This window comes from Heteronotia binoei, chromosome 1 (assembly GCF_032191835.1).
Source record: "Heteronotia binoei isolate CCM8104 ecotype False Entrance Well chromosome 1, APGP_CSIRO_Hbin_v1, whole genome shotgun sequence".
NCBI lineage: Eukaryota > Metazoa > Chordata > Lepidosauria > Squamata > Gekkonidae > Heteronotia > Heteronotia binoei.
This window is the reverse complement of record NC_083223.1, coordinates 49,788,291-49,859,721: the sequence shown is the minus strand read 5'-3', so window position 1 is coordinate 49,859,721 and position 71,431 is coordinate 49,788,291. Positions and strand designations below refer to the sequence as shown.

The window sequence follows — 71,431 nt, the reverse complement described above, 5'->3', positions numbered from 1 at the left end:
TATGATGTCACTTCTAGGGGAAACCATACCATAGAGTTGCCTGTGATTGCTAGAGCCGTGTAACATTATTTGCGGTTTTCCTCTGAAGTGATGTTGTGCCAATGTCATCTCCCCATCTCTCCACCCTGTAGTCTCCCACCAGGTGCCAGCCATCAACTGAAAACCCCTAGTGACAGCCCCATTATGCAAATTTACATGCACTGGTATCACCAGTATAAATACAGCACCATTAATTTTATGAGCGCTACCAGCTCATCATTGAAGCCAGTGTTCAATTAGGAGTAGCTTTGCGGACAGACAGGAGTGGTTTACAGATCTTCGGATGTTTTATCTGGGTTCTCTGTAACTCCCAGAATGCGGCAAAAGCCTTATTCCTGCAGTCCATTTGAGCAGCCTAAGGAGATGCTGACAATGAAAGCTTATTTTTGACAGTTGTGTGGAGGCCTCCTGAGGGGAGATAAATGGATTGATGAGGCTTGGCTTCTCCCCCTTTCCACATACATACACAATGCACATACCACCCAGCTCACTGGAGCCAAAAATATGTGCAGCTGCAGAAGCTCTCTGTGTGTGTGTGTGTGTGTGTGTGTGTATGTCTCTCTCACACCCCTTCAGTTTCTTTTTGTTAAATTAATGTCCTGCAGAACTGGATTACTACTGGCTAATCCTTATAACCACAGGCACTCAAAATGGAAATCTTGCTTTGGGAGCCTGTCTTTGGCATTTGCATCAGACTGCTGAGGACAAAGATGTTCATCTATTGGGATATAAAAAATGGAGTGGGGCAGGAGAAGGAGGCTTCTAATGCAGCGAGGCATTAGATCTGCAGGATTTTAGTTTTGTTCTGTAGGCAGGAAGGGGGGGGACTAGGGAGGCAAAATTGCAGGGGCCCTGGTCACCCTGAGGGGCTATAGATCTGACTAAGCACTGCAATTATCTTTCATATGAGGCAAGGACATTCTTTGTCTGGGGGCCCCTGTGAGCAGCCTTCTCTGTAAATAGGATTGCCTCTGCTGTTGGACGACACCTCCCCCCACCTGGCTGTTGGCAACCCTACTGAGTCTCCTGTTTTGACAGCTAGCCAGGAGAATGAAATTGTGGCCAACTGGCAACCCTATTTCCAGGGTTTTTGTAGCGTACTGTTCCTTTTGCTTCCCAGGTTACAATAGGAGGGACCCTTTAATTTTGCATTGTGTATTCTTGTATTCATTTTACAACAGCAGCCATTTGCTTCCTGTTTTACTGTCTTTCAATCCGCCACAGGGGTCCTTTATTTCCCATTTATATTCAGCATTCTGCATTAGAATGGGAGCCTGTGCAAGGCCACCCTTTAAATGCCAGATGAAAAGCTGATGTAGCAGTGCAGGGTTTTGATGCAAGAGAAGCACAGTATTTTAATGTACATTGCACAGCACTCTATGTGGTCGGGCCTGAAAAGCACTCATTGCATTATCCATTGGGTAAAGAAAATATAATAAAGTAGTAATCCTAAATGCATTTACTCGGGAGTAAACTCAATGGAGCACGTGGAGTAAACTTGAACAAGATTAGATTGCAGGGCAACTACAATGCAACTGTTTTGAGAGATTTTGTGTTTCTCCTGGTAAATATTAATGCTACTTCAAATTAGAATCTATGTCTATATCCTTCCCTTAAACTGGGATTGAACATTGGTTTAGAGGACCAAATGTAAGATTCTTCTACAGTCACATATCACAGAACCCTGAATCAGAAAGGGGTGTTTTAGTATCACTAAACATTGATCTGTATTTATTAGGATTTGGAATGACATTTTTAGTTAGAACAATAATATATGACAATAACAATATGTGTGTAGCATTTTCCTAAGGGCTTGTAATACTTTTCATCTGTTAGCAATCTTTACAGTAAAGTAGGCAGTACACAAACACAAGAGAAGCCTTTATTGGCATATATATATATGTGGCCAACCCTCTATTATATATATATATATATATATATATATATATATATATATATATATATATATATATATATATATATATATAATAGAGGGTTGGCCAGGTTACAGATTAGGAGAGGACAAAATCCATACAGAATAAAATTAGGATTACAAAATAAAAACAAAGTAGCAACATAGTAATACCTGATACATAGCACTACTTATCAGGATGAGTAACCATAGCTCTATAAAGACACTTTGCTACTATTTTAGTTATTTCCAAATCAGAATAATCAAGCAAAAAAAGCACCTTAAAATCATCAGAGGTTTCTAAAATTTGGGTCAATATGGGATATAAAGACCCCAGTGGGACACCAAATAGAGAGGACACTGGAGTAGAACATGGGCGACAGGCTCAACACAATCCATTTTACAGGGACAGCATCTACTTGAATAGGGAGTCCCTTGGAATCTGCCAAATAAAATGGCTGACGGAAGGGCATTGAATTTGGCCAAGGAAAAGGCTCTGCGCAGAGTTGGAGCTAGAAGTTGATAGAGGTACGCAGCTGGAATATTTGCATTCAAAACAATCCCTATGCTTAGGGGAGAACTAAGCAGGTCAGAGTTGAAGTGGAGTCATAACCAGAATTTAATAGTGTGAACCCATGCCTTAGTAGGCAGTATCATTACTCCCATATTAAAGATGAACCAGGTTAAGATTGAGAGACAGTGGCTTGCATTTGGAAGAATGCTGCCACTGTCCTATCCATACACAGCACAGATTAGCTATCTGTTGTGTCATTTCTGAGGTTGTTTCTCCTGGTCCTATGTTAGCCTATGGTTTAGCTGAAGACGGAATGCAAGTATGTGTAAAAGCAATTCAGTTTCTGGTCTCAGTAAGGTCAGTGACAATTCGGAGCCCAAATAATAGCCTCGGGTATGTGGCATTGCTAGAAGCATTAGGACAAAGAACAAGAACTTCTTTTCTAGGGATGAGCATGAACTGGATTGATGGCAACTGAGGAGGCTTATTTTCCAGTTCCTGTCACAATCCAGTTCCCTGTTATAGATCGCAGGCTTTCTCCTCTCAACCAGCATGATGTGATAGTTAAGAGTGGCAGTCTCCGATCTGGAGACCCGGGTTTGATTCCTCCCTCCATATGCAGCCAGCTGAGTGACTTTGGGCCAGTCACAGTTCTCTCAGAACTCTTTCAGTCGCACCTACCTCGTAATGTGATTGTTGCAGGAAGAGGAAGAGAGTGTGATTGTGAGCTACTCCAAGACTTCTTTGAGTAGTGAAGGGCAGGGTATAAAACCAATTCTTCTTCTTCCCTACCTCCACCCCATATCTCAAGTTAGCTCTTTGGCAGTTCCAGGAAAGCCTGATCTTCCATCAGCCTGATTTTCCGTGAGCTGGTAGATGCTTTGCTGCCTGCCCAGATTTTCCCCTGTATGATTCTAAAAATGCCACCTATGCCCCTTTAGGGATCTGATTACCCATTCCGGCAAACAAGCTTGCATTGTTTTAGCATCAGAGCGACCCTTCTTCATCACAAAGGCATCCAAAGAAAGCTCCAGTGCTAACTGACAAATTAAAATTAAAAACTCTTTAGGGCATAACTGTGTAGAACCAAAAGGCCTTAAAGGATTGCTTAACAAATGTATGTAATTTGTCATTGACAAAGCCTTTGTGCCAGAAGACTGGAAAATTCCGTTACTGCTTTTAGACAATGTATGCACCCAGATCTTAGAACAATGTAAGGATGAGTGACACAGTGGCATAGCTCCATAGCAAGTTTGGACAAATCGGAATAAATATATACCGTTTTCGCACACAGCTTACCTCGCAGTCACAATCCTGTTCCCTCCGCAGCGTCTGTCGGATTTCCCACCATCTGCGCCGGAGTTACAGGAAGTGCCGCGGCTTTTGCTTAGCAAACGTGAACTGGGTTTTAGCGGTTTACGTTTGCTACTCAAAAGCTGCGGCACTTCCTGTAACTTCGGCGCAGATGGTGGGAAATCCGACCAGACGCTGCGGAGGGAACAGGATTGTGACTGTGAGGTAAGCTGTGTGCGAAAAGGGTCATAGTTTATCTGAGGAGAAGGTGGGGGAGAGGCAGACAACCCAAGTAACATTCAAATGTGTTACAGCAGCCAGACACTACAAAACCTTAAAAACAAACAAACAAACATATAGCTATTTATTATGCCCACAAAATGTAACTGGATTGTGCAGTTGTAACTGGATTGTCTTTAAAGTTTTTTGACAGATGGAAGTAGGATTGCCATCCTCAGCGTTGAACCTGGAATTTTCCTAGAATCCCAACATCTCTCCTACGAAGACCCCCAGAATCCTTTCACAAGGTGGCTGACCTGGACTACCAACAAACAGGGCCTAGAGACCAAGACTATCCCCTAATAACAGCTCCTTTCCCTGTTGATGCTCTGGTTTTTAGTGGTCGACTGCCTCTGAATGTGGAGGTTTCCTTTAGTCACCATGGCTAGGAAGGACCTATTTCCCACAAATCTGTCTAATCCCCTTTTGAAGCCATCTGCGCTTGCCATCATCACTACATCCAGAGGGAGCTGATTCCACAATTTAATTTGAGTAAAGACATCCTTCCTTTGGTAAATACTTCCTTTTCCAGATTAGGAGTACGCCTAGTCTGACTGCTAAACAAAAGTACCTACCACTTGGCCACTAGGTGGCAGCCAACATGAATATGCATTACAAGCACCGATTGCAGGGATGAAAAGCGGCTATCGCAGGGGCCAGTTCACATTATGGAGAAATGTGTTTTGTGGGCTGGAAGAAAACTGGGGACAAGCAGTCCTGGTGAAGCCAGAAGCAAATCATCTGGCTGGGACCCATATGTAAACATTTGAAGGAAGAGAGACAAAAATATGATGGACAGATTGATGGAAAGAGTGGGTATACTTTTTTCTCCCTTAAGACATAGCAACCTATATTGTCATGCATTTTACAGACAGGTTGTAGGCACACACTGCAGAATGCTGGAGGTCTGCTTCTGCTGACCCACCACCATCTGTCCAGAGCTCCTGTTTCCACACTCCAAAATTGAAGCAGGGAGATCATTGCTGTTTAACAACCTGTCTCCATCCACGAATCATCTCCTTTTCACAGACACGTATGCCAGTTAAAAATGGAGAGGTAAACTGGTTGTTTGTCTATGTCTGTGAGGGAGGAGTATAATAAAGATCAGGGCTTTCTGTAGCTGGAACAACTTTGCATATTAGGCCACACACCCCTGATGTAGCCAGCCCTCCTGGAGCTTACAGTAGGCCCTGTACTATGAGCCCTGTAAGCTCTTGGAGGACTGGCTAAATCAGGGGTGTGTAGCCTAATATGCAAATGAGTTCCTGCTACAAAAAAAGTCCTGGTTAAGGTGTGCCTGTCACCAGCTTCTGAAGGAAATGAGGTTTGAGTTTTTCCAGTCTGAAGACAGGCAAATTTATTTATTAGTTCACTTACTTCATTTGCACACCACCTTTCTCACCAATGGAGATCCAGAGCAGCTGACATTGTTCTCTTCTCCTCCATTTTATCCTAACTACACCCTGTGAGGTAGGTTACACGGAGAGTGGGTGATTGGCCTAAGGTTGCCCAGCAGTCTGACATGCTAATCATTACACCACACTGGCTCTCCAAATATCCTCCCCACCAATGGTACTGCTAGTCCCATTTTGCATAGGGCACCTAAGAAGGCTAATTGCACCTGGCAAGAATGCTCCATTCATGTGCCTCCCTTCATGAAGGTTGATAGGGACACCAGGGGCCTCAAAATCCTGAAGTCAGCACTGACTGTAGGGAAGGTTATCCCAACACACATGCACCAAGCTGATCTAGCTCAAGAAGTAGCTTTTAAAAATATTCTTCTTTGCCCATGCAGAGCAAAGGAGCTCACAGTTCAAGGCTAAACAGAGTTATACTCTTCTGCGTTGATTACGCAGAATGTCAAAAATTAGGCTGTGAAAATGGTTCAGATTTTGGAGCACTCTGTAAATTATACCAGGTGCAAGCATCTCCATTGCCCAAATTCTGCCAGAGAAACAGCTGGTAAAGTGAACCCCGAAGATACTGGTACAGGAATTTGTTTCCTTCCAATGTAAATTGTGCCAGTTGAGATGCTCAGAACGTATTGTTGTGATGCTTGCATACAATGTCGTTAAGTCCTTTCTGATCAGGGAATTATTCAATACGCTGTAATCAGGGCTATGTGTATGTCATGAATCCATAGGAATAGCAGAAGTGCAGGATGTGGAATTCAATTTAAGAAGTTCACTTTTGAAAATCCAGGTTTCTAGCTCTTACAGTGGTGAAGATATTCCTGCAACAACGCCTGCTGAAACCTCAGAAGCCAGAAGTTGGTGCTGTAAGAGTCTCAGCGCTTGCTTTTTTTTTTAATTTTCAGTTTTGTGGAAAACCTGAAGAGACGGTTCAGTGCCCTGCACAACCCACATTGCTCTTCCTGGTGGCTCAGGAGACCAGGACCGATTTCAGCACCTTACGCTCCTGTCACGTTTGTCTTCTCAGCGTGGCGCCCTTCGGATTTCCCACTGTCTGTGCCGGGGCTGCAGCAAACATCGCGGGTTTTGTGCGGCAAACGGAAACCGCTAAAAACCAGTCTCTGTTTGCCATGCAAAAATCGTGATATTTGCTGCAGCCCCGGCACAGATAGTGGGAAATCCAAAGGATGTCGCACTGAGAAGATGAACATGACAGTGGCGTAAGGTGAGTGTGAAATTGGTCCAGAAGGCATTGTACACAACAATCAAAATACAAAGTAAATGAGGCAAAATAGGAGCAATTATATAACATTGCTAATTTTTCATTATGGAAAAAATATAGGGCAGAATTGTCAGTTGTGGCCCTGAGCACACAGAAAAGTTTCTGCTGGATCCTCCAGTGCAATGTCACCCACAGCACTGGCACCCCCTTCCAGGGCTAAGGTTCTTGGAACCCAAGAAGAAGGTGGCTGCAGCAGATGAGGTCTACCTGATGCCTCCGGAAAAGTCAGTCCCCATTGATTAAGACTCTATAAACATTTTTATAGGAGGGAATTTCTTAGGAACATGCAGTGGCAAGTGGAAGAACATTTATAAGTCAGTTCCTTTGGTCATGAATGTACCCACTGAATACATTCACTGTAGAACAGCCTCTAGATTTGGGGGTTTTTTTTAAGAACTATTGTGGGAGTCTGTGTGTTTCTATGCAGAGTACCTCATTCTAACCCCATTGACTTGAATGAATTTAGAAGGCTGTTCATGCTGCTGGTAACAAAAAGATAACGCTTTGCTCTATCATATTCAACTAGAATTAGCCCAAATGCAAATTGCAAAATCAATCCCATGTTCAAAAGAGTGGTTTACAAACATGTTCTACATCCTTTCACTGTTGCCCATTCTGCTGAGAAACCCTGATATGTCTGCTAGGTAACTTACAGTTCATTGCAAAATATTTAGAAGCCTCATGGCATTGATTTATTTACAAAATATAGATGCTGCCTCTCCAGGGACCTGACCAGACAGCTCATAAAGCTGACACAAGTACAATGCAATCCTAACGACAAAACCATGAAATGACCATTCCTGAAACGCCATTAAAAATGAGCCAGAATTGCTGTCCATTCACAAAAGACACAGGCCAGGCCCGATGGACATCACTAGAGACACTGGCATATGTTCTTTTGCACATTTTTTTTTGGGGGGGGGGGTTAATATATATATTTTGCCAGGGCTTTTTTTGTAGCAGGAACTCCTTTGCATATTAGGCCACACACTCGTGATGTAGCCAGTCCTTCAAGAGATTACAGTAGGCCCTGTAAGAACAGCCCTGTAAACTCTTGGAGGATTGGCTATATTAGGGGTCAAGGCCTAATATGCAAAGGAGTTCCTGCTACAAAAAAGCCCTGATTTTTGCATTTTGTCATTGCAATCGTCTCTCTTTTTTGCCTATTTTTGTGCTAGTGTTCCTGATTCATTTCTTTTAGGGCCTTTCAATACTCCTTTTATACTATTTATGTTATATGTTCTAATTTTATCAAATCTTGTTACCAAGGAAATAGATACCGGATGCTTTGTTCTGAGTGGGTAGAATTCATGTCAGAAACTGGGATTTTCAAATGTAAAAAAACAAAATATGAGCTTGGTTATATCCTTATGCTTGACTGTTTGTATGGGACACATATGCTATATGCGATCCCCCAATACATAAAACTGGCAATTCATCTGACAGGTTCAACTAGGGTTTCCATATTTTGAAAAGCAAAAAATTAACTACTCACTATGATAAATATGGCCTAGGACCTGCCTACCTGAAGGACCGTCTCTCCCCACATGTTCCCCAGAGAGTACTGAGATCAGGAACACAAAATCTCTTAGTTATCCCCGGGCCAAAGGAAGCCCGCTTAAAATCGATGAGGGACCGGGCCTTTTCTATTATGGCCCCCTCCTGGTGGAACCAGCTGCCGGAAGAGGTGAGTGCCCTGCGGGACTTAGCCCAGTTCCGCAGGGCCTGTAAGACAACCCTCTTCCGGCTGGCCTATGACTAGCTGGTACAAGAAACTGAGTGTAGCTATACTGGATGTCCGCTGCCCTGATGTTTTAAATGCCAAATGTTTTAAATGTTTTAATGTTTTTAATGGTTTAATACTTAAATCTAAATGTTTTATCTTTAACTTCTATTTATGTTATATTCTTGTGTTGTAAGCCGCCCTGAGCCACTTGTTGGGAAGGGCGAGATAGAAGTCATAAAATAAATAAATAAATGAATGAATGAATGAATGAATGAATGAATGAATAAATAAATAAATCTCATTTTAAATACTCCTATTATTTAAGCAGTGATAATTGCTACTAATTATGAATATTCCTGGGCTTCTGACCCCAAAAGAGGACATTTTCATCAAGAAGATGGCCACCAAAAGAGGATGGCCACCAAAAAAAAGAGAACATGTCCTCTAAAAAGAGGACATCAGGTAACCCTAGTTCAACATATGGAATTTCAGCCTTGGTACTTACTGTGCTGAGGCTGAAAATCCACATGTTGAAACTTTTAAACAAAATCCCAACTGTGCATATTGGGAGAATCATGTTTAATATGTAAATCCCACATGTGCAATCAAACATAATGATGGAAGAGGACTAACATATTCTTGAAACGTGGTAACACGGGGGCTTTTTTTTCTGGAAAAAGAGGTATCAGAACTCTCAAGAGGGAAATGAAGGAGAAACACTTGGGTGCCCCTCATGAACTTTGAAATATTTTTTTGAGAATTTTGTTCCCACAAGGAGGGCTTGAACTCTGTTCCACCAAGTTCCCCCAGGGGAAAAAGCCCTGGGTAACGATTCCCTACTAAACTTACCCTGCTTTCACTCTCCTTTTCTCTGTAGGGCTTCCATTGGATTTCATACAAGCTGCCCCAGGGCTGCAACTCTCTTCACTTCTTTTGCACAGCAAACAGAAACCAGTTTTTAGAGGATCTTGTTTACTGCATGAAAGAGTTGGTGTGAGTTGTAACCTCGGGCGGCTTGTGCAAAATATGACGGAAGCCCCATGAAGAAGAGGAGAGTGAGAGAGGGGTAAGGCTACTGGGGAATCGGTCTCAGTGTTGTCTCCTGTGATGAAGAGTGTGTTAGAGTGTGTGCCCAACACTCCCCTCTGGCTCTACATGGCAGGGAGGCTGTCAGCTCTGCACCAGTAGTAGCAGAAAAGCTGTCCTTCTAAAAACCCTCGTCACCATGACCGGTCTGCTCATTAAAGAGCACTTACGAGTTTCTAAGGAACTGCATAGTTCCCCAGTATAACATATCCAACTATCTTTTAAAGAAGACTGGGATACCCTCTCAGATGGAACAAAAAAAGTCTTCATTTGGTGGCTGAAGATTGAGGGTGATGACTTTTTTGTTCCATCTGCTATTTCCTCAGCAAAGCCTCCTTCTTGACTTCTGCTTTAATTTGCAGTTTTTGGTTTTATATATGCATTTTGGCTCTGATTTTAACCTATATGATGTATTTTTATTATTTTCTTCTGTTAAGACACTCTGGTAGCTTTGATTGAGTAGAAAAAGTGGGATACAAATAAATATTTCATGACTCCTGTTGAGCGTCTTTCTGTATCTTTTTCTAGTTACCCTGTCCTAGGTAGGGTTGCCAACTCTGGATTCAGAAATACCTGGAGATTTGGATCCAGAAATACTTGGATTCAGAAATATCTGGAGGGCGGTGAGCTGGGAAGAGGGGAGTTTAGGAAGGGCAGGACCTTAGTATGGTATGCCACTCAGTCCACTTTCCAAAGCAGCCATCTTTCTCCAAAAGTAGCAGAATAAATGTTTTAAATAAATAAATAAGCAAATCATGTCATCTGGAAATAAGCTATACTTCCAGGAGATCTTCAGCTGCCATCTGGAGGTTGGCAACTCTCGGTCATGTTTTACCTAGAATAAGAGTTCTTGTTCTGCCAAGGCCTTGGTACACTTACTCTATTTCTAACTCTTGAGGGCAAACATTTAGCAGGTATTCTCCCAAAATCGTCATGTACCCAGAACAAAAATCACTGTGATGGAGAGGCTCCATGTGCATATATGCATAGCATTTGCTCCCCTACATATTTATGCCCAAGTGAGCATATGTTCTAGACTATAACCACGGTGGAGTCATCTATTTAAATTTGCCTTTCAGTGCCTATTGACAGAAAATATCCTCCAGAGCTAAAAGCTTGTTCTTGTTCTCCATGTGTGCTCTCTCTCTCTCTCTATCTCTCTCAACCTATAAAGCAATTACTGTAACTGGAAGATATAATTTTATTTAATCCTTTATGACATTTTTAATTAAAAAGGCTTTAGTGGGTTTTTTTCCTAGCATGGTATTAGATTGCACTCCAGATACAGCGCCCATGTGGTCTCTGACAAGAGGTCAGTAAGCCGACTCTATGAAATATTCTCCCCAAAAGGGCTTTTGACAGATTTGCCTAGAATAAGAGACACTATTTTAGAGCAAATTTCCTCTTCAGAATCAAAATACAGCCTCTGCTATACATAAAGTAGCTGTAGAATAACACACCACGCTGTGCGCATAACTATGTTTTCACACTTTTAAAAACGTTCACTCTTGCACTCCCGCCGCAGCATTGAACAGCTGAACTCTCTGTGAACCACTTAAAAGCACTGATTGAAATTAAATGTGCTGTAAATTATGTACTTCCTGTCTGAATAACATGGTAATGAATTTGTTCCCTTATTAAAAGTAAGTTTTTGCTCTGATTTAATTTGTCACTTCATTAATACAGTTCCTAATTTGCACCAATAGCATTCTCCCCCCAATTTTTGGAAAACAAAATGGGAGTTCACTCTTCTGTTTTCTTATTCCAACACAGCTGGTGCCTGAACAATAAGATATTTAACTGTTCAGTTGTGAGCCACTGTGGCATGGTGGTTAAACTGTAGGACTTGGATCTAGGAGACCCAGGTTTGAATCCTGCCATGCCATGGAAACTAACTTAGTGATCTTAAGCCAATCACATTGCCTCAGCCTAACATTACCGCACAGGGTTGTTGTAGGGATAAAACGGAGGAGGGTAAAATATTATAAGCTGCTTTGGATCCCCATTGCCTGGTAGCAAGGCAGAGTGGTTTAAATCTACCTCTGGGGGAGATAATAGAGCACCTGATTGTTAGGCCTGCCTCTGATAATGAACAGACCTCATTCCACTGAGTCTGACTATTGGGAATGGGCAGGCTGATGTGGGTGGAATTCTTTGTGGGTGAAAGTGGCTAGTCAATAAAAACCTAGAGGCTTGTTGTGTATGTGACCCGATGCTTTTATGGAGGTTGTTTGTCCTGCCTGGCTCATTGGAGCCTTTAGGACTGAGCTTGGGGGCACTGAACCAATGGGAAGCAGGATCCAAATCTCTGCTTCCCCAGACCAATCACCAGCCCCCTGCTGGTTCAAATGATCCAATGAAGTTCTTGTGCAGGAACTTTGAGTTTATATAGTTGTTCCCATTATCCAGTCTTAGTTTAGCCATTGCCATGCTGTAATCACCAATCAAGAGCTGTGATCAACTGCAACTGAGTCTCCTCATGCATTGAACCCACTACATTTCAAGGCTAGTCAGTGAAAGCCTGCTTGCACCTGTAAGCATTAAAGAGAAGTCAAGTCATACCCTGAAGCCACAACTAGCTTAAATTTGTGCCTCCACCAGGTTTCTCCTTCAGCTACCTGGAGATCTGCGCTGCTGATCTGTTCCTTGAAAGCAACCAGTAAAGAAAGAAAGAAATCTTTTTTATTTATCTACGACTGCTGGCTCAGTGAGCTCCGTGTTCTACTTACCACACCGCAGTGAACCCCAAGTTAGCTACCGTTAAGAACATGGTAAATGAGGGGAAGGTTAACAGTTTAAAACAAACCTAATCCCCCAAAATCATAGGAGGCTTGGCAGAAAAGGCCTGTCACAACATATAACACATTCTTTATTACATTACATAGTTCTTATAATATATAATACATTCTTCTTATCATACATTCTTCTTCACATCAGCTTGTAATAACGTTGTGATATTTTTGCATCATTGGTCTACAAATGCCACATAATGTACACATAGGCTTCCCAATCCTCCCGCCCTGGCGGGGGACCCCAGGATTTCCAGCCTCTTCCCCCGCTCCCCAAAAAAACGGAAGCGGGGGGAGGGGGGAAACGGCACCAAGGAACGCTGCGAGCCACCCCATCTCGGAGCGGGCGACGCCGCTGCGCGGCTGCCGCCTCTTCTCCGCTCACCGTAGCTGCTCCTCCGAGATGGGCTCAGCCTGACCCCATCTCGGAGGAGCAGCTACGGTGAGCGGAGAAGAGGCGGCGGCAGCGCAGCGGCTGCCCGCTCCGAGATGGGGTGGCTCGCCACACTCCTTGGCACCGTTTCCCCCCCTCTCACCTAGCTCCACCCCAGTGTCTCCTGGCTCCACCCCCAAAGTCTCCTGGCTCGACCCCCAAAGTCCCCAGATATTTCTGAAATTGGACTTGGCAACCCTATGTACACATAGCTTAAGGTAGTATAAAAGAAAGTACATCGAAAACACCAACCAAAGCAGGCAAAACTAAACATTCCCAAGAACAATAAAATTAAAATGAAAAGAAATGCAAAAGAGAACAGATTTGTACACCCCAATGAGGAATCTTTTGGTACAATTGGTTCCAGTGTTTCCACAGGACAGCTGTAACTATAGTCAGGTGAAGACAGTTTACAGGCTTCAGCCCTGCATCCCTATTCATTGGCCTCATACAGCCTGGGCAGTCTGGAAGGGAGATAAGGACTTGGGAAAAGGCCCAGACCTGCCCCACAAGGAAGGATGAGGGTATAGTGTTGCCAGGCTATTGGCAGGAGATGGGAGGAGGTGGGTACTTGTGGAGAAGGGGACTTGCGATGACATCACTTCCAGCACAGCCCAGAAGTGCTGGCATCACACCAGGGTGACAGTTTAGCATTTGCCCCAAAATTCTATGGGATATCTGGATGAGAGCATTGCCCTGGTGGGATGCCAGTGCATCTGGGTCATGCTGGAAGTGATGTCATTGCATTCTGATGAACAACAGCCACCCCCATTTTTTTTTCTGGCCTGCTTCTGCATGCTGAGCAGATGAGCATCAGTGGGCACTGGCAACCATCACCAGGCATTTGCCCACCAAGAGCAGGCACCTGGTAAGCCTAAAAACAAGGCAGCCTCTCCACCCAGTGGATTGCATGCAGCCTCCCTGTCATCAAGAATGACAAGTGCTACTCTTCTGCCACTGGGCTGGCCTAGCCCAAATGGAGGAGGCCATCAGACTGTGATGAAAAATCCCAGTCCAGGGCTTTTTTTGTACAAAAATTTCAGCAGGAACTCATTTGCATATTAGGCCACACACCCCTGACACCAAGCCAGCCAAAACTGCTTTCCTGTGCGTTCCTGCTCAAAAAAAGCCCTGCCAGTGACCATAGTAGCCAGTCCATCCCTAAGCAGAGCTATTTGGTAGACCAGTGAAGCAGAGAGGTTGGCTGTGCTGACCTAATAGGTGGTGAAAGGCTATCTCCCCATTACCACAGAGTCAAGTTTTAAGTAGCTAATATACAATTCTTAGTCATCTTCAGGGCTTCTTTTTAGCAGGAACACACAGGAATGCAGTTCCGACTGGCTTGACATCAGTGCGTGTGGCCTAATATGCAAATGAGTTCCTGCTGGGCTTTTCCCACAAAAAGCCCTGCGTGAAACAATGGTGACATCAGGGGGTGCGGCCTAATATGCAAATGAGTTCCTGCTGGGCTTTTTCTTCAAAAAGCCCTGTGTGAAACAATGGTGACATCAGGGGTATGGCCTAATATGCAAACGAGTTCCTGCTGGGCTTTTTCTTAAAAAAAAAAGCCTTGATCATCTTATAAAATTGAACCTCCAGCAAACTTCTGAAACCCATTGCTAGAGGGCAGCATTAGAAGTCCTTGGCCTCTGTGCCCCATTTACTTGCCCTCCACAGCAACTTGCTGGTTGCTGTGTGAAACAGTATCCTGGACTAAATGGACCACTGATCTGATCCAGCACTTTCTTCTTATTTTCTTCATCTTTTCATGGGGAATTAGAAAGCAGGGTTTTCCTCATGAAAAGTGGCAGGAAGAAGAAAGGAGGTGGTTAAATTGCCCTGAGCCATTTAGACCCCTGCTTTCAGCTCTTTACAAACAGCAACTAACCACCATGAACTGCCTTCAAATTTGTGGACGCTTGTGGATGCTCTTCAGTTTGTGAACATTGCTTCATGAACCACAAACTACCCAAAATTCATCGCAAAACTGCTCATGAGCTGGTTCAGGTCCATCTATTGGGCTACTGCAAACCATGGTGGTGGGGGATGGGTGGGGGTACCTGCTTTTCCCTGTGTTTCATTGGGAGAAGCAGCATGGGGGAGAGCTAAAATAAATTTTCCTCCAATACCAAACCTCCACGTTAATTAATTATTTGCAGATACAGCAATCTCCAATTTAGACATATTTATTTCCTTCACTATGTCCACCCCTACCCCTGGAATTGAATCCAAACAAATGGTGACCATACAAACTAAACTTGTTCTTCCTGAATCTGTTAAACTACTTCATTATGCTGTATGTTAATTTACTGCCTACCCCCTGCCTTGTTTGCATGGACTGATAACTTCCATTTCATTGTGCCTGAAGAAATGTGCATGCACATGCAAGCTCATACCTTGAACAAAACTTTGCTAGTCTTAAAGATGCCACCGGACTCAAAATTTGTTCTGCTGCTTCAGACCAACACAGCTGCCTACCTGAACCCCTTGAACTGAATTGTCTCCCTTCTAGGCTGCTTTTTAAGGCAAAACTCTACAAAGCAGGATTTGATCACAGATCCCTCAGCATTACATGCATAACTTGGGTACAACTGAATTTAATGTATGGCTGTGACATTTTTGGTTTTAAGTTGCTACACATGATTGAAGTCATATTGCAAGACCGAAGTCATACTACAAGTCTACATACCATGTACCAAAAACATTGAGCTTGGATGCCTTAAATGCAAGCAATCTGCCTTGATTACCTTATTCATGTCATGAACTGGCCTGATCAATTGAGATATAAATTATACAAGGAACGTTACCTCCTCCTTAAAGGCACTGCTGTTAACTGCCTGCTGCGACATAAGCTTTTGGTCCTTCATCCTGGCCTTATTTGACATAAATTTTCACATTCCTTTTAAAGAGTGAATTCACAAGATTCTTGCATTTCTTGATAACAGAAGAAAAAAAGGGGGGGAAGAAAAATTCCTAACTCAGTTGCAAAAAAGACTTCTAAGGCTAAGGTATTATTGAGTACATTCCCCCTTCTTTCCCTTAATGAGCCAATTTGGCTAAAAGAATGCTTTAAGGCATTCAGAAATGCTTTAAAAGCAGCAGGTTCCCTCTGGTATATATCCCAAGATGCAGCCAAGAGTGAAATTTTATAGCCCATTGGAAAAAAAAATAAGATCCTATTCTGGAAAGTCTGACACACCCTTAATTATAACAGCATGAGCGAATCCATTAAAATAAAATACATCAAAGACACAGAAGGGCTTTCTATAATGCAGTGTCAGATCAATGCAACTGGTACAAGGCTTCAGAGTTCCAGGAATCTTCATTTTTCCACACTGAATGAAGAAACTATAATGAAACGAACACTGGCTGAGGCTGGAGACAAAGCAGGTCAACTTGCAAAGACTTTAAGCATTAAAGGGTAGACATGCCACTCACAGTAAAGGCCTTCCACATGCAAAATGGCATCTCAGGAAATGCTGTGATGGCGATCATGACATCATTTGAGCTGGATGTGAGGTTTAAACCGTATTGCACAGAAATATATGTAAATTCAATGAATTGAGGAGCAAGGAGACAATGCCTGTAAGTACCGCTCTGCACCAATGTTCCCTCTAAGCTGCAGAACCTTGTGAGCAAAAATTCCACTTTGTGAGCTACTGGCATTAAAGTTGTGAGCTACTGCATAGATTAGTGTGCTCTGGGGTCATCCCTCCTAAGTTAAGACAAAAATGTGTGAGTTGGAAGCTAAAAATCTGTGAGCTAGCTCACACTAACTCAGCTTAGAGAGAACACTGCTCTGCACTATGTGGCACTGTAGGCTGTGTGAATTGACCATGGACAGGGAAAATGTACAAGGGTCTAACTAGAGACAGTGGCAGAATCCATGTATGTCCTCCAGTTCAGATGTAAAACAGGGATGGTGGATCTTTAAGAAGGAAAGGGATTGCACAGGTGAGGGAAGGTAAATAAGGATGTGTGATCTGACCCAGGCCCTGACCTGCTTGGCCAAGGCTAGCCCAATCTCATCAGATCTTGGAAGCTAAGCAGGGTCGGCCTTGGCTAGCATTTGGAAGGGCTACGTCCAAGGAATATCAGAGTTGGGACACAGAGGCAGCCTTGGCCATGGTTTGGAATATGTTAATAAATTCACTATGTACAAACTTCTGTGGAAGGGAAATAGTATATTCAGAGGAAAAAATAATACAAAATTGAAACAATATGAATTGTCTAGAAAGTGTTTGTGTCAGTCTGTTACTGTGTCTGTACAGTCTCAAGGTTGCATTCCGCACTCATTTGAGATACCTGCAACCCCCACGTAGGAGGCCTTCATAAGCTGGTACAGTCTCAAGGTTGCATTCCACACTCATTGGAGATACCTGCAACCCCCACATAGGAGGCCTTCATAAGCTGGGACCAGGGTGACTACCCATTTTCCCTGTTCAACCAGACTCAATTCTGTAAAGGTGGTGGTAGCTTGCTAATCAGGCTTTATTAAGAAGAGGAGATTGGGTTTATACCCTGCCCTTCACTAGCCAAAGGAGTCTCAGAGTGGCTTACAATTTCCTGTATCTTCTCCCCCCACAACAGACATCCTGTGAGGTAGGCAGGGGTGAAAGAGCTCTCACAGAAGCTGTCCTTTCAAGGACAGCTGTGCTAGAGCTATGGCTGACCCAAGGCCTTTCCAGCAGCTGCAAGTGGAGGAGTGGGCAATCAAACCTGGTTCTCCTAGATAAGAGTCCGTGCACTTAACCACTACACCAAACTGGCTCTCTTAAGGTACTTCCAGCCAGGGGTGTCAGGTACCTGCTCCTAGCAACCAGCCTCTTCCCAGCCTGTGCCTTTCTGGCCAGACCCAGCTGTTGGACAAGCCAGCCCTCCACTACCTCTTTCAGGGTCTCTGTCACTTATCCACCTCCCAGTCCCATACTGTTATGGTGGAACTTTTTTGTTATTTCCTAATACAATAAAATGCCAAACAGCTTTAGCTCTAGAGGCAGTCATACCCACACATTACACACGTAATTTATATGCACATAAAGTGGATGAAGTGTATGGGCTTGTTACTGTTATTGATGTGAAAGTATACTCTGGCTTGAATACTTAGATAACAAATGGCCAGTAATGCCCTTGAGCAATCATAAAACATTTTTTAAAAAATTCAGCACTGGCAATTGTTTGAACTTGTACCACAAATGTGTTCTGTGTAGACACTGTTGCTTTCCTGTGGCTGTCCCACTCCCCTGACCTCCCAAGTCACCCAACAGGAAAATCTATTAAATTATTCCAGATATTTCCTTGGTTGTCCTGACCCTACTGGGTGGGGTAGGGTCAGGGCTTTGTTTCTGGGGGAATGCAGTGGAATGGAGTTCCGGAATCTCTTCATGGAAACAAAATTATCAAAAGTTTAAAAGTTCACAAGGGGCACCCATGTGTTTCTCCTTCATTTACCTCTTGAGTGTTGTGGCACCTCTTTTTCCCGGGGGTGGGGTGGGGGCACTGGGTAGGGTGATCTGTTTGGCTTGTCTCTCTGATACCCCAGCCTTCCTCATTTTGCCTACCTGAAGCTGAGTGTGCTCATCAAGTCTTCTGACCAGGATTACAACAAAGCGCATGTTCCTTTTGTTGCTGCCCAAGAACTGTATGCTTAAATTCTGAGCGTGTGCCACCATGATGAACACCATCAAATGACAACTGCTGCCAAGTGCACATGTGCAAAAGTAGCATGCACATTCAAATTGCAGCTAATTGTAAATAATGCATAATCCAGGGGCATTCTTAATTGCAGGACACTGTGAGCATGTGTCAGCAACAGCTACCCAGCCACCTGCAGCATTAGAAATGTTTCTTCTTCAGAAATGTGAACAAATCATCCATATGAACATATGGGGTGCTCAACTCATGACAACAGGCATTATAGGCAGAATAGGATGAGTCAGATGCTCATATTTGAAAACATGGAAGCATCCTTTCTCTGAGGCTCTGTACTGTTCACACATAAGCACTTCATATACATGGTTCTTTTACTCGCATCAAAGAGTCTGATTGTCCTAAATTCAAATACCCCAGTATAATTGAACTGCTTTGCGGACCTGAGAAATGTGTAGCCTTCGCTGAAGTTTTTATTTAGAGCTAAGCACAAATAGCAAACATAACACAAGATGGGGCCAAGGGCCTTATGAAACAAATCTCGGCTTTTTAAACCCGTGAACTATGCTTCTGGTTTCATCCATAATTTTTTATTTGCTACTCATAAATATGTCAATAGCTTCACTAGAGCTAGAGTTTACTGTTCTCAGTGCCATGTGACTTCATAAAGAAAATTAGGCTTTTGAGCATAGGCAAAACCAGAGGCATCTGGGATTAAAATAAAAAGTTTTCAAATCGGGGTACTTTCTTGTAAGCAAGCATGCATTTAAAAATTCAACACTGGGTATGCGCAACCTTTCAATGCGGTAAAGACATGCTTTCTTGCAACGTTATCAAATAAAGCCCCTGGATTATGCATTATTTACAATTAGCTACAATTTGAATGCACATGCAACTTTTGCACGTGCACTTGGCAGCAGTTGTCATTTGATGGCATTCATCACTACACTTTGCTCACTACATACTGCCTGATCCAACACCAGCTTCTTTATAAAGTTGTTGCATGGCTTACAGTACTGGGCAGAGCGCAACACATTCTGCTATTTCAGCACTGTTTGCTCTCTCATGCAAAGCGGAAAAAAATCCGGAGACTGTTATGTCTAGCTCTCTTCTGCCCTCTTGTGGCATTATCCACTCACTTTTTAAAACAACAAATGCCCCAAATGAACCATTGACAAGACGAAGAATGTACCTTAATGCTTTATGGGAGACTGATCGCTTCATTGTACACAAGAACCTACTCAATTAAATGCAAAGACTAAGTATCATTACCTTGGGAAAAGCTGATCCTATTGTATAGGGTAAGAGGTAGGGTGAAGGTTCCCATTCAAGAGATTTATACAATATATAGCCATGTACATATGGCAGCAGCAGCCATCATAAACTAGTGTTCTGCTGCTTTGTTTCTTATATCTTTTGAGTATTTTATCAAGGAACTTTAAACTATCAAAGTTTGACTGACACAGACATCTTGCAAACCTAAGCTATTTCACGTAAGATGCTGTCCGTTTTGTTAAAAGTTTTAATTAGATTTACCTTTTTTGAAGCTCAATTTAATTCTTTTTCATTTCTAATATTTATATCTCACTATTGTTCAAAGCAGCTTATAAACTGAATTAAAACCCAATGACCCAAACTAATTTGAATTTAAAAATAAAATAACTGAGACACTACTGTAGCAATTTGGAGCCTGTGATTTGAGGTCTGCCCAGGATTTGGGCATAACTCCAAGATGGGGCTTCAGAACTGCTGCCTCCCTGTAGCAGGCACGCCAATGTTGAGCAGGCCGAAGCAGCTGCTACTGCAAGCCAGCAGCCCGAGCCCAGATCTGAGCAGCCACTGTGGACAGGCAGGTGGGAACTGCCATAGCAGCTGGAGGGACAAACAACCACTGCAATGAGCAGGTGGGAGCAGCCACTGCAAACTGGACACCCCAGCCCCACAGGAGCCTCCTTTCCCCTTCCACTGGGAAAAGGGGGCTGTGAGCCTGCTGTCCAAGGTTGTTTTTGCCTCCTGATCTGCCCCAGTCACTGGGTGTGGAGGTGGGCAGCTTCAAGGCAGGAGTTGGAAGCAGCCAGCTGTAGGATGGAATATGCAACAACACTTCATGTGTCAGAGTAACGTTGCACAAGAAATAGCAAAGTCAGTTTTGATCATTTGGGTAAGATAATTTATTCATTCTTCAGAAAAGCAGGTTCAGTTTATCAGATCTGGCAGAGTTACTTGATGACATCATAAATCAGGTCCCTGTCCTTGTTCTAAATAGGTGGATATTTAGCCCCATTTTGCAGACCCCTGAGCCATCGGTGAAATGGAACATAGAGGACAAGTTTCCATTAAATGCATGCCTGGGTTTTGGCTCAGCAGTGATCTACTGGAATCTTTCAAAATTCCTAGGATTATTTGGGGAAACCAGATTTTAAGAGCTTCTCTTTTATACAAATGAAAATACTAATGTTCTTGTTCAACAGAAAATATTATTTTGCTAGCAAATTTCAGATTGTGCCATAGAGTATCAGCCTTAGTGCAGTTATAAGTAACTATAGTAAGGGGAAATGCCTTTTAATCTGATGTAGAACATCCTTGAAAACCTCTTCTCTGGAAGGACTGGCATCAACTAGTTGACATGAAGGGTTCTCCATTCTTCTGTAAGATTCTTCAACTCTATTTTAAAAAAAAGCAATGTTACAAATGAAATCTCAGAGTAGAAATCAGCAGTTAAATTTGAATGGATTTTAGTGAGGGTGGATTAGATTGTTCTCAGTACACTGATTCACTTTCGTTTTAGATTTATATACTGCTTGTTGATCTACATCCATAAAGTAGTGTACAACTTTCATAAAATACAAACATTTGGTTCTAAATCTTTTCAGTTTTCAAAACTGTTGTGTATGTGATACTGTGTCCTAATGAGGGTGGCTAGTTCCTGCCTGGCTCATTGGAGTCTTTAGGACTGAGGTTGGGGACACTGAAAACAGTGGGCAGCAGGATCCAAATCTCTGCTTCCCTGGACCAATAGCTAGCACCCTGCTGGTTCAAATGATCCAATGACGTTCAAGCGTGGGAGCTTTGAGTGCATATAGCTGGCCCATAGGCCCAGTTCCCCAGTCTTAGTTTTGCTAGTAACATGCTGTATCGCTAATAAAGAGTTCCAATCACTATGCAACGAGACTCTCATGCATTGAACCCACTATTTAACAAAAAATAAAACCGTAAAAGAAATGGATACACAAGGAAGGAGGGATGTGGGAAGGGTGAAGAGGGAAATATGTTGAAAAGATTGTAAAGATATAGTTGGAACATAAGAGCTGTTATGCTGGATCGGACCAATGGCCCATTTTGACCAGTATCATGATTCCAAGTAGTTACTGGGAAGCCCACAACCAGGGCCTACAACTCTCACCTGCTAACTGTTCCTCATCATCTGAAAATACTGGGAGACCCCCTTCAGCTATCATGGTCAACAGCCAGTGAACAACTTAACTTCCATAAATCTATCCAGCCCCCCTTTTAAATCTATGTAAACCTGTGGCCATCAGTGAAGTACATGGCACTGAATTCTCACACGTTAACTACCTGTTGTTTGACTTAGTATTTCATTTTGTCTGTCTCAAATGTACTGCCAATCAGTTTTGTAAAGTGATCCTTTTGTTGATTCTTTGAAGGTTGTAATAATGGGGGGGGGGGCGGGATGTGCACCCAGACACCTTACGGCCTTCAGTGTCCTGACTGAGAACATTCAGATCCAAATACACTACCCTTCAGAAAATAGATTACTTAGCATGGCCTAAGCTGCATTCACACACAGTTTGATATTACACTATCACTGTGTGGTAGCAATCATCTGTAACTGGCTGTTCCTGTATGAACAAGTCAGATCCCATTGCTAATGATTGGTAAAAAGGTAGTCCCCTGTGCCAAGCCATTAATGACCCATGGGGTGAAGCCACATCACAATGTTTTCTCTGCAGACTTTTTGTTATGGGGTGGTTTGCCACTGCCTCCCCCAGTCATCTACACTTTACCCCCAGCAAGCTGGGTACTCATTTTGCCAACTTTGAAAGGATGGAAGACTGAGTCAACCTCAAGCCAGCCACTTGAACCCAGCTTCCATTGGGATCAAACTCAGGGTGTAAGCACAGCTTGGACTGAAGTACTGCAGCTTACCACTCTGCACCACAGGGCTCCTTAATGACTCATACAGTGCAATATTCAGTAATGTCTGGATGCTGCCTTAGACTCAACTTAATAAGCATTTCCAGTCCCTTCTCCCTCTCTCTCACCATGGAGAGATGTTATTCAGGATGTTATAGTTTTTTGATCTCAGTATCCCGATGATGACACTGAGAAGAAGAGAAGAGGGGATTGGATTTATACCTCACCTGGAGTCTCAGAGTGGCTTACAATATCCTTCTCTTCATCTCCCCATAAAGACACCCTGTGAGGTAGGTGGGGCTGAGAGAGCTTTCAGGAAACTGCTCTTGAGAGAACAGCTCTGCACAATGAGATTGGTATGAGGATAGGATGAGAGAACATAAGAACGTACGAAGAGCCCTGCCGGATCAGACCAGTAGTCCATTTTTCCCAGCTACCTGTCTCATACAGCGGTCAACCAGTTCCTCTGGAAAACCAAAAACAGAGGGCACAGAGGCTGAGGCCTTTCCCTAATGTTGCCTCCTGGCTCTGGGATTCAGAGGGTTACTGCCTCTGAATGTGGAGATTCCCCTCAGTCCCCTTCTAAAGCTGTTTATTCCTGTGGTCATCACTATAACGGAGGCTCAGTGGTACAGCATCTGCTTGGGCAGCAAAAGGTCCCAGGTTCAATCCCTGACATCTCCAAAAAAAAAGGGCCCAGGCAAATAGGTGTGAAAAACCTCAGCTTGAGACCCTGGAGAGCCGCTGCCAGTCTGAGTAGACAATATTGACTTTGATGGGCCAAGGGTCTGATTCAGTATAAGGCAGCTTCATATGTCCATAACTTCTGGCAGCCAATTCCACATTTTAATCACTCCCTGTGTAAAGCAGTATTTTCTTTGGTGCGTCCTGAACCTACAACTTCATTGGATGCTCTTGAGTTCTAGTATTTTGGGAGAGGAAGAAAAAAGTTCTGTTTCGGCCAGAAAGTCTGTGTCATCCTAAACAGAGTTTTAAACCCATTGATTTCAATAGACTTAGAAGGGTGTGACTTTGCTTAGGGTGGCACTGTGAGATACTTTTCAAGCAAAGGTATCATTCCAGTAGGTAATGTTTAAATGGCCTAAAGTGTTGTCTTACTAGTTTTCACCAACTTCCCCCTATGTTAATAAAAACAGTAAAAATGCTTTAGTATAACCTATGGTAAGGCAGCTACAAAAATGAAAAAGCCTTTCTATATCTCATTTATTTCCTGCCTTTCTCCCGAATAAGGACCCAACATGGCTTCCATCATTCTCTTTTCTTCCATTTTATTTTCACAACCACCCTGTGAGGTAGGGTAAGCTGAGACAGAATGACTGGGCCCAAAGTAACCTGGCAAGTTTCCATGGCAGAGCAGGGATTGGAAACTAGGCCTTGCAGATTCTATCCCAGCTCTCTATCCTTTGCACCACACTGGCTTTCATCTGAATGAACCCCTCTTCATTTCCAGTTATCCAGGCTGCCAAAGGCTAGGGTCTTATATGTGGATCACTGCACATACACTCTGGGATTGTGCAAATACTTTCCCCTCCGCACCTAGATGTAGCTTATATTGTGAGCTTGACTGAACTTCTCTTCCCCAGAAACACAGTACCCCATTCCCCTGCAATGTTTAGCAATGAGAACTCTGTGCTGTTCTGGATGCTTGGATTGAGGCCACAAAACACGACATTTGATTATATCAAAAGGGTAAGAACGTACTTTTGACGGAAGAATCTGTTCACTTCCAGCTCTGCCTCCTCCTTTGTTTTCTCTGTCCCCCGTCCCTGCAGTCTCCGAATCCGTTCTTCAGGACTAACGGTTAGCAGTATGACCAAATCTGGTTTTAAAAGGTCTTCAGGCCAGCAATATACTGGGTGATGCAACGGAGGGAGATTTGACACTTCCCCACTTATTTCCGTGGCAATTGCATAAGCAGCTGTGCTATGCCAATACCTAGCAGATTAAACACACCAGTGTAAGATTCATATTCGGAACATGAAGAATTCTGTACTTTTCTCTAGTTTGGAGCTACAACTATAACTACATAATATAATTACTTTATATTTGAGTTGAGCTCTCTGACTACAGATGGGAGAAGGTGGCACTAGCTAAGCAAGCTACAAACCACTGTTCCTTGAAAAGGTACCCCTGTTTACAGGAGTAGAGTGCAAGCAGGGGGTCAAAGATAATTATGGCATCTTCCTATACTTCCCAGAAGTAACAGAAACAAGTGACCTCAAAATTATTTTCAACAGGGTGCAATGAGGAAGGTCTTTTTATCTCACAAACCTGTCTACTATCACTGGTGACTTAGTGGATTCTTTTGCAATTTCAGAAGCAACAATGTAGTTGGTCAGAGCATAAAATGCTCTTCGGACGAGTGTTGGTTCATCATCAAAAGTCTTTCTCCACTGGCTGACGCAAGGTGGAGGAGATCTCAAGAGAACAGCGTTCAGGGAGTCCTTCAGTGACTGAGTTACTGTGGTTTTGCCTCCATTTTATACAGGGAAGAAGACATATTGATTATTCATTTGAGAAATATTTATCAGGTTGACAAAAATAAGGTATTGCATTCATGAAACAATGAGAAATCCAGTGTTGCTGGTAAAGTGGTGGTGACCGGCAAGACTGAATCCATTTTAAGTTACCGTACTTGAGCAGCTCAGGCCAGATAGCCTCTTAGGCAAGCTAAATACAGTTAAAGTACAAAACAGGCTGTAGTGAATTGAATAAGGAGACAAGATGATATGTTCAATAACATAGCTGATTAAGCAGAAGCTAAGCAAAAATGGATATCTTTAGAAATAGATTAGTTGTTTTGCAAAGCTCAGGAGACGTGAGCATTTTAAATAAGGGCAAAAGAAATATATGCTTGGCATATATATTTATCCTATATATATAAATCCCCCTGCGTGCTGACGCTTTCCAGCTCTCCCTTTGGCTGTGGTGCCTACCCATCATCCATGGTTTCAGGAGACACCGCCAACAACTGCCACCAGACCATCACTGTCCTCTCCCTCCCTGTCAGCTATGTGCATTGAAGCTTGTCTTTATTACCTTAAGTGTTTATCTGAATGCTAACTAACACCCCGCACCCCGCCTCACTAACCCTGAAAATGTAACGAAATGTGAAGAATAGCTGGGAGAGACAGTCCAGGTGCCAAAGAGCTTTCTAGAAGGCTTTGAAGTGTTAAATATCTAGCTCGTTCTCAGGCCAGCCAAGCAAGGCCACAGCGGGGAGGAGAGACAGGCCATGCCGGAAAGATAACAGATAAGAGAAATGCTCACTGTCAACGAGACAGCCCAGGTTTTATTATAGGAAGCAACATAAGGCTCCTTGCTTTGATGTGTAGCCATAAATGCTTATGCTTGAACCCCTTTCGTCATTAGTAACAATGACTCTGCGCTGTGCAACATTGTTGTAATCAATAAATGGAAACTTATTTTTAACCTAAAATAAGCCTATTCATTCTTGGAACCTCAATGCCACTATGCTGACACTCCCTCTGAATGCCCATTCAGTTTCACCACCCGTTGCCACCCTTCCCCTCGGGACTAACCATCACACAGCCATCTCTCCTCAGAACACTTTATCTGTCAGTTGTACGGCCATCTAATTTCGCCACTCACTGCCACCCTTCGGGACTAATGGTCACATGGGCTATGATGATGATATTGGATTTATATCCTGCCCCCCACTCCGAAGAGTCTCAGAGCGGCTCACAATCTCCTTTACCTTCCTCCCCCACAACAGACACCCTGTGAGGTGGGTGGGGCTGGAGAGGGCTCTCACAGCAGCTACCCTTTCAAGGACAACCTCTGCCAGAGCTATGGCTGACCCAAAGCCATGCTAGCAGGTGCAAGTGGAGGAGTGGGGAATCAAAAGAGTCCGCACACTTAACCACTACATCAAACTGGCTCTCCTCAAGACGCTTTCTCTGGCAGTTCTATGCCAGTTGAGGAAGTGGCCTATTTCTGCTTCCTGATCACCAGACTAGATACTAAGGTGGGCAAGGGGCTGGGAAGGGTGCCTTTCTTGACTGAGGGAGGGCAGAAGAGGGGCGAAAAGCACCATAAGTGGGCTTTCTGAGGGAGGGGGAGCCCTGAAGTCCTTGACACCCAGCAACATCATCCCACTGACACTCCACCCCCCAACCAGCAGCCTGCCATCGCAACACACCAGAACAGAGTCTCCCTAAAAAACCTCTGGGTCCCTTCATGCTTACCAGTGAATTGCTTCTTCCTGACTGCAAAAGGGTGAGCACCAAAACTGCACTTTCTAAAAGTTGCTATGCAATACTGTTGCCTGAAGCCCTTGATATCCAGCAACTTCATCCCACTGACACCCTTCCCCTCCCCCGAAACCAGCAACGTGCCATCATAACAGACCAGAACAGAGTCTCCCTAAAAAATTTAAGGGTCCCTTCATGCTTAACAGCCAATCCCTTTGTGATAATTTGGCCTATTTAAGAACTGGATCTCTTTATTGGTGTTTCACATAAATGCCTATTTACACACACTCCAAACATACCTCATTTCCATTCTGCAAGGTGCAGGTATTCAACCTTTTCTATCTTCAGTCCTACCAAGCATTTTATCAAAGAACCTGGGTCTCACCAGATAGAGGCAGGTAAGTAATGGTGATGATCTGCAACGATATGACTAAGTCTCCACTGGCTCCTTTGAGGCCACTTATTAAAAGTATGAGCTTCAGTGTGCACACACACTTCTTTACATGCTTACAGTCCACTGGCACCTTTGTATCTGAAGAACTGTGCTTGCCCACAAAACCTTGTACCTGGAATAACACTTTCTTGGTCTCAAACATGTCACTGGACTCTAACTTTGTTACATAATAGAGCCAAACAGCCCATCTTTCCGGAGAGGAACATTCATTGACCCCAGCCTCTTTCTAGAACCCGTGGTATTTCTCCTACAATGGGCCTTATTCCGAGTATGGATATAAAGGTAGTTCAAGCTGTGCAATCTGTAGACATCTGCAAATGTCTACAATTGTTTGTCACGCTGGATAAAAGGATAATGCTGATGCCTTACTAACGGATGCCTTGGGTTTTGCCACCAGGTCTCCTTTACTGCAATAAAGCTCTGTTTCGTTTTGGAATGCCACTGGCTATGTTCATCACTGGGCATTGGCACACCAGGCAACAAGCCCCATGTGACTAACAGTGATCTACTTTTGCAGGTACATATGTAAGTGTCATCAAACTGCAAGCAACTTAAGGCCACCCAGCAAGAGGCTCTCAAGGCAAATGAGAAGTAGAGGTTTGCCATTGCCTTCTAGTGCGGAGTCTTCCAAGTACCAGTCCTGCTTAGCTTCTGAGGTCTAATGAGATTGGGCTATACCAAGCCACCTTCCACTGGTAATGGAGTAGAAATCATCATCTCAATGTTAATTTTTTTTAAATAAAAGGAACTGTGTATTAGAACAAAACACCAAATTGAAGTTAAGTATATACACACAGCTATATATGTTGTGTGAGCTTGCCCTGGGATGGAGCTGAGGGACTAATTATATAACACATTGCTTTTGGGTTCACCCCTGGTCTACCTAGACACAACCAGGAATTCCTCACTCAGAACTTAATTCCCAGGTGCATGGGGGGAGAGGGCCTAAGCCTCTTCCCTGATGCATTTTCTTGAACTGAAAAGGCCCACTATTGGGGTGCTATTCGCCCTATGGGGGAAACTGAAATGTACTGGTGGGCTACAAATGTGCATGCAATCGTGAAATGTATCTTCATGTAACAGGGACGCTGGTGCTTTAATAATGATTTATTTGTGGCATTTTGTTTGCCACAGATCCTTACCTGTTGCATCCAAGCCCTCAATAACTATCACTGGAAACTCTCCCCTTTTTGGAAGGTGAGGGCACTTCTCCACAAGATCAAGGACTGTTCTTGCTTCAGGAATTAGAGGCCTGCACTGTAATTAAAACAATGGTTAATTCAGAAGTTCCTGCTTACAAACAAGCACCTTAATTAATCTATCAATTTCAGCAAAAAAAAAAAACCCCTAGCCCACAATTATGCTATTAAAACAAATATTAATGTAACCAGTCATGCCACAATTTATTGAATGTAGAGAATCGGCACAAAAGACTGGTTTCCATGAGGAGAATGTTGAACATCATGACATAAAGAGAAAACATGAAGTGCAACCCACTTGCACCTCTTGCACCCCGAGGTTCTTGGGAATGCCTAGATGGGGGGTCTCACATCCACCCCAATACCCTTGCCTAAGAAACACATATTCCTTGGGTGGGTGGGAGGGAGGAGATATTCAAGGTCCAATTTGGCCATTACACAGAAGAGCAGAAGGCACAAGATCCCTTTATTGCTGAAGCATGAAGCTCTCCTTCAGTCCATTAGCTATCACCCTTGTTCATGTCAATGGACAGGCCTTAGAGATATAGGGGGAAGAGGGGATAAAAAGGTCTCAGAGCAAAGTGTGAGGTCTCTGCATCCTTCTTTGTATCCTGTATACAAGGAAAGAGACCATCAGTATCCCGAAAGATCTCTCCTTTGGCCATTTCCACATCCCCACTAGCCTGATGACTAAGAGTTGGGGGGGGGGGGCGGCTTGTGTAATTCCGGCGGGTTTTAGGATGTGGACCAAAGCGGCTGCCTGCTTTCTCTTCCCTTCTTTATCAGCATTTCACGTCTTCCAGGGCTAAGCACCAGAGAAACGCCAGATATTATTGGGGGGGGGGGGGGGGGGTCGTGTGACTCGGTGGCGGAGAGCGCGCTTACCTCTTCCAGGACCCTGCGGGCAGCCTCCCGGGAGGTGAAGACGGCACCGTCCTGGAGAAGAGAAGCGGCCGGGTGGCGGTCCGGCGGCGGGGCCAAGACGACGCGCGCTTTGCCCAGCAGCTCTTTGCTCTCTCCCGCTCCGTCTAGGCGCCACAGCTGGCCGTCGCCTGCCTCCTGGTAGACGCACAGGTGGGCTGGCGCGGGCAGGTGAAGGCGCAGCAGCTCCTCCAGGGAGCGCTCGGTCTCCTGCACGGCTTGCGCCATTTGGACCAGGAAGCCTTTCTCCGGCGCGGCGGCGTCCCTGGGGTCGTAGGAGAGAAGCGGCAGCACTTGGCAGCCCGCCCCGAAAGGCGCCTGCCTCAGCTTCTGCTGCAACTGCTTGTGCAGCCTGGCCGCCGGGACGCGCTCTCGGGGGCTTTGCGCGGCACCGATGCAGAAGGAATAGCATCGGGCCGGCGGAGGCCAGAAGCCTCGGGGGCGGGCGCCCTCGCCTGGGGGCCCGCTGCGGCTCCAGGTGAAATAGACCAGCTCGGAGCCGGCCAATTCGGCTACGAAGCAGCGCTCGGTCTGAACTGGCGCGGCGCGCATGGAGCTCAGCAGGCGGGATGGCGAGAGGGCGCCGCGGGGGAACATCAGCACGCCCAGAGACTGGCGGGGATAGGAACGGCCAGCGACTGCCTGGGCGAGCGCGTCAGAGCCGGGAAACGAAAGAGATCTGGGGCCTGTGTGCTGTGTGCCTGGTTATCTCCTGCGTGGCCAAAAAACAAACTCGGGCGGAGGGAGAGCGAAGCAGATAGCAGGGAGAGCACCTGGAGAAGAAACGAAACTGAGCGCCGAACGGTTTCGTGTTGCAAGGCACAAAGCTCGAGGTTTGTCACGTGGCCAGTTGTTGTCAAACAGTAATGTGCCACCGCCCCACTAACAAGCGACTCTTTCAAGCCCAATACTTGGGAAGAAATGTGCTTATAAAATTTATCTTTCTGTTTCTATCAAAATGAAACCGAAATATCTAATGGAGCAAAGTTATAGAGTCAGCCAACACTTCTGTCCATCTTGATCTACCTGTCAAATCATTAGAGTTTTCTGTGTTATTGATGGACTGGGATAAGTGTAGATAACAGAAGCTACAATTGAAAACTAAGGTTTTCCAGGAACTTGGCCATGCTCAATGAAATTAACGAGCAGTAAGCTTAGAACAGATTAAAGGATGTACTTCTTCAGAGGAAGAGTAATTAAAAGGCAGAATTCACTGCTGCAATTAGTGGTGACAAGTTTCAAGAGGGGATTGGATAAACATATGGAGCGGAGCTCCATCAGTGGCTATTACCCACAAGGAATAGATGGAACACTGTCTGGGGCAGTGATGCTCTGTAGTTGGTGTCTGAAGGGCAACCGTGGAAGGGCTTCTTGGGTTCTGGCCCTGCTGGTGGAACTCCTGAAGGCATCTGGGTTTTGGCCACTGTGTGACACAGAACATTAGACTGGATGGGCCATTGGCTTGTACCAGCATGACTTCTCTTATGTTCTTATGAAACTATGTTGGAGGATTCTCTTCCAAGCATGCTGGGGCAATAACTGTGGACAAAACAATGGTCTGGGAGGGGTGCTAGGGCAGGGGTGTTGAACTCATTTGTTATGAGGACTGGATTTGATACAAATGGGACCTTATGCGGCCGAGCCATGCTTATCATAAAATGTAATGCCATGTAGCAGAGATAAATTTTATAAAAGATACAGATAAATAGAATTAAAGTTATTATTTTTAACTTAAAATACAAACATGCTTAAAACCCTTGTGATATTTTATTTAAAATGAAAAGGTGGGGAAAGATGATATTTATTTAAAATGAAAAGGTGGGGTTTGGAAATGCAATGTTTAAAATAAACACAAGGAAACACAAGGATCACATCAGAAATAAAAAAAATATTAAATGCTCTGAGTCTATCAAAACATGAAATAGCTGGGCATTGCAAGCTTCTCCCCCTCCTTCCCCCAGTCTACTCAGATTGTCAATGGCTCTCCAGTGTAATATCCCCCTTTGGACGTGGGTTCCCAGGTTAGAATACTCTAGGCACCAGTTCTGAGGTACATTCAGCAGAAACAAGATGGTTCAAAGCATCCTCTTTATTTGCAAGATGCTTCAGCTGGCCACTTCATTGAAATACATTGCACCACAAAGTCGCAAGGAAAACATGGAAAGGATTTTCCATTAAGAAGAGATTGGATTTATATCCTGCCCTTCACTACCTGAAGAAGTCTCAGAGCAGTTTACAATCTTTAGGGTTTGTAGAATCTTTCGGGATCAAGTGCCGTGTTCTACTGGAGAAAGTTTTCCTTCCAGACGTTTCGTTCTCAGCTGCGGAGAACATCCTCAGTGGCGTTGCAGCCTGAGCAGTTTACAATCTCCTTCCCCTTCCCACAACAGACACCTTGTGAGTAGGTGGAACTGAGAGAGCTCTAACAGAAACTGCTCTTGAGAGGATCAGCTCTGTGAGAACTTGTGACTGACTCAAGGTCACATCAGCAGGCGCATATGGAGGAATGGGGAATCAAACCAGGTTCTCCCAAATAAGATTCTACATACTTAACCATTACACCAAACTGGCTCTTGGTATAAAACTAGTCTGTCTGGGTACAGAGATCTTAATAGAAAATCTATTCCATGTTTTCTTTGCAGCTTTGCAAGCCCAGAAGAGCTTTCAGCTGAAGCAGGCAAAGACAAAGTAGAAGGAGCTGGGAATGTTGTGGACAGCCTTGGAGCTTCAAAGGGGGAGGAATTGCCCTGGGCCTAATTGAAACCCTGAGCAGGCCAGGTGTAGCCCACAAGCCAGGAGTTTGACAGCCCTGTGCTAGAGAAACCATGATTGGAGAAATGAAGTGCAGTGAACAGAAGTTAGACTCAGGAGGGTGGCAGTGATTTACTTTTGAAGTCTTACTCCCATATAACACTTTACAGACTTTTGAAGTCTTACTCCCATATAACACTTAGAGAAAAGGGTGCTGTTAGTTATCTCCATGCTTGAGAGAACACAGATGGAGTGGAACAACAGGGTCTCAGTTAATTACTTTCAGCATCCCACAAAGAATATTTGCACATCCATCTCCAATTCTGATATATTTATTTGCTTTACTATGCCCCCCCCCCAAAAAAAATTAAATTCAAACAAATAGTGACCATACAAAGCTTGTTATTCCTGTTTGATCCTTGCATCTGTTAAACATCTTCATTGTATGCTAATTTGCTGCTCACCTTCTACCTGTATGTGTGGAATAGTAATTTCCATTTCAGTGTATCTGAAGAAGTGTGTGTGCATACGAAAGCTTATGCTGGGGTGTCAAACTCATGAGGGCCAGATCTGACATAAATGAGACTTTGTTGGGCCGAGCCATGTTGGGCTGGGCCATGTGTGTACCTATTTAAGATTAGGTAGCAGAGATATAAACTTTATAAAAGTCACAGACAAAAACAATTAAAGTTATTTATTTATTTTTTAAAAAAACCACTTAAAACCTATTTAAAATATTAGCACTTGTTGGTCTCCCATGGGATCCAGGGAGAAGGGCAAAGGAAACTCTGACTCTTTCCTTCCTTAGCCAATAGAAGGAGGAGCCTTAGCCAATAGAAGGAAGAGAGGCTTGGCTTAGTAGCTCTGCTGTGTAATTGAGAGATTGCAGACTAGGAGGTAACCGTGCTAACGAACCACAAATATAACAACAAGGCTTCTTAAATGCACTTCTAAGTAAGCATTTATATCACAGAGTCAAGCAATTGCTGATACTTCTTTATGAACATACATTAGATAACAAAAATGATGTACAAAATCAATTTATATACATCAACTCATACAAAAAAGCCTGGTCCACTAACTAACGCAGACCCAAAAGTCCATATTTTGCCAAGGTGCCAAAGTTCATAACTCCAGAATTAGTAGTAGTGTGACACAATTCCGGTAAAGTCATGTTTCGATGGCAACTCTTCTTCTGACAAAAATTCCTCTTTCTGGAACCACAACTTAATACATTCAAAATGCATGTCAGTATCCAAGGCAGCAGTTCTCTTAAGCGGCCAAAGGCGCAAATGGTAATTCAAACCTGGAACCAGTGCTCAGAAACTAGATGCCAAGTTGCTGGTCAATTACTTACAAATGGCACTGTCGGTTCTCAATGTTTGATTGAGAACCGACAGTGCCGTTTGTAAGTTCCAGCCTGATAAGAGCCCTCTGAGGGTTTGATTCAGCCCCCAAGCCACATGTTTGACACACCTGGCTTATGCCTTGAATAAAACCTTGTTGGTCTTAAAGGTGCCACTGGACTCAAATTTTGTTCTGTGGTTTCAGACCAACATGGCTAACCACCTGAATCTATCCCAGATTCAAGATATTTGTAATGTGGATAGGTTTCTAAGTGGTGAGGGAACACCACCTAACACTCAGAGGCAACTTTCTTTATTATTTCAGTCGCACTAATAGTGACAAATTGCACATGTCTGACAGAATTCTGTGCTAGTGCTGTACTGTTGAGCAGGAATGGATAAGGGACATTGGAAGAAGAGATGGGATGCAGGCGCTAAGGATGAAATGTTTTCTCCATGGAAAACTGACAGAAACTAGCAATACACACATAACCAGCAACATGTCCATCGCTTTGACATATGCGGTTCTAAGATAAGGCTTGGCCTGCATACTATAGAGACTGACCATCCTCCTGCCTGTGAAATCTCAGGAGTTAGGTGCACACATAACATCACATACTAAAGTTAACTAACAAGGGCAGCACTTTTTCATTTTCCATAATAATGAATGGCCACTCATTTCTGAGGGAGTGCACTGAGGAAGGGAAATATCCATTGGTGCCATTTTTCTGGAGCTAGTTGTTGCAAGCATCAAGACCCTTGATTAAACAACACCCTTGGCTGAAACAGCTTTAGAAAATATAAGAAATAATATTCCCACCCACACCTCCTGTAAATTGGTGGAAGAAGTTTAAAAGATTTTTTGCTTGATAATGGGTTGCTATGGTTACTGCAACAGCTCCATGATTCTGCAGTTGCCCAAGTAAGATGCAGCTCAGAAGGGCATTTATTACAAACAATTTTATTACAGAAGCAGGTTAGACAAGGCTGTATTTTGGCTCCAACTTTATTTAATTAGAGCCAGTCTGGTGTAGTGGTTAAGTGTGCGGACTCTTATCTGGGAGAACCGGGTTTGATTCCCCACTCCTCCACTTGCAGCTGCTGGAATGGCCTTGGATCAGCCATAGCTCTGGCTGAGCTGTCCTTGAAAGGGCAGCTGCTGTGAGAGCCCTCTCAGCCCCACCCACCTCACAGGGTGTCTGTTGTGAGGGAGGAAGGTAAAGGAGATTGTGAGCTGCTCTGAGACTTTGAGATTCAGAGTGGAGGGCGGGATATAAATCCAGTATCATCATCTTCTTAATATATATGCTAGTACTATGACCCCCTTTCTTAGGAAAGTTGAAGCCCGTGCACCTCCTCCAGCTAAATGCTTGGTATCAGTACTGCTTTATGCCAATGATGCGCCCTTCAGTTCCAGGACTTCACTTGGATTGCATCGTTTATTGAAATCTTCTGCATCATATTGTCAGCAAGAGGGACTTAAAATTTACTATGGGGAGTCTGAAGTCATGGTTTTCTCCAAGTCTTGCCCACCTAAATTAACATGGACTATTAATTGCTATATATTGGAACAAGTAAACGAGTTATGCTATCTAGGGGTTAACTCTCCATCCAACATGTCATGGAAACCCCATTTGGATAAAGCTCGTAATACGACCCTAACTATGTCTCTACTGATTTTCTGGTGGACACCTTCCAATGGCCATTACAATTTTCAACAGCAAGGTCATCTCTCAGATCCATTCCCATCCTGCTTTCCGCACAAAGCTTTTCCACCATCATTTGAGCTTGAGAACATAGACAGGATGGGACTCGGGGAAGTGCAGCACCTAAGATTTTTTAAATAGGTGTTTAAATCGGTGGCACAGCCTTTTCTAATGAGAGCGTGTTTGTAAATAGTAAAGTACCTGATTAAAGGCTTATGAATTAAAGGGTTATAGGAAGCTGACTGTACCCCTTTAGAGGGGGAGGGGGCAGGGGGTAAGGCTGCCAGATTCAGGTTGGGAAACTCCTGGAGATTTGGGGATGGAGCCTGGGGAGCACAGGGACCTTAGTGGGGTACAATGCCATAAAATCCATCCTGCAAAACATACATTTTCTCCAAGGGACCTGATTTTGTAGTCTGGAGATGATCTGTAATTCCAGGGATTCCACAGGTCCAGTGTTCCCTCTAAACTGAGTTAGTGTGAGCTAGTTTACAGATTTTTAGCTTCCAACTCACACATTTTTGTCTTAGCTCAGGAAGGATGACCTCAGAGCACACTAATTTATGCGGCAGTTCACACATTTAATGCCAGTAGCTCCCAAAGTAGAATTTTTGCTCACAAAGACTCTGTAGCTTAGATAGAACATTGCACAGCTGGCATCCAGGCAATCGTACATTTTATTCCTTATTATTTCTGTTCTGCAGTGACTTTCAGCATGGAAGATGTCTTTAACCCCCCTTCCTCTTTGATGTAAACACACGGAGGCTGGATTCACTCAGCCACTGAAGTGTAAGGATCAGAGCGTGGGACTGGGGAATCTGGGAGTCCCAGGTTTGAATCCCCATTTTGTTATGGAAGCCTGCAGGGTGAGCTTCGGTCAGCTATGCACTCTCTGACTAACCTACCTCACAGAATTGGTGTGAGGAGAGAATGAATGTAAGCCACTATGGGTCCCCGTTGGAGAGCTGAGGTATAAATGAAGAAAATGTTTTTAAATGCACTAATTAGGTGGTAAAACGGATTGCATGTGCCACTTTAGACCTAAAAGTGGGGGATCGCAGTGGAGTGTAGGTTAAAAATTATCTGCAAACAGAAAACCAGCGCACCAAGCAAAGCAGTGGAAGCTTTCTCCCTGCTGTGCCCGTTTACGTTTAGTATCTGTATGGCATTTTTTTCTTTATGCAAATATTTCAAAGTTGACATCGGCCACCTGCAGCCTGCTGTTGCGCAATCCATTGGCTTCCTCGCTCTCCTGACTCGAATGCTTCCGAGGAGGGGGGCGACCCTGGGTGGGTTCGCCTGTTCCTGCAGGCCCGAATGGGGCGGCCGAGTTTTGGGGAGGGAAACAATTCACACCTTCGGAATCGGAGCTTCACGGTAAAGGAAACCGAAACTGGAGCCTTTTCCCTCCGCAGCGATCCCGGTCACATGCGCCCCACTAGCGCTTGTTCAAAAGGCAGCGAAGCGCGCCCCAGCCCCAGCCCTTCCCCATCATAAGAAAGCCCACCATGGCCTCCGCTCCCAGTGAGCTGCTTCGCCTCCTGCTGCGCGTCCTGGGCGCCTTCTGGAGAAGCCTGGCGCCCTTCTGCTCCTGGCGCTGGGGGGCGCCCATCCCACGGCGAGTCCCCAAGGCAGGACCCGCTGCCCGACCGGTGCCTGTCAGCGTCAACTACCACTTCACCCGCCGGTGCAACTACAAGTGCGGCTTCTGCTTCCACACGGCCAAGACTTCTTTCGTGCTGCCCCTTGCAGACGCCCAGAGGGGTCTCGGCTTGCTCAAGCAGGCGGGTGAGTAGCCCGGTGCCAAAAGCTCGCGGCACGGCTGGTGTGGAGGCAGCACGCAGAGAAAAAGCTTTTTTTCCAGCAAGGGGCTGGGTGCAGGAGAGGAGAGCGTCGCGTCGCGTCGCAACACCAGAAGAAAAACAAAGGGGGACTCAGTCTCTCAGGCAAACTCGTCTCCGGTGTCATCCTTCCGCCAACCTCGGAATGGGTTTGGTAATTGTGCAGGGTGTACCTGTAGGCAAGTTAGATTGGATTTGAAGACCTGGACTCGGATCGCTTCTCACCAAGAAGAAGTTTGGGCATCTGAGAGAGAAGCTGAAACTTCATGACTTCAGTTGGTGAACCTGAGAAGGGGATTGTTGGGTTTCTGATGCAATTTCACTTCCTGTTGTCATGAGTTAATTAAGTGTTTGTATATGCATGCTGATGTTTAGCCAGTGAGTAGGTAGAGCCAATGAGAATGTGTGCACTTGCTTCCCGCCAAGGCTAGGTGTCAATATGCATAGTGACCATTGAGGGAGAGCCCTAATAGGCTAATATATATATTTGGGTGGTCGTCTGAGGGAAACCATTTGGTCAGTTTTATTGCCTTTTGTGTTAAGCCCTTAGATCTCCATGCAGTTGAAGTTAAGACTCGAGAGAGTCAAGATGTAGCCTAGAAGCTAGATAGGATAATGAATCCTTCTTTGTTTTCTAGAAATCCCAGTCATACCTTTTCCTCATTAGTAAAGTAAACTACTTTGTTTCTTAAGCTAAACCGTGTGCCTGGCTGTTATTTGTGGTTCTCTCCACATTACTCTGCTAGCAGTATGTATAAACCCCAACAGGTTTTTTCCTTCCCTTAGTTTAACCAACCTCACAGGGTTGTGAAGATAAAACAGAAGAAGGGAGAATAGTGTGTGCTGGCAGGCATGAGATAAAAATGTGATACCATAGGAGACTACAGGCCATCCCTTGATTTTCTTCTTTTTCTCTATAGCATTATCCAGTATAAATGCAGGTGGGTAGCCTCGTCGGTCCGAAGTAACAGAACAAAGTTTGAGTCCTGTGGCACCGTTAAGACCATCAAACTTTTATTCTGGGTATAAGCTTTCTCGTGCAAACTTTGTTCTGTTGTTTTAGACCAGGGGTGGCCAAACCTGCATAATGTAAGAGCCACATAGAATAAATGTCAGATGTTTGAGAGCCACAAGACAGAAGGAAGGCAAATGGGGAGGAAGAGTGGAAAGAAAGCAACTTTAATTTTAAATCCATTTTCCAAGCCACCAGCTGGCTTGGCTTGGAGAAGTGATTTAAAGAGACAAATGCCTTCTCCAAGCCGCCAACAGGGTGTGGGGGCTTTTGGAGCCACACAATGTGTGTGAAAGAGCCAGATGTGGCTCCCGAGCCACAGTTTGGCCACCCCTCTTTTAGACTAACATGGCTACCCACCAGTATTAAACTTAAAGGTGCCAGTAGACTCAAATGCTGTTCTGTTGCTTCAGCCCAGCGTGGCTGACAGAATTAAACTTTGTTGGTCTTAAAGGTGCCACTGAACTCAAACTTCATTCTCCGGTATAGGTTGACAAAATATGATTCTGCCCAGACGCATAATACAGAGTGTTACCAGCGTAGCACAAGAGTAAGGATTACAAAAGGTCTATAAAGTGTAGAAAGAACTAGTTACCATACAATGTGTTATTTTACTGCGTATTATACGCAGTATTATACATAACATTTATGAATCTTAAAAGACCACTTATTACTTATAGTGATAGATGTTAATCTTCAATATATGGGCCAAATTTCTTATATGAGTCAACAAATGATAGAAAAGGAATCAAAAATTTAAGAGGAATTTTGTGTGGCTGTAATTTGCAGAGTTATTTTGTCAGTTATTAATGCTTTCCATATATCAAAGTCACAACATAAGAGAAAACATGTCTTTATGGAAATAGACCAGATAAAATGGAGCTTTCAAGCGTTATCTCTGAAACACAGTTTTCACTGGTGGTTTTCTCTCTACTACATCCTAGGTATGGAGAAAATAAACTTTTCAGGGGGGGAACCATTTCTTCATGAGAGAGGAGAATTCGTGGGGAAGCTTGTCCAGTTTTGTAAACGAGAGCTAAAACTCCCAAGTGTCAGCATTGTGAGCAATGGCAGCATGATAACAGAAAGGTGGTTCAAACGTTATGGTAAGAGAAAAAATCCTTAGATGTTTTATATACATTTTACAGTCTTTTAATATATATTTTGAGTGGAAGGAAATCTTTTTTAAAAGCTGGAGTATTTTGCATATCAGTTATTCTCTCAGAGATAAAAACCCTGACGAAAGATATTCCTATATCACTGAAGAATGAGGCTATTCGAATTAGTTCTTATTAGTAAAAGTGTGTGGGGGGAGAACCTACAGAAGATACATTTGAGAATTATGGTATGATTTGGTAATCCTCTGTTGAATGTTTAGGAATTGTTTAGGGCTTGTGAACATTGGTCACCTGATCTGGCCTCAAAGAAGTTTTTTCTCTTGACTTTTCTTCATTTTTATTTTAAAAGACCTGTTTGTTGCTATAAATTCTTTTTATTCCATTTCATTTTGGTTTTGATAATCCTGAATAATCCTTTAAAAATTATGATAGTGGAGCAATTTTTTTAAAATTATATTTTATTAGATGTTGGGCTGGGCATTGTTTCCATTGGCAGTGAGATTTCTGCCCTCAGAGCATTACATTCTTGCCCTCCTGCCTCCTGCTGTTTCTAAGCAGAATTTCAGGCTACCACAGGAAGGCAGAGGTGAGAAAGTCTGGTCTTTGGGCAGAAATCCCTCTGCCCATGGAAATGTTGGGTTGGATCCAATTCTGTGTCTTTGCATAATTTTGGGAGGTGAACTTTTCATATGCTAGTGAACTGTGAGAGCTGCTTCTTCTTCTTCTGATGTATTTTCAGGTGTTTTAGCACCTAGTTTCAAATTATTATAACTATTATTAGTATTATTGTTACAACTATTCATAAAGCTGTCACAGTTCTGCTCAGACAGTTTTACACACATAGCAGCCAAGAGGGCAGAGGAAGGAGACGCAGGGGTGGGAAATTATGTCATTTTTCAGAGTGTTGGCACAATGGATTTATTCCATATTGACCAAAGGATGTGTTTGTTTTGGTGTTTTCTAGTGGTTTTAATGATAAATCAATTAACAGTGAATAAACCATAATGAGGGTGTAAAGACTTGCTCTTTCTAGTCCTGTTATTTTCTGGTCGGGTTTAAAAGTAGTTCTAGGCACAGGGTTGGATAGAATTAGAGAACTCTGGACTAATGGTGCTTATTACAGCGTACCTTGTCTGTTTCAGGGGAGTACCTAGATATTCTGGCTGTTTCTTGTGACAGTTTCAACGAAGAAGTCAATGTTTTAATTGGCCGTGGGCAAGGAAAAAAGAACCATATAACAAATCTCCAGAAGATAAGAAAATGGTGCCGAGACTATGGTGTTGCTTTCAAAATAAACTCGGTGATTAACAGATTCAACATAGAAGAAGATATGAATGAGCAGATTAAGGCACTAAATCCTGTCCGCTGGAAGGTAAGAAAGAGATGGGGAAGGTTCAGTGTTTCCCCATCAGCAAAATGTGAGAAAAATACAAAATTAACATTTTGAAAAGGCAATGATGCTCTGAAACATGGAAGCTAAGGACGATCTCAAAGACAGTAATATACATTCTGAAACTGGATGTTGATGTACTCCATTTGATGTACATTATTCTGCATGGTGGCAGTGCATTGGTTCTGCCCCAATGCATAACCAACCTATGGAATCCTGTAAGGTCACTGGAGAATCATTGATGCAGTCATCGTACCAGAATTTGCACAAGATTTAGAGTTACACTGGCAATTAATTGCATACTGTTCTTGCTTTGTGAGGATGAACCTAGATACAACTTGGCTGTATTGTCCCTGTAACATGCACTTCTGTATTGTGCTGTTGCTTATCCTGCTTATCACATCATTGCTGGTCCGGGTGTGGAGATGCATGACACGTTGGTATCACACATCGTATTTTATTATATACACGATGAGAAGGAAAAGGCAGAGAACTTGTATATACAACATCTGCCTGACTCAGAATCTCTTGCTTTGTTTTGAAGCTTCTCCTTTATAAAGTTTATCCTGCACCCAGTGCCATTAATATTTTTTTTTAGTAAACTAGTAGTTTATTAATAAACAAAATTCTACAATCTGCATTCAAATATCATAAAATAACTGAGCAACAATCTAATTACAGATAATTACCACTAACATAATATTTCAAATAAAACGGTGTAATATTTTAAAAGGTTCATGACTGCAATTATACTCTTAACTATAATCTACTTTCAGATAATGTAAAAATAAATCAGATTGGGGTAATATGGATTGATTTTTTTTATCCTGCGATTGCAAACTGCTGAAATTATGTCTATGCTCACGGTCCACCATATATATTTGAGGAGGGGTGTTGCTAAATTACCAGCAAAAGATGATTTAAAGGAACAAGCAAAACAAAATCCTCCCATGCCAACCTGCCTTTCCAGGTGTGTCATTAAATTGCTTAATAAACAATTTAGTAATTGATTGTAATTATAAAAATATTATGTTAGCCTAGTTGAGAAGATATTTAACCAAGAAAAGCAAAGCATACTCTAAGCAAATTCAAAGTGCGAAAACACAAATAGACCACTGGCTGAACTGAATCTGGCCTATAAGAACATGAGAAGAGCCCTGCTGGACCAAACCAGCTGACCATCTAGCCCTGCATTCACGCAATGACTAGCTAGTTGCTCTAGAGCAGGAGTGTCAAACATATGGCCCGCAGAGGGCTCCAATCAGGCCCTCCAGCAACTGGCTGTCGTCTGCTTCATTTTCCCTTGCCTGCTTTTTTCGGCCACCATTTTGTGTTTCTCCTTGGACAGGCCAGAGCAGCAAAGCAGCCTTTCCCTCTCCCCCCTCCCTTTTCCCAAAGGGAGGAAGAAACAACCTCAGCCAATGAGGGAGCTTGGCTCTATAGCTCTGCTGGGTGATTAAGTTTGCCAGGCTCAATAAATCACCCTGCAGAGCTACTGAGACAAGCCTCTCTTCCTTCTAATGAATGGCTGAGGCTCCTCCCCCTCTTCCTGCCCTGGGGAAGGAAAGAAAGAGCCAGAGCTTCCTTTGCCCAGTTCCCACCATCAGGAGAGCTACAAAGAGTGCTTTTAAGACTAGCAACGTTTTAGTGAAGGTATGAGCTTTTTGCCTTGCTACAGAGAGAGAGAGAGTTTTATTGGGCTTGTAACTGGGTTCCCCTCCTCTTTTTCACTGTACTCATGGCCTCCAGTCTTTCTCAATAGGAAAGCATGTGAACTATTTAGAAAAGAAATATCAAAATTATACTGAGAGCGTGTTCCACCCCAGGTTTACCCAGCACATTTTCCTTAATTTTTCTTTCACATTTTCCTTTGATGGGGGGGTCTTGAATTTAGACTTCCCAGATAGTAGACTGACACTGATCACTGTACATGGCTGTCTTCTGTTCTTGTAGTTGTTTTGTGGGGGAAAGTAGTATTTTTTGTTAGTTGTAGTCATTTTTCTGGGGGAAATGATAGTTTTGTAGACAAGCACATAGCCCTCAGTGTGTGCCATGGTACCTTCGCATGTTCTTGACTAGTGCGTGAAGCTACTTCTGTACAAAAGCTCACAGTGCCCAGCTGCTTCATGTTCCTCTGGGTCTTAGGCTCAAAGCATTGACCATGAGATGTCTGTAATGAATGTCAATGAATCAAAAGTAGGTTTGCAACTTACAGATGTGCAAACCTGAACAGCACATATTCAAGAATGGTACAGCACAGACATTATCTGCAGTTTTTGATGCAATAATTCATAGCAAGAGGTGACATTTATCAGAGACTGTAAAACAAATATTGCAAGTGTGCTAATATTTAAAGCATGTTTTATTTTAAGTAAAAAAAAACCTTTAATTGTGTGCCTGTGCCCTTTATAAAGTTTATATGTCTGCTACCTGGCATTACATTTTATGATACACATGGCCCAGCCCAACAAGGTTTCATTTATGTCAAATCCGGCCCTCATGTGTTTGACACCCTTGCTCTTGAGAGCTAACAAATGGCATATAAGTCAGGCCCTTCCCCTGATGTTGTCTGCTTCCACAGGGTTTCAGCCTCTGTCACTGAATAGGGAGATTCCCTTTAGTCACCATGGCAAGTAAGAACATACGGATCTCTTCTCCATAAATGTGACTAATCCCTTTTTAAAGTCATCTGTGCTAGTGGCTTAATTTTAGACTAAATTGCCCCGCTTCCTTTTTTTCTTGCGCTTCAACAACTTACATCTACAATGTTCTGAAAGCTTTACCCCATTTTGTATCCGATACACACTGACACTTCCCCATCCTCTACAAATGCACTTTTTAATTCACACACATAATATACAGAAGAAGCCTCCACACATGAGCACCCACTTTCTCTCTTTTGAGCGCACAGACAGACCACCCACACCCACATGCTCAGCAGAGCAGTCAGCAGGTCTTTTGGGGAAGATGGGATGGACTCAGGTGGTGGTTTAATACTGCACTTTCACTGTGCTGTAGGAATCACTTCAACTGGATTGTCTTGTCCACATAGAAAACCCAGTTGTGTGAATGAGTGATATAAGCAAAACCTCTTTTCAAGTCCTGCTCTCCATGGCCTCTTTTTCAGAAATGAAACAGATTAGGGTGGCAGCTAGAGACAAGACTTTTCCAGTGTTACCACATCAGCTTTGGAATGCCCTCCTCCCTTGAAGCTCCCCTGGCACATATTCTATTGTTTGTTTGTTTTTAGCAAAAAAAGTAATTTCTTTTAGCAAAAAAAATTATTTTTACTCTAACTTTTAAATGGGTAGGGGAGTGTTTCTAAAAACTTTTTTATTTCTTTTTAAGCCTGAGGACTGCTTTATGGATATTTTGTGCTGCTCAGTGTTCTTTTAATGTTATTTTCAAAGGGGTTCATGGGTCCGCCCTAGTCCCTGTCTCCCCAGCCCCAAACCTCTTCACAAGCTGCTGGAGAGAACTCCAGCCTGTCTCCATGACTTGAGGGTATGCCTCCTTTGAAGGCCATGGCTGGAGACACGTAGGCCCAGGAGCCCTCTGTCCACGCCTGTGAGAGCCTGGGGTGGGCCAGGTCTGACAAATGGGTTGGGTATACATTGCTACCCAGAGGTAAGGATCGGGGTGGGGGAGGGAGAGTTCCTTTACCTCCCATACAAACATTTATGAGCACCTTTCCTCCAAGGAGCGATGCATGGCTCTTCTTTTTCAATTTTATTCAAACGGCCACTCTGGCAGGAACATGTCCCAGCACAGCAAATGGTGAATCCTTTCGCTTTAGCAGTAGCCTTCCAGTGTTAGCTCCATCTTCTCCTCCTCAGACTAGCCTAACGGCTCAGCTTGCCAACACTCCCCCCCCCCCACTTCATCCTAGTTCCACCACATTGTGAGAGCCAGTTTGGTGTAGTGGCTAAGAGTGCAGACCCTTATTTGGGAGAACTGGGTTTGATTTCCCACTCCTTCACTTGCACCTGCTGGAATGGCCTTGGTTCACCCATAGCTCTCACAAGAGTTGTCCTTGAAAGGGCTGCTGCTGTAAGAGCTCTCTCAGCCTTAACTATCACACAGGGAGTTTGTTGTGGGGGAGGGAGATTGCGAGCTGCTCTGAGACTCTTGAGATTCAGAGCGGAGGACAGGATATAAATCCAATATCCAATATCTTCACAATGAACTCCACTGCTTCAGTCAGAATGCTAAGGGGTTAAAAATCTTTAAAGTGAGGAAGATTTTTTTTAATGAAGTGAAGCTGAGAGTTGCATTTTAATTTTATTATTCAGTGAGAAATTTGGTTCCTGGTGGTACACTTGTACCCCCCTCCCCTGTAATTTATAGTACAAGTTAAAACATTTCTCTAGCTTCAAGCTCTGCAGTAGGGAGGATGCAGACACAACCTAAGAAAGGATACTTGGATATTAATTTCCAATTAGTAAGGCAGACAGATTCACCAATGAGATAGCTATCAGCTTTGAATTTCTGACCAAATTGTGTACTAATGCAGCACAAACAGGTGAAGCTGAATAAAACAACAGGTGAGTTATCCTGAACAAAGACAAATTGTAATAAAGGATCCAGTGAGTAAAATGGTTAAGAGCTAGTGCTCAGTCTAAGCAACACCATGGCCCTGGCTTCTGCAACCCTGTTGCCTTTGTTGGAAATAAGCCTCTACTTGAAAATCAGAGAACTGGACAAATAATGAAAAGGCCTTTCTATAGCTGTCCTTTCTTTGCTTCCAGTACATCAGCATGGAGAATAGATACAAAGAACTAGTCTGTATTTATTTAGTTTTGAAATAAAGATGAGTGGAAAACAATGGCAGCACATTTAAGCCTTCTAACACATGTGCATCATGTTCCCTCAGTTGCATGTACACAGTGCTGTCTTATCCCTTGGTATGTTAGTGTGTCTCAGTAAGTCCAGTGTATCCTGGAAGCTTGTGCTGCTCTCTCCCTCCCCCACACCTTTGTGTAGAAAAGATATTTACTAACTTTTAGCATTCAGGCAGTAGACATTTAAAAGTATGCTTTGCTGCTGTAGTTTATGCACAGAGCAAGTAGGGGTTATGCAGCAAGTATTCTGTAAAAAAGGGAAAACGTGTACTGTATCGCCTGCTGACTCATGACTGACCCAATCTAGTACAGGCTCCCAGCCATCTTGGGTGGCCCAGTATAGATATAATGGGCTTCTTTTGCAGCTTGCTTGAGGTTTCAAGCACCTGACAAAGCTTACTGTATTTCGGGGGTGGGGTGGAGACTGCATTTGGTTTACTAGTCCACACATAATGGCACGCTTGTTCCAGGGCTATGTTTAGTAAGTACATTAAGTGCAATTAGTGTCCTTCATAAAAATTAAACATTTCGATGCTGTTGATCTCTATGGGAAAGCCCTACGCCAGGCATATTCTCTGGTCAATAGCTTTATGTCAGCAAGCCTTCAATAACTTTTAATGTGGCTACCCTTCTTTATATCGTATTACTGTAGAAAAATGAGGCTGTTGGGCTCATTCTATAACATTATTGTGTGTCTTGGAAGTTGTGACCAGCAAATAATACACTGGTTAAGCATCCATTTTATGTCTCTTAGGTATTTCAGTGTTTGCTCATTGAAGGGGAAAATACAGGGGAAGATGCTCTGAGAGAAGCAGAAAAATTCGTCATCAGTGATGAAGATTTTGAACTCTTCCTACAACGTCATAAAGATGTTTCATGCTTGGTGCCTGAATCTAATACAAAAGTAAAGTTGTATCTCTTGACTATTTGTACAGTCTGAAATCTGAAAAATGGCATCTTTATTTCCAGAGTAGAAATCAGAATTAGGTGGTTAATTAGGTGGCTAATGGAGAAATGACTGGGCTCTTGATTTCTTGGCCCAAGCAACAGGGTACTTGGCAACAGAGTACTTGTCAGAATTCCCTGCAGCGTCTTCTCCTAAGTGCTGTGGATAGTGTGGTTGAACTGACAAGTGTATCCATGCATAACGTTAAGCCATTAGGCAGCCATTGCACTCATATTATAACAGCAGCAGTCTGCAACAGAGATAGGAGTATTTGGTTTATTCACTATCTACGTATTGATTAGATTTCTTAAACAGTGAGAGGAATACAAAATAAGAATATAATAACTGTTGCTGGTGAGTGCTTTGGCCAGGCTATGTATTACATAATCATTTTCTGCAAATGCTGAAACTGGAACTCTCAGTCTTGATGCTTTTTTAAAGCACTTAAAGTGCAATTGTAAGCAGAGTTACACCTTCTAAGTCTGCTGAAGTGAAATGGCTTAGAAGAGGTGTAACCCTGTGTTCAGGATGCGACAATCCTAAGAAAGTCTCACAATCCTACTCTGATCTATTTAATGGAGCTTGCTCTCAGAAAAGTGTTCTTTGGGTGGCACCATCAAAATGTCATCCTAAGAACATTTTCCTGGGACTAGGGACTATTGGATAGACTCAAGTAGGCAGGCTCAGTGGTACAGCATCTTCTTGGCATGCAGAAAGTCCCAAATTCAATCCCCAGCATCTCTGGTTGAAAAGACCCAGTAGGAAGTGACATGAAAGACCTCTACCCAAGACCCCGGAGAGCTGCTGCCAGTCTTAAGTAGACAATACTGACCTTGATGGACCAAGGATCTGATTCAGTCTAAGGCAGCTTCATTTACAAATCTGAGTAGATCTACTTAAGATTGCTCTCTTAAGTGGCAAAATTACCTTTCCAATCCCATTGACTTCAGTGGGCTTTGATGAGTGTACCATTGTTTAGGATTGCTTTGTTAGCTTTTGTCTGTTTAGCTTTTGAAAATATACTTTTAAATGTGAGATGAGTATCTGGTGAAGGTTTAGAAACCAGAAAAGGGGAAGTTGCTGAGCAGGAAGTTGTATTATGGCAAGATGTAATGGTAATAGTTTCATGTGTTTAAGCACAGCCCTGTCTGATTATGTCAAAAGGCTGATGGGTGTGTTGTGCTATTTTAAAAGCAAAAGGAACATGTCGGGAAGGATAATTGAGCCTTTCCCTGACTTGTGTCTTGCTTTCCCACAGCTTTTCTCCCCAAGTAATTATCACAGCAATGGTAATTTCTGGTACAGGCTCCCAATGAAGTTAAAGGTACCAGTCAGCAGGGCCTAAAAGGAGGGCATGGCAGCTCTGCCATCCTTGTGTGTGTGTTTGAGTTATATTCCCCATCTGCCATTTCTTTCATTTTTAACCACATGAAATTGCTGCTGTCACATTTAGTTTTGCCTTTGGGAGTTGCTTCAACAGGACCATGATGTAGCCCTTTTAGAACTGTAGTGATTTATTTCATTTTAAAGAGGCTTATGTTGTTCTCATCTCCTCCATTTTATTCTCACAACAGCCTGTTGGCAGAATAATACAGCAATGGTGCACAACCTGATTAAAAAGTAGATAAGGGTTTATTTAGAAAATAACATAAAATGGTAAAGGTAGTCCCCCTGTGCAAGGCTGAAATAATTATATTAAGATAAAATCTGCCATCACTACTGTTCACAGTAGTCCAAGCAAGTAGATACATTAATTTCCTAATTTCCCCTCTCTTTTTTAACAGATGAGAGATTCATACTTAATTCTGGATGAATATGTAAGTTATTTTATATCTTGTTTTATTTACTGCATCAAAAATAAATCATTGGCCCTGAGTTGGATCCCATGGAAAGTTTCTGCTAATGGAAAGGGCAATTTTTACTCACCTTCCCACAAACTTCTGATTCTTCCTGTTCTGGGTCCCTTGTTCCCAGGAGCAGCATTATGAGAACATTTGGTGCTGCAGTGAAAGGCAGGGGGTCAAGAAGTCCTGTCAGCAGTGTTCCCTCTAAGCTGAGTTAGCGTGAGCTAGCTCACAGATGTTTGTCAAAGCTCAGGAAGGATGACCCCAGAGCACAATCCAGTAGCTCACAACTTTAATACCAGTAGCTCACAAAGTAGAATTTTTGCTCACAGGACTCTGCAGCTTAGAGGGAACATTGTCTGTCAGCAGAGATTTATTACAGTATCCAAGTCCATGTCTCTTGACACAAAGACTTTGCTTTGGAAATCTGAGGAGGGAGGGAGTTCTGCAGTCAGGGCACCACCACAGGGAAAGTGCTTTCACATACTGGCACCCATGTAACTTCGGAGGGTGCAAGCCCCCAGAGAAGAGCCTTTAATTAAAATTAAAAGGGTGTAACTCTGCTTAATTAATGAAAGGCTCATATAGAAGCAAATAATTCTTATATGCTCTGATACAACACAGGAATTCTTTTGGGGAAGGGAAGCGAATAGAAATCCATATTTGAAGGAATGGATTGAGACACCATCCCTGAATCATACCCATGTTTTCTGTGCTGATGGTCATAGTCTATATTGCCAGCATTCTTTCTGAGGAGTTTCCTTGCCATAGAAATGACAGCATGTGCATTTTTAACCCTGTCTAGGGAAATTCAGCTCATGAAATTAGAATACAAGTTCCAAAATGGTTTGTGGAATGTTTTCACACATGCAATTAAAAATGTGTGCCTCTTCCTATGTCTGTGATATATCCAAGAATGGACATTGCTTAGAATGTGCATTTAGTTTCATGTGAGAAAATACATTGGTGAAGTAATCACATTTGTCTTTTTTGTAATTAATTTTTGATAGATTCATTGTCTTCAGTAGAGTGTCTTGATTTATTTGTCCATTTAGCAGGGCTGGATCTATGGAGGGGCAGAGGGGGCACTTGCCCTGGGCACCGCTGGAGAGGGGGCAGCAAATTTAAAATGGAGTCCATCCTATTCTATGGGGCCATAAGGGGGCATCATTTTTTAAATTTTGCCCCCCACCTCAAAAAAAATGTAGATCCAATCCTGCTGTTTGGAAGATTTAGGTTACATTCAGAAATGAACTGGTAGCTTATGGAGCTCTTTAAATCCTAGAAAGACGGTTTCCCTTCTTTCCCTAGGAGCCAGTCTTTCTGCTGGGTTCTAAACAATGTAGTTTTTGGCCTGTCTTTTTATGGATATGCCAAGTAGCGTAAAATACACCGATCTAATGTTCAGAAGTTTTCTTGGTTGAAATTAGGCAGCCTGACCCCCCCTCCCTGCTCTGTCAGTGTACTCTTCTGCAAGTTATTAAGTTTTGGGTAGCTGCCTCCCTAAATATTCTTCTTTCTTGCCTTTCCAGATGCGTTTTCTAAACTGTACAAATGGCCGGAAAGAGCCTTCCCGATCAATCCTGGACGTAGGTGTAGAAAATGCTATACAGTTCAGTGGATTTGATGAAAATATGTTTTTCAAGCGAGGGGGGAAATATGTATGGAGCAAAGCAGATATGGCACTCGAATGGTGAACAAACATATTTAGAAACTGCAGAAGTGCAGAAGTCATGAACATCTGAATTATTCTACTCTGCAGAGAAAGGTGCTTTTAAAGAATTTCCCACTGCATTTAGGTATGCAGCAGTATTCATTTGTGTGTTGCTTGTGCAGAGAACACAGTCAACACAGCTTGCCCATAAATGTGAATTTGAATGCTCCTTTATTATGTATTTAAATAATGGGTCGTAATAGGAACTGCAGACATAAGGCAGTTGTGGGGAAATGGATCAATGCAGAACATGAGGAAAAGATCTGGACTACAGCACCATCAGCCTCCCCATGCCTAATTATCACAGAGAAGAATTTAAAAATTTTAAATAGTAATATCCAATGCCATAAAGAAAAGGAAGGGCAGTTTGTTGGCAAAAATAGAAGTGTTCAGATGCCTATTTGTAGGAAAGCACAGACCAGAAAATGCTGGTTCAGTTCATGAACAGAACTGGACCGGTTCCCAGACTAATTCACAAACCAAACCATAGCTTGGTTCACGAACTGGTCCGGTTTTTAAAAAGCCCCAGACAGGGCTTCGAGGCTCCAAAATGGCAGGTTGTCTCCAGATCACTCTCTTTAATGTACCTACCAAGTTTGATCCACATTGGACTTTGTGGGGGCTGAGTTACAGACCCCTAGAAAAGGTCATTCAGTGCAATGCTTTTCAAAGGGATGTCACCTCTGCTGGTTCAAAAACTAACCTGGGTGAGCTAGAGGCCTTCAACGTGCACAATTCCTCCCTGGGGTGACCCTCCACATGGCGCACATGTTACATGCATGTCAGATTTTGGGGGGTCCAGGTAGCAGACCACCAAGCATGGTGTCTCCAGGAAACTGTTTTTGGGGAAGTTGTCGTGCACTATTTTGAGACACTACAATGTGGACCTGGTTAAGCTACAGGCATCAGACTTCCAGAGTACCTCCCCAGGGACCGCCCACATGGCTGCAGGCAGCTGTGTCTTCCTGGGACCAGCCACCCAGCCCTGGTGACATGATAACTGATTGGGGCCAAGCCCCCTATCTTACCAGGGAAGGTGACAGGGACAACCAAGAGAGTGCTCAAGAGGTTCCGAACCAGGCAGAAAGTTCGGAAACTTCCTGGTCCGAATATGCGACTTTCGAACCAAACTGTCCGAACCTCGAACAAGGTAAAGTCCGGGGCAGATTTTGTTCGGTGTTTGGGTCTGTACCCATCCCTACCTATTTGCTTAAGTGGGACAAAATGGTCATCAGTCCAAGATTTGTTAAGCTAATAGAAGGCAAAATCCAGGTCAGATATCCACTGTGAGTTGTTTACTGGGATCACAGTTCCAAGATGTGGGCAGGGTGAATTTGGTTTGGACAGAAAACGGGATTCAGTCTTCCCACCAGTTCCCCCTTTCTGACGGATATAGTCTTGTGGAACCACTATTTATCATGTTGGGTAAACTTGCACATAACCATGGTGCCATGACCCCTGTTCAGATCAGACCCCCATGTGCCTGGGAGCTCCCAGAAAACATCCAAACAGAGTTTATATGGGATCCAAATCTAGAAGTAACACCTGCTGAAGAAAAATAACAGCCAGAGAGAAGACGTTTGTGCAAGAGGGGTGGGTGCAAGCAGAGGAGAGAGTTCAGCTACATCCTTCCCAGGGCATTTTTGGTAGAAAAAGCCCTGCAGGAACTCATTTACATATTAGGCCACACACCCTTTCACGGAATCATCTGTGTTCCTGTGTGTTCCTGCTCAAAAAAAGCCCTGATCCTCCCCATTCCTAGCCTAGGGATTGTCATGAGCCTGTTTTAATAAATGGCTTATACCACAATGTTTGCGACTGAATTAGTTGTATTATGATATCTGCTGTTACCTAGTTAAGTTTTTTGTAATTTGCTAGTGAAACCTTTCCCCTCCATATACAAGGCAGTAGCATATAAGAGAAAATTAAGTATGCTGTGTAAGGTGTGGCGTTGAAAGGAAATTCGCAGCCAGATTCTTTTAACTCAATTTTGTTTGCCAGTGTTCCAACTTATATTCTCATAATATGATTTTTAAAAAAGATTCTGTTATGCATATTGTCTGAAAAATTAAATCTAAAATGAAAAATAGTATATAGTCAAAATATGTGACATCCCTTGGTGCTTATTTAAAATTCATGGCCTTGATGTACATCAAGAAGTGTTGGGTGCTTTGAGTTTACCCCTCACAGTTCAATCTAAACATAGAAATTTAAACGTGATTGACGTTCAGGGGACCTTCTTCAGCTGGGGGGAAGTGGGGGGAAAGACATGCAACACAAAATGAGGATTCCCTGCTGCTGTCCCTCTAGTTGACTGGATCATGGAATGTCACAATAGATGCTGCAGATGTATTTCCCCAGGATGCAAGAAGGGCTAAGCAGGTGTGATCCTTTATAAGAAGCTAGAATCCCATCAGCCAGCCATTTAGGAAGGGAATCAAGGGACTGGACTCATTCTATGTATGGTGCACTTCTGGCTTCCTTTAAAGGGCTTCACGTGTGCTTAATACCTACCTTACGACTCCATCCCTTTTTGTGACAATGTTCTTTGAAGTGTTATTTCTCTAATAAATGCTTTAAAATCAAAGAGGTATTCTCCATTTGTGTAATTTATTTATTTACCTCATTTATATAATTTTGAGGCCCTAAAAATTAAAAAAATAAAGGTTATGATTCTATGTGCCTGGATAGCCCAGGCTAGCCCAATCTCGTCAGATCTTGGAAACGAAACAAGGCTGGCCTTAGCTAGTATTTGGATGAGAGACTTCCAAGGAATACCACAATCATGACACAGAGGTGGGCAATGATAAACTACCTCTGAATGTCTCTTGCCTTGAAAACCCTTTAGGGTTGCCATAAGCTGTGACTACGCAGCAAAAAAGCCCAAAACAAAACATGATCCTAAGTACACTTACTTAGGAGTAAGTCCCACTGAGCACCCGGAACCTTACCTCTAAGTTAAAGTTGCACGTGTCTGATCAGATTGCAAGTTCTTCAGAAATGCCTGTGGTACTAGATTATGCTTTGATCACATTATGAGGAGTCAAATAATAATCATTTTCATATGGCATTGTATCATATAGCCAGGAGATCCAAAGATTGGTTGAGTCAGAAATTCTAGCTCTTTCGGCATTATGCACCACTAGATTTGTTTTTAAGGCAAGGGACACTTCAGAGATGGTTTGTCATTGCCTGCCTCCGCGTCACAACCCTGGTATTCCTCGGAGGTCGTCCTTCCAAATACTCGCCAAGGCCAACCTTGCTTAGTGTTCAAGAACTGACTAAATCGGGCTAGCCTGGCTATCGAAGTCAGAGCATGAGAAGGCAAGAGTCACTGGAGGGGACGCTACTCAAAGTTCAAGGCAGCAAGAAAAGAGGAAGACCCGGCATGAGATGGATCGACTCAGTCAAGGAAACCAGGGTCTCCAGTGTGCAAGAACTGATCAAGGCTCTTGACAGGACACTTTGGAGGTCATTCATTCAGAGGGTCACCATAAGGCAGAAGCGACTTGATGGCACTTGACCACAAACACTTGGTTGTTGGCAAATGTTCATATGGCTAAAGAAATCTGTGTTGTTTTATTAGAAGGGCTGGAGAATTTCATGCTGGGTTCCCCCCCCCCACACACACGCACAAAACTATTCCCTCTGCATTTTGCTTAATAGAGGTTCCATGGTGATGAGCCTCAGGATATAACTTGTGATATAAAATGTGAAGATTAGAATCTTCTTATTCCTTGGCTCTCCTTGGATAATTTAAAGGCGGGTTTATACCTTTCGACTTGCTGTCAAGTTCTTTTGAGCTTTGGAGCTTTACAGCTATGGGACCTCACAGTTTTAAGATTTAGTTCAGGGGTGTCAAACATGTGGCCCGGGGAGCAAATCAGGCCCCCAGAGGGCTTCTATCAGACCCCTGAGCAACTGCTCTCTTCTGCTTCCTTCTCCTTATCGCTTGTTCCTTGCGCATAACAAACTTTTGTAAGGCTTGTTCAATCCCACAGGAGCTACGGAACAAACCTCTATTTTTCGCCATTGGCTGAGGCTCCTCCCTTGGGGAGGAGGGGGCGGGGTAGGCAGAGCTTGTTTTTCCAGGCTCTCTCAATCTCACAGCAGAGCCACGCCTCTCTTCCTTCCCCCCTCCTGATCCCCTGGGGAAGGAAGGAAAGAGCCAGAGCTTCCTTTGCCCAGTTCCCTGGATCCCTTAGGAGAAATATAAAGAAAGCACCTTTGATACCAACAAGTGCTGTTTTAGCATGTTTTAAGGGTTTTTTAAAAAAAAATATTTAATTGTGTTTGTGTCCTTTATAAAGTTTATATCTCTGCTACCTAATCTTAAATAGGTATACACATGGCCTGGCCTGATATGGCTGGGCCCAACCTGACATGGGCGGGCCCAGCAAGGTCTCATTTATATCAGATCCAGCCCTCGTACAAATGAGTTCAACACCCCTGATTTAGTTGCTTGCTTTCCTCCATAAGGCCCATACAAGAAGAAAAAGAGTAGGACCGATTCCTTACTAGCAGTTGCTCCACCGCCAGGCTTCTGCTTTCCCCATCTCAAGCGATCAGTTCCCACCAGTTAATGTGTGAGCACATTTTGATCCATGGGTTCCTTCCGTTTCCCTTGTGGCTTCCTCTTTGTTTTTTAGAGGTCGAGAAGCTGCAAGGGAAATTGGAGGGAGCCATGGATCAAAATGCACCTGTGTAGCACTAGCAACTGGTGGGGAATTGATCGTTTGAGCAGGGGAAAGCAGAAGCCCAGGAGTGGAGCAACTGCTAGTGAGGAATGGGTCTAGGTATTTGTACCCAATTTTTCATTACCTGAAGTCCCAGCTGGTTACAATAACCTTCCTATCCTCTCCCCTTTCCTCTCCCCACCTTGTGAGGTAGGTAGAGCTGAGAGTTCTGAGAGAACTGTGACTGGTCCAAGGTCGCCCAGCTGGCTTCATACAGAGAAGTGGTGAATCAAACCCAGTTCTCAGGATTAGAGTCTGCCATGTTTATTTATTTTTTTTAATTTGTGTGTGAATGCCTGGAAGTCATGGTTAACTTTTGGGACTTGGGCTTTCAGAGAGGTGACTTGCTATTACCTGCCTCTGCATCCCAGTCCTGGTATTCCTTGAAGGTCTCCCTTCCAAGTACTTGCAAGAATCAGCCCTGCTTAGCTTCCAAGATCTGATGAAGTCAAGCTTGCCTGGACTATCCAGGTCAGGGCTAGAGTTTACCACTTTTAACCACTGTACCATGCTAGCTCTCATGAATTCATGAGGGGCTGGGCTAGAGGCTACAAGGGTGAAACAAAGTTTTAGAGGGTAGCTATGTTGGTCTGCTGTAGAACAGTTAGATTTGAGTCCACTGGCACCTTAGAGACTGCAAGAGTTTCAGGGTATGAGCTTTCAATAGTCCAAGCTCACTTTCTCAGACATGAGTCAGCATGGAGAACTGAGTCTTTTTATCCCAGTCAGAAGGGAGAGGGGTTGCAAAGAATGCTTGTAAAAGATGCAAAGGTATGATGCATATTGTATTCAGCTTGATTAGGGCAGAGGGGAAATGCTTGGGGTCAGAAAAGTAGCATCTGTATGGCTATGGTTGCCAGACCCGTGCCAGGGGCAGGGGAACTCCCTGCTTTTGAGGGGTGCTTCCCTGCCAATAGCCAGCTTGCTGGTGGGTAGAAATCCCATCTCCAACGGGCCTGAAAGGCGATGGGGGTGACATCACCCAGAAGTAATGTCATCACATTGCCAAAATTGTGTGGTGACACTCTAGGTTTTGGGCAAAGCTCTATGGTAAATTTGGCTACAAACCATAGAGTTTTGCCCAAAAACTAGAACATCACCCCCACACCACCACCAAAGGGGCAATGTGATGATGTCACTTTCATGTGAGGCTGTCAGGTGTGCACATGGGATAAAATACCAGAGAAGACCCAGGATCCACCCACTAGCTTCCAGGCAGGACCTGGTAACCCTAGTAGTGAATCCTAGGTCCCTATTCAGGCTGGGGGTGGGGGCAGTAGTCTGAATGTGTGAATTAAGTTCAGCAGTCTCTTGTAATTTCCTCTTAAATTTCCTTGTTTGAAGACGGCTATTCTTACGTTAGCACTGGTATGTCTCAGAAGATTAAAATGTTCTCCCACTAGTTTTTGGAGACTGACCAGTTTGTCTGATGTAGAGAGTGGAAGGGTATTGCTTAAAGTTGATGGTGTATGATGGTGGAAGATTAACAAGTCAATGAACCTGAGATGGCTGGTATTGCTAGGTCTCCTTATTGTGCTAGAGTAGGAATGGAATTGGAATCTTGGTTTGTTGTAGGCCCTGATCCCAGAGTCCTCGTCCATGTTTGGAATGGCATTGCTGTGGGTGAGAAGTTGTTTAAGGTTGTGAGGCTGTCTGTAGGCCAGAAAAGGTTTGCTTCCTGATGCCTGTGAGAGAGGACTAGCATTGTCCAGCATTGGTTGTAGGCAGGCCTCAGATTCAACAGGAGCGCAGCTCCGGAACCTTTCTGATGGCTCCCCCTCTTCCTCCCCACCTACCTTATCCATTGAATAGTAGGTGCAGCTGCATAACAATCCCTGGATTAGGAGAGTGGGCAGGCAGCCAGCCACCAGGGGCTTTGCCACACCCCCAGCAGCCCTTGTTAACCCTTGGAGAAGCCCATGCCACCCTTTTGGGTGGTGGGTGGCTTGCTTGCCTTTTGACTGGGAGGGGCAGCCCAGGAGAGCCCCAGGCAAGCGAGGTCTGCTTGAGCTGGCTGGATCTCTAACCAGCCCAAGGAGACCTCGCTTGCCCGGGGCTCTCCTTTCTTGCATCAAGTTGCTTTTGGCTGGGGGCATATGCTAATGAGTTATGCTAATAACCTCCACCACCTATTTTTCTACAAAACATCCCCTGGTTGTAGATCATTAATGCGGCAACAAATTGGTTTGAGTTGGGAGTTGTATGTGACCACTAGTGGTGCTTTGTTGTTTTGTTTGGGCCTATCTTGTTGCAGGTTAACCCTTGGAGTCATTCTTGGCTTAGCTGGTCTGTTTCCTTACTACATCACATAGGTATTGTAATTCTAAGAATGTCTGTGGTAGGCAAGCCTCATTTTCGACAGGAGCTCACAGGAGAGGAGCTCCGGAACCTCTAAATTTTATTGTGCTCTTTCTTGCTTCCCCGCCCCCCGCAAAAAAATACTTGCTTCTGGGCTCCATTGCTCAAGATCTGACAAACTTTCTAATATTTTTCCCCACAAGAAAGGGAAACCAAAACATATAAAGCAGACAGATGGAAATCGTCATCATGCCACCATGGCCTCATAGGAGAAAGTAATTTAAAAGGTATGTTGGGAGTAAAGTTTTATTATGACAATTATAATTCAAGAAGCATTTTAAGGTAGATGCTGAGCTGATATCATTTAGTACATCTTCCGGTGATGTCAAGGGTGTGTGGCATATGCAAATGAGTCATGCTAGAACTCTGGTACCTCTTTTTCTATTAAATGAACCCTGGTTGTAGGGGAAGCAAGGGCACCCAAACCAGCAGGCTTCTTAAGCCTGCATTCCTGCCCCCCCCCCCCCCAACACACACTCACTTAACTACTGGTATGTTTTTCTTCTCAGCTGGAGAAGTCTGGTAGGGGAAGCAATAGTTTAGGGGTAGGGGCATTTGGGGGAGAAAATAGGCAGGCAATGGTGATTAAGTGCCCCTCCTGCCTGCTGCCTTACTATTAGTAACAGCCGCCCCCCCAAAAAAGTCAAGTCAAACTGGAGTTAAAACAAACAAAACACAGTTGTGGAGATAACAGCTAGTCCAGCTCTCAGCACTCTTATTGAACTTACTAGGAAAACAGTAATGTTTTCATACCCAACATTATAAATGACAAGAGAGGGGAAAGTCCTTTATTTTTATAGTGGCTTACATTCCTTTAGCTACAGTCCTTTTGTTTGAGACTTATTTTAGTTTGTATTTTTAGTAACAGTGGGAATATTTAGAAAGTTAATTTCAAGTTGTCTTGGTGACCTTTTAACATATGCATGACATAAATTTAGACAAAAGCCACACTGTCTGTATAAAAAAGACATATTTGTACACCATGTTTGTGTGAAATGCTTTTTAAATTGTAACCTCCCTAATCTCTATTTATATCACCATAACCATAATGATACACAGCTCCAGGGGGACCAAAGTGTATCCAAACTTCTTCCATCTTGTACTTGCTTAATATAGGTTTTCGACATTACTCCCCCCCCCCACTCCCCCAGAAATATGTAAATGCCACAGGAGCAATTATGGGCCTTGATTCCACAGTAATTGTGCAACTTCTGCCCTGTCTTCAGATAGAATGTTGCTTAAATAAAAGTTTGCCGGCCAACGCCCAAACCATGTATCTTTTTATTATGGATTGTTTCAGGATATGAAACTTCAAACTCACTAATGCACACATATAGAAGTGATACTGCATGGCTGCTATGCAGCTTTATACCCAATGATATTCCATATTTAGTTGCCTGCTGTGTGAAATTGTAAAATGTAGAGCTGGAAGATTCCAAGCTTATTGGGATTCTACCAGACCATACTCCTATAACCGAGGGTGATCCTGGGACTAAAGTTATAGCTAATATTTGAGGTTGCTTCATAGGCTTTTTCAGACAACGTTTATGATTGAATAGTGGTTACTGTAGGCTCTCTGGGTTCAGAATAATGATGGCAGCAAATTCTGCTCTGATCTGGATCCATTTTAAACTGTACCCCAGACCACTTCTTCCCCCTCAAGCCCTGGCAGGCCTGTGCATATGTTCATCCCATGGAATTGACTTGGAGCACTAGTAGGGAGATTTTTTTGTTAAAACCAGGGCTTTTTATGAGCAGGAATGCACAGGAACACAGTTCCAGCTGGCTTGGTGCCAGGGGGCGTGGCTGAATATGCAAATGAGTTTCTGCTGGGCTTTTTCTACAGAAAAGCCCTACGCAAAGTAATGGTGGCATCAGGGGTGTGGCCTAATATGCAAATGAGTTCCTGTTGGGCTTTTTCTACAAAAAAGCCCTGGTTAAAACAATTCAGTCTCACCAGTTTCCAAGAATACCAACTTCTGCAGCTGCAAGGATGTCCACATTTTGCTTTTACTGCATTTGTAATATATTAACCCTACACTGACTAGAAAATGCACACACACACACTTTATCCCAGATTAACATCATTCACATAGGATCACAAATAGGGGATGAGTGTCTCAATGTGTGCTCTGTGCATGTGTGAAAATGTCCCCAGATCAGCAGCTCCTGGACCCCACTTACTTTCACACACACTAAATAATACCCTTTCAGTCCACTTTGCACCAAGATTTTACTGTGTGAAATGGCAAAATCCATTTGTAAACAGCTGCTGAAGTGGATAGAGACTGCATTATTTAGCTAGCATGTGTGAAAGCACTCCTAACTAGCTAAATGTCTTATGCAGTTTTATTAGTGTGCTCCAGATTTTCAGCGTAGCATCTGAAGTCTCTCCTCAAAGCCCCCCCCCCCCCCGGTTTCAAAAAAATTGGACCAGGGAGTCCAATTCTATGAGACCCTAAAGAAGGTGCCCCATCCCCCATTATTTCAATGGAGGGAAGGCATTTAGGAGTGTAGTCCCTTTAAATGTAATGGCCAGAAGTTCTTTCAGAGTTTAATTGTTCTTGTCACAACCTTGGTCATCTGGCTCCACCCCCAAAGTCCCCAGGTATTTCCTGAGTTGGAGCTGGCAACCCTAGTTGCTAGATGATAAAACAGAGGAGAGGAGAATGATGTAAGCTATTTTGGGCTCCCACTGGGGAGAAAGGTGGGGTATACATGAACTAATTAACTTATTTTTTAAAACACACATTCTGTGGAACTGTGAGCTACAATCTAGAAGGAAGGCCTAATGTTTGCATGGTAGAGAATAAAGTGGGGATGAGGCAGTTAAAAGCCGAGGTGGTAGAACACACTGTACCACATCAGGCTTACAGTTATAAGAGCAGTTTAGAATGTTTTGTTTAAAATCCCCTCAAAACCAGAAAATTAGCACAGTATGTTCCTCTACCGTACTAATTTTCATGCATGGAGGGTATTTTGTTTTGCTTTAATGTCAAGGAGCATTGGAAGGCAGAAGCCATAACCTTCTGTCTTGCAGTGGATCTATCTATTTGACTCCCTCAAGCGTTCTACCACCCTGCTCTCTCATGTGTGAAAATGAGCCTGAGGGTCTAACCAGACGTGTACATTTTCACAGTGCCTAACAGTATTCACCTTAGGTGCACAAGAACTGGGTATGGAGTTAAGAGGGAGTTAAGCCCAACATGAAACACCCCAAGAGCTGTTATTTACCCAGTTGGGGAAATGCACTTTAACCCTAGTAATAATAACTGGGAGTCTGTTGTGGTACCCTTTAAAGATGAACTAATTTTTATTTCAGTGTAAACTTTTGTAAGTTAGGCCTCTTGTCATCAGATGCAAGAATGCCAGGACTGTACACTAATGATGTGAGGCTAACTCAGGAAAGCCTGTATGTAATATTTGAGGAAATCTGCTTCAATGAATCTGAAGGAGTGTATGTACATACTAAGCCTCTCAGTTCTCGCTTGTACCCAGAGTTAAACTTTATTTGACATGTGGGTGCCACTAGACTCAAACCTTGTTCCCACATCTGTTTAACTCCTGTATTCTGTATGCTAATTTACTGCCACCCATGGATTTTCTTTGCATCCAATCTCAGCCAGCACAAATTCTGCATCTAGATCCTAAGTGGGCCCCCCACCCCACCCCCTTGAGGAAACTGTTTCAATGTATCTGAGGAAGTGTGCCTGCACATAAAAGCTTATACTATGGATAAAACATTGTTGGTCTTAACGGTGCCACTGGACTCAAACTTGGTTTTGCTGAAAGAAAATGTGGAGTAGTAAGGTATGAGATTCCTGTCTGTTTTCACACGCTCTACCCTACCCTTGTCAGTAAAAGCGCCTTTGAAGCTCTCGTGCCCGCTCTGTGATGGACTGAATCTTTTGCGTGCCAAACGTTATGTTCAAAGAAAAAGGGCATCAAAATGCTTCGAATGAAATTCCGACTGCAAAACCGGTTACGGGCGACGCCGACCCCAGAGAATGGGGGCAATAATAGCCCGTGGAGGGAAATCTCAGCTCGTTGTAATTGACGCTGCGGTCAAGAGGGGGCGCCGTGAGCGTGCGCAGTGCTCCGAATTTAGCGGTCGCTTCAAAGCAAAGCCGCTCCGGCTGCAAAACCGCTGAAGTTTAATGGCGTCCTTGTGCTCAGATTAGCTATTCCCTCCTCCTTCCTTCCTTCCTTCGGGGAGGGCTGGGCGAGGAGGGGGGGAAGCCAGCAGCGAGAAAGTGCTCAGGCACGCAGGCAGAGAGGCAGTGGCGGAGGAGAGAGGCGCCACAATGCACCAAGCGCCGACACCCTGGAAAGGCTGCACGGGAAGCTAAGGAGCGGCGGGCAGCGCCTAGTCCATGCAAGCGGCGGCGGGAAGCGCAGGAGGCGCTCGCTTGGGAGAGAAGGCGGCGGCAGCAGCAGCAGTGCAAGCGACAGTCCTTCGCCTTCCCAACAACAGCAGCGGGAGGGTAAGGCGTCGTCCGCAACCTCTTTGTGTCTGCTTCCAGGCGTCATCCTCTGGGGATGGGGCGGGGTGGTGGGGCTAGTCTGTTGCTCTCGGCTAGGCCGCCGTGGTCGCTCGCTCAGCAGCGGCGACGGGGGCATATGCAATGCGCATTGCTCACGCATGCGAGAGAGAGGCATGCACGCCTGCTGGGTCGCTGGCGGTTGGGTGCCATTCAGAGGCCGAGGAGCCGGAGCGCGGTTAGCGCGGGGGACTGGGGATTGTGAGGGGTGGGTTCAGGCCACAGAGCGACAGGCGCGCTCGCTGGGCTAGGCAGGAGTGGGAAACGACGGGGCTCTTGCGTGCGTTGGCTGGGAAAGATGCATCCGCTAAGAGCACCGCATGAGGATCAGCGAAGCGGTCGAAGAGGCGGTGTGGAGATGTACCAGCCAAATTAGGGAAGGAAGTTCGACTAGATGACCTTTTGTCCATTTATATTATACCACAGTGTCAGGATCCACAAAAACTCCAGTTGAAGAAGTCAATCACAGAAGGGTGATTACGGGCTTTCATGGTTGTGTCCAACCCTGTCGAGATTCTGGTGGTCATTTTTTTGGTTTTGTTTTAACTGTATGTTTTGCATGGTGAGTAAGCATTTAAACCAATAAAGGGTGCCTGTGAGACAGACGCTCCCTGGCTCATTGTTAATCACAGAGAAAGAGGGAGATGGAAATAGAAGTCCTTAATTGGCTGATTTATTTTCATTTATATAACCTACCTATTTGCCCAGGGGGGACCTGGAGCAGCTTACATAATTTTCCTTTCCCTGGTTTTATCCACACAACAACCCTGTGAGGTAAGTTAGGCTGATGGGGCATCTGGACCAAGGTCAGCCAGCAAGCTCCCATGGCAAAGTGGGGATTTGAACTTGGTTTTTCCAGATCCTAGTCTGACACTCTAAGCACAGCATCACAGTGGCTCGATCTAGGGTGCACATGGAGGGATGCATGCCTCTCCATACACCCATTAAAAATTTGGTACAGCTTTGGATTTGGTTCCTGTACTCCCTTTGGCACAGACCTAGCTGGTTTGCATTCTGGAACTGGATTCTTCTTTATGAGTGGGTTTTACACAGCACATTTCTGCTTTGTGTTCATTTCTGCAGCCTGGGGAGGCAGGAGCCTAGAGGTGTGTTTGTTGTTGTTGCTGTCAAGTCACAGCTGGTTCATGGCGATCTTTGTAGGGTTTTCAAGGCAAGGTGTGTTCAGAGGTGGTTTGCCATTGTCCACCTTCACATCACTCCCCTGGTATTCCTTGGCGGTCTCCCATCCGAATACTAGCCAGCGCTGACCAATGCTTAGTTTCCAAGATCTGACAAAATCAGGCTAGTCTGGGCTGGCCAGGTTAGGACCTTGAGGTATGTAGAGATATGTGAAAAGGAAGACGGGTGCAGCCACTCTCCAGAACCTCCATGACACATACAATCATCTTGATATCCCTTAGCTTAATCCTTTAATTTGTCAGATTTTCTGCTAAGGAAAAAATGAATCTCAAACCCATTAGTTGTACGTGAAGGTCGGTTATAAGGATTGCCAACATGGTGCCTGTCAGCACTTTTCTTGGCACTCGCCAAACATTTATAGAAAGTGGGTGGGGCAAATGGGGATTTTTGCCAGCAGAGATTCTAATTGGTCTCTGGAAGTTTGATTGGCTGTGCAGATTTTTAGAAAGGTTGCTTTGGCAGCAGCTGTGCTCATAGTAGAATAATCTCCACTGCATGCCTGAAGATAACCTGTGTGTGTGTGTAAGAAATATTTTAAAGCAATATGTTGATTTTGAAAAGCTGTGTGTTAAACAGAGTTTCTGGCTGAAATGGTGAGTTACAGTTTGAGTCAGAAGAGCCAGTTTGGTGTAGTGGTTAAGTGTGCAGACTCTTATCTGGGAGAACCGGGTTTGATTCCCCACTCCTCCACTTGCACCTGCTGGAATGGCCTTGGGTCAGCCATAGCTCTGGCAGAGGTTGTCCTTGAAAGGGCAGCTGCTGTGAGAGCCCTCTCAGCCCCACCCACCTCACAGGGTGTCTGTTGTGAGGGAGGGAGATAAAGGAGATTGTGAGCCGCTCTGAGACTCTTCGGAGTGGAGGGCGGGATATAAATCCAATATCTTCTTCTTCTTCTTCTTCTTCTTCTTCTTCTTCTTCTTCTTCTTCTTCTTCTTCGTCTTCTTCTTCTTCTTCGTCTTCTTCTTCTTCTTCTTCTTCTTCTTCTTCTTCTTCTTCTTCTTCTTCTTCTTCTTCTTCTTCTTCTTCTTCTTCTTCTTCTTCTTCTTCTTCTTCTTCTTCTTCTTCTTCTTCTTCTTCTTCTTCTTCTTCTTCTTCTTCTTCCCCCCCACTCCCTGACATTTTTGTGGTGGGCCCTGTCTCCTGTACATTTTGCAGGGGTTGTTTTCCAAAGGTTGTATGTTTAGGAGATAAGAAGTGAGCTTCTGGTAGGGAGTCCTCCCCCCAGTTTTCATTGGCTTGCTTAACTGTGATACACATGAATGGTAAGCCTTCCTGACATCCTTACAAGATGCCTCATTTTTGTCCTGCTCCTGAAGTTCATATCCACTATAATGGCAGAAGATTATATGAGTCTAAAATTAACCAGGGTAGGGGTGGAAGCAGCCCATTTTTGTACCAATCCGTGTGAGAGGCACACTGTGTTGGGATTCTGCCCTCTTAAGGCTACCAGACAGATGGCAGACCTTTGTCTGTTTCCAAAGAAGTTCTTTTCATCTAAGCCAAAACCTGGCAATTGCATTCAGTCTATCTCTGCTGTATGGATGGCTCATATGCTATTCTTGGTGTGCATTTTAAAGCGAGCCTTACTGAAAGGTCTAGCTGGAAACCCACACAGATTGACTGATGACAGTCATCATTAGCTGCAGGAAAGCTGGAAGCAGGTCTGGGGGAGACGGAGAAGATGAAAATGGCACCTTGGAGTCTGTTTCTTTGGGTTATGGTAGCAGCAGTCTTGGGCCCTTATAGTTAACCTTGGTTTGCATAACAGAGGTTTGCAATGAGTTAACAGTGTAAGAAATAACACCTACACAGCAAATAGTGCCATCACGAATATTCAGCCATGCTTAAAATGCTGTTTGCAAGATTCAAGTTTCACACAGTTCTTCCAGTAAAGATGGTTTAAGTAAAAATAAACAGATGAATGAGAAATTATAACACTTCATTGTGTCTGGGAAATTTGAGAACTGGAATATTTGACTAATTGCGGTATATGAATTAGTTTGAGTATTTGTCCTTGGAAAACAAACAATCCTTTGTTAAGCATGACTGTTCCCCAAAATTCCTGAGGTGTAGTGTAATTTGAATTTTCCATATATTTCTGAAGATCCCTTTTGTTCCTGACTGCTGAAGTGAGTGTGTCTTAATTTTGGTTGATATTGTTGAGGGTATATTTGGTTAACATCATAGGTCCCTCCAAGCTGTTTCATATCTAGTAACATCATCAGGATCTTCTTTTTATTCTGCCAAACCTTCAGTTTTAATTACATAGGCCTTCATTACTGACCTTTGCCCTTGTGATTTTTAAAATGAGTTCTTCCCTCAGAATCCCTGTCATTCATTTTCTGTAACACAAGCCAAAAGGCTAATATGGGACTTACGATTTCTGTTCACTATGAAAATGTCTTTGTTTTTCTCCCTTTTTTATCAGTTTAAAGAAGAATGTCTACAAAGAGATTCTCTCTTAATTAACTAGAAGGAAGACAGGATGAAATAGTAAGCTTATAGATAAACGCTTTTTTGTGTGAAATAAAGGATTATGGTGCTATTATAAAAATGAATGCTATGTTAATACTTGTGTGTGCTTTCTTGTGGCAAAAAATGACCTACAACCTCTCAGACTAATGTTAGAATAGGTATCTGTTGCTATGTACTGGCTACAGTAGCTCTCTCAGAGAAAGAAAAATAATGAGGAAAAAACTGTTAGTTGACAGTGAGACTATCAACTGGTTTTCCTGGCAAAGGTCTGTGTTTTTAATAAATGACAGACAGAAATTTAGTAAATGAAGCTTTTCGGAAGGTAGACATGAACTGTGGAGAGTGGTACTACTTAGGAGCTTCTTCAGTTGAGCACTTGAGTAGCATTTTACAAATGCAGTTATACTGTTATGTTTCTTGTTAGCCTTATGACTGTATATAAGAAACTCTTATATTGTTGTACATTTTACAGAACAGTTCTCCCTGCCCTCAATGTCTGGTTTGGAAATAGTGCATAATGACACACCTTACAGCATAATTTCTTTTCTGACTTTTTTGTAGGAAGACAACTGTGGCCTTTTTATCTATTTAGGTCTTTGGGCACAGTCTGTTCTATGCACCTTTTAATCCATTGTCATTAGAAGTGTTTCATTTGCTCCACTGAAAGCCACTAGTTAAAGTTGCACTCCAGACCTGCCCATGTGTGATCATCCCTCCAGAAGTTATGGGAAGAAAATAAAAGAAATGTTTCAGCTGCATCCTTCTGAGCTCCAGTGAACTGCAGCAGAACATTGTGACTCTTTTGGGAACTAGGCTCTTAGGAGATGGAAGTACCAGGTTGGTGGCTTCTTTAAAGATTAAATGATATTTGTAAACTAGCTATCCAATGGTATAATTTTCTGAAGGGCAAGAGAAATGCAATTTTGGGCTGTATCAACAGAAGCATAGTGTCCAGATCACGTGAAGTGATGGTATCACGTGAAGGAGGGTGACAAAGATGGTGAGGGGTCTGGAGACCAAGTCCTATGAAGAAAGGTTGAAGGAGCTGGACATGTTTAGCCTGGAGAGGAGGTGGCTGAGAGGTGATATGATCACCATATTCAAGTACTTGAAGGGCTGTCATGTAGAGGAGGGTGTGGAATTGTTTTCTGTGGTCCCAGAAGGTAGGACCAGAACTAATGGGTTGAAATTAAATCAAAAGAGCTTCCGTCTCAACGTTAGGAAGAACTTCCTGACCGTTAGAGAGGTTCCTCAGTGGAACAGACTCCCTCAGGAGGTGGTTGGCTTTCCTTCCTTGAAGGTTATCAAACAGAGGCTAGATGGCCATCTGACAGCAATGAAGATCCTGTGAATTTAGGGGGAGATATTTGTGGGTTTCCTGCATTGTGCCGGGGGTTGGACTAGATGACCCTGGAGGTCCCTTCCAACTCTTTGATTCTATGATTCTGAATGAGCTACCAATAGAATGCTCTATTCAGAAATTCATCTTCTCTTTCAAACTTTTGAGAGCTGCTCTGGGGCCCCTGAGGCAGCTATTCCCTTTGCCCTTTCCTGCAAGATATGATGCCCTTCACAGGCAGAAGTGTGTGCACAGATGCTTGAGTAGAACAGAAATGCTGTTACTCTCCATCTCTGAATCGTCAGATCTTGTGCTGGGATTGTGGGAGTTTGCCTGTCTTGTCATTGTCCCCCATCCACTGGCTATTCAGTTTGTATTTCATGTCAGCTTGAGTCTCTAAATATGTCTGTAGATCCAGGTGAAGCAGTAGAACAAAGCAGGATTCAAGTTGTACTTTTAAGACCAACAAAGTTTTATTCAGAACGTAAGCTTTCATGTGCTAGAGGCACACTTCATCAGACAATAGTATGGAATGGCAAGAAGTCCTAAATATAGAGAAAGGGGGCAGTGAGTTAGTATGCAAAGTCATTGAAATTTTTTTTAGCAGATTAAAAGAATCACAAATTGGGAACTGGTGTTTGTTAATTTGTGTTGACTGGGCTGAAACAACAACGAAGGGCAGCATGAGTCAGAATAGCAGGTTGATGTCTCTGTCATTAAGTATCCTTGGTGTGAAGTGCAATAAATGAGTCTGTGTAATGTTAGCTCTGGGTTAAAATGAGAGCATAGGTTTCTCTGAGGTTTAATTTAAACATGTAACACACACATAAATATAATTTTAGTTTACCATTAGAAAAAAAGAATGCATTAAAATGTAGTGGAAGATGGGTTAGTATATGTAATGAAATAAACAGCCAATATCCCTTATTTGAGTATGTCAGTATAAAAAACATTATTCTGATACACTATTCTAAAAGCGAAATACATTTGAATACTGTGGATACGTAGCTATACTTGGTGAAAGTGGTTTTAGTATATGTAATGAAATAGAAAACCAATATCCCTGTTCAGTCCTGGGGAGGTGTTTGTTCCAAGTTTCATAATAATTTGTAATCCAGCAGTTTCCCTCTCCATTCTCTTTTTGAAGTTCCTTTGCAGCAAAACAGCAACTTTGAGGTTACCCACTGAATGTTCTGGAAGGTTAAAATGTTCTCCTATGAGTTTCTCAGTTTTGTGATTACTGATGTCAGATTTGTGTCCTTTTATCCTTTGTCGTAGTGCTTGTCCTGTTTGCCTATGTAGAGAACTGAAGGGCATTGTTGGTGTTTAATGGAATATATAATGTTGGAAGATGAACAAGTAAATGAGCCTGAGGTGGTGTAGTTAATGCTGTTCGGTCCTGTGATTGTGTTATCTGGGTGTATGTAGTAGCAAAGTTGGCACTTGGGTTTATTGCAAGCTCTAGTACCGGTGTCCATGCTCAAGTGAGATGTATTATTGTATGTGAGGAGTTGTTTGAGATTAGGGAGCTGTCTGTATGCAAGAACAGGTTTAGCCCCCAGTACTTTTGAAAGAGAGTTGTCACTGTCCAATAAAGGTTGTAAGTCATTGATAATACATTGAACTGTTTTCAGTTGAGAGTTTTGTGTGACCACTAGTGGTGTTCTGTTGTTGTCTTTTTTGGGTCTGTCTTGTGACAGGTTTTCTCTAGGTATCATTCTGGCTTTGTTAATCTGTTTCCTGATTTCATCAGGTGAGTGCTTAAGTTCCAAAAAGGTTTGTTGTAAATCCTTCAGGTGAGAATCTCTGTCAGTAGGATTGGAGCAAATGCGGCTGCAGTGTAGAGCCTGACTGTGTACAATGAATTGTTTGGTTTGTTTAGGATGGTAGCTGGAGGCATGCAGATATGTTTGTTGGTCAGTAGGTTTCTGGTATAAGGTAGTGTCTATGCATCCATTATGTATTTTTACAGTGGTGTCCAGAAAATGTATTTCTTGCGTAGACTGATTCATTGTCAGATTGATGGTAGAGTGAAAGTCGTTGAATGCCTGGTGGAATGCATCCAGAGCTGCTTCTATGTTCAGACCATAAAAATGTCATCAAGGAGAGGTAGGAGTGGGTGGGAGGTGTATGACTGGACCATGATGCTGTGGGGAATGAGGAAACAAACCTGCTTCCCAAAAGCATCAGTCCTGGGGCAGAGTCTCCATGTGGAAGACCCTTTAGTATCTTATGTTGAGTTTTGAATAACCGCAGCTGGCAACTGGGTCATGGATCCCAGCTGGCGTTTAGAAATGCTGTTCTTGGGGAAACTTGATCTGGATCTTCATGCTATTGTGCTATTGTAATCATCTACCTCCTAGATTTTTTTGACCAGATAGGAAAACCCAGGAATAGAATGTTATTTAAGATTGAAGATGATGAAGAAGATATTGTATTTATATCCCGCCCTCCACTCCGAAGAGTCTCAGAGCGGCTCACAATCTCCTTTACCTTCCTCCCCCACAACAGACACCCTGTGAGGTGGGTGGAGCTGGAGAGGGCTCTCACAGCAGCTCCCCTTTTAAGGACAACCTCTGCCAGAGCTATGGCTGACCCAAGGCCATTCCAGAAGGTGCAAGTGGAGGAGTGGGGAATCAAACCCGGTTCTCCCAGATAAGAGTCCGCACACTTAACCACTACACCAAACTGAAATATCTAATGATGTGTATATTCTGTGAAAGTAAATCATGTAGGAGAGAGATCTAAATTCCTGATTCAGGGACGCAGCTCACCTTGTCATAGATGTAAAAGTTGCCGCAGTGGCTATCACCTTCTTCACGTGGGTTTCCTCTGTTCATTCATGTTGTATTACTTGCGCACACTCATTCTTGCCTTGGTTAAACTGTCAGTTCTGATGAAATTTATGTTAGTGCTGCACTGTGTTAATGGAGGATTCTTCATCAACCCTGCATCATGTTTGGCTCAGCAGGAAATTGTGCAATAGCATGCAGCTCTCCCATATGTTCTTTCCCTTCTCAGCAAGGCACTCTCAGCTAAAGCAGTGGCAGCTTTCTATGGTTCCAGAGTAGTTCTGGTGGCAGCTTAGAGAAGCAGAGGAGCCTGCAACAAAGCACTTGTGGGAAAACTGTTCCATGTAAGGTCAGGTCTACGGCAGAGTAGATGGCTGAGAGAATATGGAGTCTATGTACCATTGATGAGGTGAAAAAGACAGGAAATCAGGTTGCCTGGGGGTGTGGCCAGTCTGAGGCCAAGACACCAAGAAGAGAGGAACTAGAACTACTGTCAGGTAATGCAGTCAGGATGGTACAAACAAATCACTGTTTTCTGCACTGATCTCATGGATTAGACTAAGAAAGCAGGCACATGCCAATAGGAAAATAAAGTATTGTTTCCAGATAAATTATCCAGAGTGATTCCAGGTGTTTGGAAACAGAGGGGAACTAGGTATAGCAGATCCCTCGTACTTCCTGATTTTCTGCTTGACCTCTTGAAGTACAGCTTGGTGAGATGTGCCAAGATGGCTTTGTATTGTGTGGGAAAATGGCAGAGTTCCACCGGGGATGGTTTGGATAGAAAAGGTATTGAAATAAGAAGCATGACATATCATCCATGCCTCTGTTTCCTCTGCATCTTTGTAATGTCTGAAAGCCGTTCCTGCTAGCCTATTGGAACTCAAGGTTTGCTGCCATATTTAAGCTGAACTGTCTCATAAGTAACCACTGATCTTATCCTTCAAAAGCGCAAAAAGGGAGTGGAATAAGTGAATGACATGGAGTAGCTGTCTTGTGGGTGCTTTTTAGCGCACTTGATGAAGTTTGGTGCTGCTTTGTGACTCTGCTGATGTATTCTGCAATTCTGTTCTGCCCTTGCTACATTCCAGAAGACACACCGCAGGAACTTCCATTATCTTTTAAAACTCTCGCATCCCCTTTTCCTTTTGTGGAATCAGTTTTTGAGGTCCTTCTTTTTTTGTAACTATTTTATTTTTTCCCACAACCTTCAGTTTATTTGTCGAAAGATAATTACATCCCTTAGACCATGGCCGTTCTAAACAGAGTTGCTGCCTTTTGAGTCTGTTGAAGGCAGTGGGTGTAGAAAGGTGTAACTGCTTAGGATTGCTCCGTTAGTCACAGTACAGGATGTTACAATAGCATGAAATTAAGAATTCCTGCTAGCCAGTCAGTCAAGTGTAGCAAGAACGAGCTAATATACATTTTACTATTTGTTGTTCTTTTGAGGTTTTTGGTCTTATTGTTCTTCTACTAGTTGGAGAGTTCAAAGGAAGCAGTATTTACTAGGTGTGTTTACAGTCATGTATTTATTGGCTTTTTTATTATCAATTTGATGGCATAAATGGAATCTGGTTTTAATGTGTCTTAGAAGACTTCTGAAATACTGACTGCAACATGCGACATCTACCTAGCAAAACTCGTGTATGCTGCAGACTTCTCAGCACAAAGATACTCAATATCAAACGCTATTTATTCTACACGGGTTTTCAAAGAAGCACTGAACACTTTCATGCTAACTTTTTGCTCACGTTCTGTGGATCACAATGGTCAACTCTCGGGGGTTCTCAAAAGAAATCAGTCTAGGATTACAAAGTTTCGACCAGGGTGTTCGGTCAGCACCTCTTTCTCTAGACTATTGCATGTGTCTCTGGAACTCTGTTAAATCAGTCCACACCTGCATATCCGTGGTCATTAGCCTGTTGCTGTTCTAAAGTAATTTTATCATAGCTTGTTTGGAAAATGAAACATTTTGAAAGCACCCTTTTGTGGTTAATATGTGATATCTGCAGGGCTTTTTTTGAGCAGGAATGCACAGGATCACAGTTCTGGCTGGCTTGGTGTCAGGGAAAGTGGCCCAATATGTAAATGAATTCCTGTTCG

General features: G+C 43.5%; 2 protein-coding genes across 3 annotated transcripts; one reads left to right on the top strand and one right to left on the bottom strand.

Moving 5' to 3' along the window:
* Positions 1–20,561: 20,561 nt before the first annotated feature.
* Positions 20,562–29,983, bottom strand: CMPK2 (cytidine/uridine monophosphate kinase 2). Its single transcript, XM_060258200.1, has 5 exons — positions 29,343–29,983; positions 28,401–28,515; positions 24,862–25,063; positions 24,292–24,525; positions 20,562–21,078 (listed from the first exon to the last, which is right to left on the bottom strand). Exons 1-5 carry the CDS (start codon positions 29,973–29,975, stop codon positions 20,955–20,957), a joined length of 1,308 nt encoding a protein of 435 aa, XP_060114183.1. The 5' UTR covers positions 29,976–29,983; the 3' UTR covers positions 20,562–20,954.
* A 6,705-nt stretch (positions 29,984–36,688) lies between these two features.
* On the top strand, positions 36,689–49,961 carry RSAD2 (radical S-adenosyl methionine domain containing 2). 2 transcript variants are annotated; one of them, XM_060258180.1, is made up of 6 exons: positions 36,689–36,969; positions 38,979–39,140; positions 40,295–40,524; positions 46,138–46,287; positions 48,114–48,146; positions 49,706–49,961. In XM_060258180.1, the coding sequence occupies exons 1-6, from the start codon at positions 36,690–36,692 to the stop codon at positions 49,868–49,870; spliced, it is 1,020 nt and encodes a 339-aa protein (XP_060114163.1). In that variant the 5' UTR covers position 36,689; the 3' UTR covers positions 49,871–49,961. The 2 variants fall into 2 exon arrangements, with proteins under 2 accessions (XP_060114163.1, XP_060114172.1); XM_060258189.1 differs by lacking the exon at positions 46,138–46,287.
* The last annotated feature ends 21,470 nt before the right edge of the window (positions 49,962–71,431 follow it).

Excerpts from the sequence above, each read along its gene's own strand:
- RSAD2 (XM_060258180.1), top strand. The coding sequence starts at position 36,690 with ATGGCCTCCGCTCCCAGTGAGCTGCTTCGCCTCCTGCTGCGCGTCCTG. Across the intron at positions 46,288-48,113 it reads TGCCTGAATCTAATACAAAA|ATGAGAGATTCATACTTAAT; the intron begins GTAAAGTTGTAT and ends CTTTTTTAACAG. Across the intron at positions 48,147-49,705 it reads ACTTAATTCTGGATGAATAT|ATGCGTTTTCTAAACTGTAC; the intron begins GTAAGTTATTTT and ends TTGCCTTTCCAG.
- CMPK2 (XM_060258200.1), bottom strand. The coding sequence starts at position 29,975 with ATGTTCCCCCGCGGCGCCCTCTCGCCATCCCGCCTGCTGAGCTCCATG. Across the intron at positions 28,516-29,342 it reads CCCGCAGGGTCCTGGAAGAG|TGCAGGCCTCTAATTCCTGA; the intron begins GTAAGCGCGCTC and ends TTTTAATTACAG. Across the intron at positions 25,064-28,400 it reads TGAGGGCTTGGATGCAACAG|GCAAAACCACAGTAACTCAG; the intron begins GTAAGGATCTGT and ends TATAAAATGGAG.